Source organism: Urocitellus parryii, chromosome 11 (genome assembly GCF_045843805.1).
Source record: "Urocitellus parryii isolate mUroPar1 chromosome 11, mUroPar1.hap1, whole genome shotgun sequence".
NCBI classification, from domain to species: Eukaryota; Metazoa; Chordata; class Mammalia; order Rodentia; family Sciuridae; genus Urocitellus; species Urocitellus parryii.
In genome coordinates, this window is record NC_135541.1 from 64,635,060 (window position 1) to 64,707,148 (window position 72,089).

General features: G+C 35.0%; 2 protein-coding genes across 2 annotated transcripts; one reads left to right on the forward strand and one right to left on the reverse strand.

The window, feature by feature from the left end:
- The first annotated feature begins 2,324 nt into the window (after positions 1-2,324).
- Positions 2,325-40,015, forward strand: Spata1 (spermatogenesis associated 1). Its single transcript, XM_077791347.1, has 12 exons — positions 2,325-2,360; positions 6,617-6,723; positions 8,260-8,377; positions 11,136-11,189; positions 11,277-11,508; positions 14,024-14,135; positions 15,014-15,071; positions 25,879-25,981; positions 26,563-26,688; positions 31,221-31,399; positions 34,886-34,984; positions 39,962-40,015. Exons 1-12 carry the CDS (start codon positions 2,325-2,327, stop codon positions 40,013-40,015), a joined length of 1,278 nt encoding a protein of 425 aa, XP_077647473.1.
- On the reverse strand, positions 37,949-53,550 carry Ctbs (chitobiase). Its single transcript, XM_026406168.2, has 7 exons — positions 53,035-53,550; positions 49,343-49,481; positions 48,358-48,566; positions 44,243-44,414; positions 42,573-42,670; positions 42,134-42,295; positions 37,949-39,369 (listed from the first exon to the last, which is right to left on the reverse strand). The coding sequence occupies exons 1-7, from the start codon at positions 53,206-53,208 to the stop codon at positions 39,178-39,180; spliced, it is 1,146 nt and encodes a 381-aa protein (XP_026261953.2). The 5' UTR covers positions 53,209-53,550; the 3' UTR covers positions 37,949-39,177.
- Positions 53,551-72,089: the final 18,539 nt, after the last annotated feature.

Sequence of the window (72,089 nt, forward strand, 5' to 3'; positions counted from 1 at the left end):
TGGAAGGGTAACTGATGTGATACAGCAATTTGTATACGGGGTAAAAGCGGGAGTTCATAATCCACTTGAATCAAACCGTGTAATATGATGTATTAAGAACTATGTAATGTTATGAACGACCAATAAAAAAAAAAAAAGAGGAAGTGAGGGGAAAGGGAAAAACAATACAAGGGGGAGGAATGAATTACAGTAGTGGGGGTAGAGAGAGAAGAGGGGAGGGGAGGGGAGGGGAGGGGAGGGGAGGGGAGGGGGGATAGTAGAGGATAGGAAAGGAAGCAGAATACAACAGACATGAGTATATCAATATGTAAAGCAATGAAGTGTAACTGATGTGATTCTGCAAGCTGTATACGGGGTAAAATGGGAGTTCATAACCCGCTTGAATCAAAATGTGAAATATGATATATCAAGAACTATGTAATGTTTTGAACAACCAACAATAAAAGAAAAAAAAACAAAAAAAAAATTTAAAAAAAAAAATAAATCTTGGGGGAAATCCCAAATCAAGAAAAGTGTGTAATTTTGTCTATACTAGGATCTGTATGGAAAATAGACTAATTCCTCAATTGTTCCTACCAAGTCTAAGGAACCTAAATGTATGTAGGCTCTAGAGGGCCCTCGGGCATTTTAATCTATTTACCTAAAATCTATTTATCCTTTAAATGAATTAGAACTTAAATAAAGTTAAATTACCATTAGAAGTTTACAGGTTAACTATGACCTAGACAATGTAAAACTCTAAGAACATAGATATAATATGAATTTATCCTGAGCAGATAGACCTGACCCTTGATGATTTAAAAATCAAAAATTATGTCAATAAGTACTCCCATCATCTGACCTGAGGCTAACTATATTCTGATTTCTCTTTTTGCGCAGTAGAACTATCCCTCTCACTTTTGGCATTCTTTGAGCAATCAACTAGTCAAAAGAACTTTAGAGTTGCACATATGGTGTCCCACTACATCATGTACAATCAGAGAAATGAAAAGTTGTGCTGCAGTTGTGTACAATGAATCAAAATGCATTCTGCTGTCATATATACCTGATTAAAATAAATAAATAAATTTTTAAAATAATAACAAAAGGGGTAGGGATGTCACTCAGTATTAGAACACCTGGGTTCAATTCCCATTACTAGAAGACAAAATTTAAAAAAATGGTATCTAGTAGGATTTCAAAGGGCTGTAATCAGTACCAAATCAAAGGAGTTTTAAGTTTTGTTAGATTTACATAACTATTTTAATATAAGCCAATGAAGCCATACTTTGGAATCTTAAAAAAAGCTTCAGATGTGATGTTGGTATGATTAGTACATTCTTAAGGATGGAACCACTTTGATAATTTCTTTTTAAGATAATTTAGCTACTTTATTTTTCAATTTTTATTATATATTTGTTTTAAATTTTATAATTCATTATTTTAAATTGCAATAAGTACTCTGCGGACAAAACAGAAAATAATACACAAATGATGCTCATTATATAAAAAACAAGTATTTTCATCTGGACTGATTGTTACATACAGCCATTTGTATTTAATCTTTTCACTCCAAAAGTATATTTCTATGTTATGTAAAATACATTTAATATACAAGGTTAGACAGTCAATTTTTTAATAATTTGTTCTAGTTATACATGACAATAGAATGCATTTTCACATTCAACCTTAACTTTTGACTCCAGAGAAAATGAATTGTTTAGAATAGTAAAATATGTTTTTGCCAAAAGTTCATTACAACGTAACTTACCAGTTTCCTTAATTATCCTCAACTTAGGATGGGGTTACATCCTGATAAAAGTTGAAAATAGAATACACTTAATACACTTAACCTACTGAATATTGTGACTTAGCAACACAGTACATTTTCAAGTATCAGCTATTTATCTTTATAATCTTGTGACTGACTGGGAACTATAGCTTATTGATCCTGCCTAGCATTGCAAGAGAATATCAAACCATGTATTTCTAGCTGAGGAAAAGATCAAGATTCTAAATTTGAGGTACAGAATTGCTTTTGCATTGTTGTAAGTTGGAGGACCATCCATAGAATATATGCTCATTTCATTGCAATTACCAGTCTGTTCATTAGTGATTTTTTTTAATTGGAATAATAAGATTGTATATATTCCAAGATTTCTTTTGGAGTCTACTTTAAAGGTTTTATATTTTTCTTTTCACTTTTTGAACAAATCAGAGACCAGAAATACGTGGAATGCTATTTTAAATAAGCCAAAAGTGTATTATAAAATTAATTTAATACTGCTTAAATGAAGAGAGAGAAAAAGACAAGAAAAAATCCAGCTGTTCAGACATTGGTGAGTATGTCTCACAATCCAAGTCAGCCTTCCTCATCAGAGGTAAGAAAATAATGTCTATCATTGTTTTTGAAAAGTTGATAAAGCAAAAATGAATTATATAAAGTATTAGAAATTGATTCCACCAGAGTCCCAACTTCATGTATCCCATTAACTGATACTACTATTTCATCTTTAACTCACTTTCTCTAGTATTCTAAGTTGAAACCTACAATAAAGTGATTCTATCACCTTTTTTCCTCCACTATTCTATGATGCCCTCCATAGGCTTGAATTTCATACACAGTCTTGGTCATTCTTGGCTCACACTTTGACTCCTTGCCCCTCTCTTGTTCTATTCTACTCCTTTGCAAAATAACAACCTAGTTAATTCATTTCTCTACCTATTCTGCACCTATTCCTTAGTAACTAAACATGAATGGATGAAAATATACCAGCATAAGGACTATTTCCACTTTAAATTCATGACCAGTAGAATCTTTTGCTTTTAGACATTCATACCCTCTGTCACTTATTCATTCACTCTTCTCTTCAACACAAGTGTTTCATACCTTCTCAAATCCCCAATACCTTTTCTCCATTCTCTCTTAAACCAACTTCAATCAAGCTTTCACCTTTCACAAAACTTTTCTTGCTAAAGTCACCTCTTCATTACTAAATCTAACCTTTTTAAAACTGGATTATCTCAGGATTCAGCTCTTTGTTCTATCTGCACTCATTACATGGTGGTCTCATCCAATCTAGTAAATTTAAATACCAACTTTATGGTAAGGATTTATATATTTTTATCGTCATCCCAGTCCTCTTTCCCAAACTTCAGATTCATGTCTACGTATATTCAACTGACTACTTGACATCTCTCTTTGGATGATCAATAGACATTTCAAATATAACATATCTGAAAGGGAATCTTTCCCTCTCCTGGAAACTTGCACTACCTGTGGCTATTCCCATCCCAGGTGATTGCAAATCTATTCTTTCATTATTTGAGCCCAAATGCCTTGGAATCACACTTGATTCTTCTTGCATACATGATTCCTACTTGAGTCTTTTCTCCCAAACTCTACATATACACAAAATTTGACTACTCACCTCTACTGCTAGCATATTAGTCTGTGTCACCATCCTCTTACACTTTAGTTACTCTAATAGTTTGATAATAAGTTCCCTTTTTTTGCCCCTTGCAGTCTATTTTGGCTATTATTGCTTTAACCTGCTATCAAATGTAGAAATACTTCACAGTAATTTGTGTCTCATAGTGTAATGCAATATGAAATATAAGTCACCATTTATAAAATACTCTTGCCTCGGATGGATAACTTGTGTCATTAGAAGGCTGTACCATTGACTATTTACAGGAGTTAAAGGGGTTGGAGAAATAAATGCCACCTTAAAGACAATGAGGTAAATTCATTCTATAAGATAATTGGCTCTATCACTTTAAAAAACTTATGTGACAGGGCTGGGGATATGGCTAGGGATCTTATAGTTGCCTAGCATGTGCAAAGCTCTAGATTCCACCATCAGCACCACACACACAAAAAAAAAAAAAAAAGAAAGAAAGAAAGAAAGAAAGAAAGAAAAACAATCTCAATATTTTGAAGAATCAATTGAGATTTTTAAAAACATAACAACTAAATGCAATATGTTATCCTCAATTTAATTCTAGGTTGAAAAAACATTTTGTGGACAATTGGAGAAATTTTAGGTTTGATATTAGTCTACATTAAGGAATAGTTAATTTTCTTTATGTGAAAATGGTACTGTGACTGTATTAAAGAAGTCCTTACTTTTAGAAGATGGATACCAAAGTATGAATATGTCTAATTTACTTTAAATATTTTATTGAGAGAGAAAAAAGAATTAACAAGAAAAATGTTAACTTTTGAATCTAAATCATATTTTGATTATTTGAAAATTCATAATATTTTTACTTATGTATATAAAATATATGCATCAAATTTTTCATAAAAAATTATAAAATATGTCAGGTCTTGCCATGCTTCTATTAAAACCCTTCATTGGCTTCCTATCTTGTAAGGTAAAGACCTTTAAATGGCTCAGAGGCCCTACTTAATTTCTTCCCCTTACCTCCTTTTTTCTCTGACTTTTATCTCCTACTATTCTTTTCCCACTCTTTCTTCTTCATTTATACTGGTACTCATAATGGTCACCTTAAAGCCTTTGGTTTAGCCCTTCCTGGAACTCCATTTCTTCCCTTGACTAGTTCATTCTTTCCCTTAAATCTTTACTCAGTTTCCACCTTTTCCCTGAAATCTACTATAAATATTCTTTGTAAAACTGAAGGCTTCTATAACCCTTATCCTCCCAATTTTCCTTACCTTGCTCTTATTCTTTTTTCCTAGTAATTACCCCTCTCTTATACAGTATATAACTTATTAGTGCTTTGTATTTATTGATTATTGTCTATATCACTCACAGAACCAGGACTAGTCTGAGGCAAATGAAATACTTGCTGTGGGTGAAAAATTTAAGGGAGCATCAAAAATTCAGTAAATCAAGATAAACATTTTAATACAATATTTTTTAAGTTAAATTTATTTCAAAAAATTCGTGGTGAACAAGATATTGATATTTTAAATAGACACAATCCAACAGTACTATGCATAGCAACTTTGAAGTCTAAAATTTAAAAAAAAAATGAACCCTACACATGTATATACCTTCTAATTACTTAAATAGTTAATGATTTTAATAAAAATATTATTGATGAGTTGCTTCTAGAAAGCCAAGAACATAAAATTATAATAAATTATGGTTTGGGTATAAATAAAATATTTAACCTTAAAATATATAAACTTTTAAAACTTGCAGTATTTTTCAACTACTTTGTTGTTATAGAAATATAGCACTCTTATAATATTGCTATAATGTTTATAATACAATGTTATAATTACTATAATATTGCTATAATGTTATTGTTATAGTAAACTCATTGAAGTATTATTTAGAAATATATATATATAAATGTTTAGTTCAAGAAATATTTTTCTCCTGTGACATATTAAAACATTTATATAAAAATAAAATCATATTTACTTCAAACTTGTTAAGGTTTTGCAGATACTTAATAGTATAGATAGGGAATAATCTTTCACATACTCTGCAGTTCAAAATGCAAAATGTGGCAAATTTTATTATCTGATCTATGCAAACATTTGAATTGTTGGTTTATTTTTTATATATCAAAAATATAGAAGTAATTACTTGGTAAAACTTGAGCAAAACCTTTAGTTCAAGGACCATTTTATGTCTAATAAAAATGACTAATATTAATAATAATAGGTCATATTAAAACTTTTAAAGTTTTCTCAGATATTTAATATTGCAGTTAAAGTAAAATGATTTCAAGGCTTTCACGTTTAATATGCAGTGAGTATTCAACCTTCCTTAGACTAAAAAAATTGAGACTGCAGTAATTGTTTCTGTTCTAGCCATCTAACTATTCTAAACAGAAGATTTCTAATTAGAGCCATAACAAAACATTAACAGAGAATTAGTTTTATACAAGCACAGACAAGTTTACAGTCATCCCCTACATCAAGAATAGATTCTTCCTGGAACTCTGGGAAGCAAATATGTTCCTGACAAACCACAGTATGAACCCTTTTGTAGGTGCTAAAAGCAAAGGATTGTACAAGGTCACTCTAGTGGAACTGATAAGAGAGAAGTCAGGGAGAGATAAAGATTGGTGATCAGAAAATTGATCTTTACCATATGGTATTCTTACTACAGGCCACAGACAAAAACACCATTCATCAAGGATATTGAGGTACTCTAGAAGCCAAGCCACATCTATTACAGTGTTTCCAAAGGAAATGTACTCCAGCTGGGGTTGTGGCTCAGTGGTAGAGTGCTTGCCTGGCATGTATGAAGCTCTAGATTTGATCCTCAGCATTACATACAAATAAATAGATAAAATAAAGGTATCGTGTCCATCTACAGCTTAAAAAAACATTAAAAATCCATAATGACCCAATTATACAATATTATCTGTCTGCTTTGAGCTCCTAGCACTGTGACTGGTATCTACTATGGGACTTAAATATAAATTTAATAAAAGGAAAGAAATGTACTCCAAACGAATATTTTGGGGTTCTTCATTTTGTTTGTGGGTTATTTTTGTTTTGTTTTATTTTGTTTTGTCTGTATGTTCAGAGGGATACATTATTCCATGTTTATTTTAGTTGTGTTTATTAAACTTAAAATTCTATAGGAGATCAATTGGGTTTTTTTTCAATTTTACAAACATTTTAACTGATATTCTTCTCATTCAGTTGGTGGAACTTCATGTTTTTTATGTCCCTGAAGGATCGTGGAACTATAAGTTAAATACTATTTCAATAGAAGTTATTAACAAATTTATTTCTGCTGGATTTATAAGGCAAGTATTTTGTGCATGTAACAAAATACCTAAAAAATATTTTTTTCTGCAGAGAAAAATATTTCCTAGAAATTTAAAAATTGTAAATGAAAAACATTTTGCCTATGTCATGGACCCATTCCTAATTTAATGAATATTGACAAACAGTACTATGTAGTAGTTAAATCAAACATAGCTGTAGGAATAGATGTCATTTGACCATAATATGCCACCCAGAGAATAGTGTATAATGTGTAAGAATTAAGGAACAAATTATCTAAAATTAAAAATCTGATGAAGAGCTGTGAATAATGGTTACAGCAATATATCCACTGTTATTTTCTTAGAATTCTTTATAAATATATGCAAAAGACTTGCATATGCAAGACCCTGAGTTCAATCCCTAGCATGGCAAAAAATAAAAATATAAACAAAGAACATAATTAAATGTATATACATATATTTATTTATTTATATATTTATATGTGTATATGTGTATTTTCAAATTCACAGAAACATGACACATGATCTGACCTCTTATTGTTAACGTCGCCTAGTTGAGTGCCTTTCTTCTTTATTTCCTCATCACTTTTCCAATCCTATTAGTTTCCTTTCTGTTCTAGAGCACATCAGAAATGGCCCTACCTCAAGACTCTTGTACTTTCTGTTCCTTTTGTCTAGAATACATTTTCTGCCCTTACCCTCTTATCTCATTCAGGTCTGTACCCAAATATGACTTGTTTGTGTATATATTCTTTGATCATTGTATTTTAAATAACAGCTACAGTCTCTTTTCCTTTTCCCTGCTTTACTTACTTAGCAGTGTCTTATCAATTATGTTTTTTACTGTGTATTTTGCTATTTTTCTTTCCCACCACTAGATTATAAAAGCTATGAGGGCATACATTTTTGTATGTTTTGTTGATTGCTGTTCTCTCATCCATTGGAACAATGTGACACATAATAGGTGCACAATAAATATTTGTTGATCAAACAATTGTTCATTGAATGAATTCTCTAATATTTCCCATAATATATCTTTAAAAAAACAAGTACTTAGAACAATGACATAATATTGTCTTTAAATTTTAGACATTGAGAAAAGATCCCTAATGGGCAAATATAGTAGAATCTGACCACATTTGATCATTAAACACATTTTAAGCACTAGATACTGTTAAACTTCCAAAATAAATATCTATGCCTAAGTCACTCTTTAATATATATGTAAAAACATAGATTACACGGAAATTTTGTTTTAGTCATAAAATTTGGAAGTGGAATAGCAAAATAGACAAACATTTTCCTTTTCAGTATTAAAATGACTTTTATAAATAGTATTCATTTACATAATTTTAGAAGATAGACTTAATTGTTTACTTTGAAAAATATTTGCTAAAGATTATAAAGTGCTAAGCAATGTAGAAATGTAATATAGTAAGCTCTGTCTGATAATTAAATCAACATTTATGTTTGAGATAACTAACATTATTGAACCATTAATATATCCAAACTCTTTCTTTCTACCTCATATAAGGCAATTTTATTACATTTCAGAGTATCTCCTCAACTTACTTTACAAGCCCTGAGGTTGCGCCTTGGTGAGTTCCTTGGTGAAGATGCTGTTGCAGAAAAATTTTTATTCCTGAAATGCATTGGAAATAATTTAGCTGTGGTAAGAGTTCTTATTTTTTCCTTCTGATTAAAGAAAAAGCATTCATTATCAAATTATGTATCTTAAATGCTTGTGAACTCAGCTTCTTAACATACTGTAAGATGTAATCTTAATCATAAAATATCACTAAGCACATAGATCATGAAAAATAGATCTCTTTGGCATGTTACCAGGCACTAAAATGGTGGGATGTGTCAATTTCCTTGAAAAGGAAGACAAAGTTAACTAATAATATCAATAATATATATTGTTTTTAAGCAAAATGTTTTTAAAAAGTACTTGTGTTGTAGCGAAAACAGAGTTCTTTTTTATTTGGGTCACAACTAGCCTTATTGGTTTTAAAATGATAATGTCCCCAATATATTTTTTGGTGTCAGCTATTACCTACTGAACACTTCTATTGGTAGTTTCTGTAATCTGATGGCAGGATATTCTAAGGGAGGACATTTTAGCTAAAATTTCCAATCTGTCAAGCCATCAGACATCAAAGTTTCTGATTTTTCCTGTCTATATATAAGGTTTATTTCTTTAATCAAAATTGTCAACATTTAAACTTCAAAATGTAGTGTATTCGTATGCCACTCAAGTTAACATATTATGTCACTGCCAGGTGTTCATTGATGTGATTATTTAATATTTAACTCTTATCATTAGATTTTAGTCCTTTGTGAGCAGGGACTTTATTTACCATTGTATTTATAACCAGTGCCCAACAAAGGTTTAAATCTTTATCAAACAAATTAAGTAATGAATGATAATGGATAATAAATCTCTCCCACCCGAAGTACTATTATAATTTGCAATGTAGGATTCCTAGATCAGTAGATAAATTTAAAAATGTTTTTGTTCTATTTAGTATGCCATAATATTAATTTACTGATTGTTAAATTAGTTCTCAGAGAAGAAAGGGAACATAATTTTTTGTTCTTTTTTTATTATATGTAAATTTATAAAATATCAACCACAGAATCCCAAGCTGGGAACTTAAACATAACTTAGATCAACTTCTAAAATCCTTCTAATATTTTCTTTTAAACAAATATTTATTGATATTTTATTTTCTAGAAAATGGATATGAATTCTTCCCTTAAAATATGTTCAGTGTAATGGTAAAATAAGTGGTGAAGGTAAAATATTATCTATAGTCACAAAAAAGAAAAAAGATTTTTTTCAGCAGAAGAAAGCAGAGTAGAGAAATTTGAGGAAGAAGCAATATATAAATTTGGATTTTGAAAGAAATATTTGGTCTTGTAAAAATGAAGTGTGTGAATGGCTTTCTGAGCAGAGAAAATAAGATGAGCATGGAAGTAGGAAAGCAGGCAACTAAGAAAGAATTGATTCATTTCATTAAACATTAACTGTGGGAAAGGGAATAGTGCCCGGCACAAAGTGACTCCATGTAAGATAGCCATAATTATTATTATTAAGTGATATAGAATTCTTATCATGTTGAGTGTGCAGAGAAAAGTTATGAAGTACTTTGTTGAATATCTTGAATGCCAGACTAATAGTTTGAATTTTTTTTTCTGAAATCTTGAGTTTTTCAGCAATAGAGTTACATGAGGGCTGGGGTTGTGGCTAAGGGGTAGAGTGCTCACCTAGCACACAGGTGAGGCACTGGGTTCGATCCTCAGCACCACATAAAAATAAATAAATAAAAATAAAGGCATTGTGTCTACCTACAACTAACAAAATGCTTTAAAAAAATAGAGTGACATAATGAGAGCTTTCAGTACAATAATTGGGTCTCACTGAGAAGTAACAAGAGACTAGAGACAGGGATTCCAGCAAGGAGGCTTTTACAGTGGTTCAGGCACGAGATAAAGAAAAACTAAGACTACCTCTCAGATTTCATCTACTACCATCTTCTCCTTGGTTCTACATACTTCAGCTCCAAACATCTTACTTTGGTCCTTACATATAACAGACATCTCTGATTTACCGTCCTTGCATTTACCTTGCAATCACTTTCCCTGAGTTTTGGATAGCTGGCTGCTCTTTGTAATTTGTTCGAGCTCAAATACATAATCTTTTCAAAAGGACTTTTCTTGATCATCCAGTTTTTAGAACTTTTTTTCTCCAACTTACTCTTTATTACATCACTCTGTTTTATTCTCATGAATCACATATCACAATCCTAAATTGTTTTTTTTAATTTAATATCTGCTTTCACAAGTAGAATGTGAGGTCTATGAGAGCAGTAACTTTGTCTTATTTATCATTGTATCCTCACCAAGTAGAACACCTGACATGTGGTATATCTTCAATATCTGCTAAAATAAATAAATTGAAAGCAAACTCTAGGGGTAGACTTTATGGGAAATAAGTCTACAAAATTGGACTCTGGAGTGATTACCAGGTTTTGAATCCTAACTTGGAAACTTCTATTTATAAAATCTTGGGCAAGTTACTTAATTTCTTTTTGCTTCAGTCTCCTCTGTTAACTGTAAGTAATGTTAGTGCCTATCACATGAGCTAACATATGCAATAACATAAAACAGTGCCCGGCACAAAGTGACTCCATGTAAGATAGCCATAATTATTCTTATTAAGTGACATAGAATTCCTATTATGTTGGGTGTACAGTGAGTAGAAAGAGAATTAAATTCTACATTTTTCTAAAATATAGCCATAGCTATTAGTTTTTAAATTTGATTTATATCATACAGATATATGCCTTTTACAAAAAAAGTGGAGGTAAAAATAATTGGAAAATTTCACAAAAGCTCTTATTTTTTTCTCATCTATTTGTTTCTAGGTGAAAGAAAAGCAAGAACCAGAACTGAAACTCAGATCATTTGCTCCTCCATACGTATGTAATGTGACATTTTAAACTGATGCTAATTTTAATTGGTTTTTTAATTATAAACTAATTTTTCAAATTTCCTATATGTTTTAGGCTCTTCAACCAGAATTATATTTGCTTCCTGTAATGGACCATTTAGGAAATGTTTATTCAGCATCATCATCAGTTACTTTAGATGGGCAGCAGACTAATAGTGATATTGCTGAAATTGATGGAACAATCCATAGACCAGTTAGTGAAACTTTATCAAAGGAAGAACTTGGAAAGGATCCCAATTTCTTAGAAAACACTTTGAAAGACCTTATTAACACGAATCAGGAAGAAGGTGATTTCAATTAAAATGGGAACAACAAAGAGGTTATTTTAAGTCCATGTGTTTTCCAAAGTGGTTGTACCTCAGTATCTTAGTACATAATTCAGGACCACAGTGTAAATTAAAATACCACTCAAAGCTTTATGGAGAGTAATTGCCCACTTCAATAGCCACTTGACCATATACTCTGTTCAGGAATACTGGGACTCTACTTTGGATATTTGTTTCCAAGATATCATTTTCTTGAGCCTTTAAATGACGTGTTCAGACAAAGAAGAAGGTAAAGATTCTCACTGAGCATCTCACTGGCATCAATAAACAGTAAATATTAGTGTGCCTAAGATTAAAGAAAGTGCCAAGTTTGAAACATCATCAAGTCCTAAACTTCCTATTGAACCATAATCTTGCCATTATATCAGATATTTTATATCTCCTTGTTTCTGTGCTCCACATTCTGAATAATTTCTTTAGATTTGTTTACTATTTTTTAGGTATTTAAAAATATCTCTATAAATCTTCTGGCTTGCATAATTTCAGATGATAGGTCTACTGTATTTTTATTTTTATTTCTTTTTTTCCCTCTGCTGTCTTTAAGATTTTACTTTGATTTTCAGCAGTATGATTATATATATATATATATATGTGTGTGTGTGTGTGTGTGTGTGTGTGTGTGTATAATTAAAGTACTATATATATATATATATATATATATATATATATATATATAGTACTTTAATTTTATTCAAATCTTGATTGGGGTTCTCTTCATTTTGCTTTTACTGTTACAAAGATCAACAGATACATGTCCTATACTCTTACCAAAATGTACCTTGATATCTATTGAGTTTTGTATCATTGTTTATTTTGATGGGGCATGGAGAGAGAGTAGTAGGTATATCCATTTTTTATTTATTTAGCATTGAATAAATCTTTTATAAAAAATTCTTTTCATTAGACTAAATAATTTTGGCAATGCCTGCTAGGAAATAAATGATAGTGGTCAAACTGAATTAAATGAATGTGGGCTTCAGGTTGCAAAATAGTTTGACAACCTTTGCAAAATGACTTTTCAAATATTAATTTGACATTTTTTTCTAAATTAAAAAATTATTTCTGGGGGGGGTGGAAATCTACATGAATGCTGCTAAGTTCATGGATCTTATGTTAATGTATAGATCATGTGGTACATTAATGTTAATGATTTAAAAACAACTCAAATGGAAAATGCTATTGAAATGAAGGGAGATTCTATAAATGAAAATTTATGTGATATTTTATGCTCTTTATTTATACAAACATTTTCCAGGAAAAGAGTTCCTCAGAAGACTATTTCAAAAGATGCTTTTGGTAAAAGCTGTCTTTTTTTTTTTTTTTAAGAAATACATGACAGTAGAGTGTATTTTGACCTATGATACATACGTGGAGTACAACCTATTCCAGTTAGGGTCCCATTCTTTTGGGTATACATAATGTGGAGTTATACTTGTCATGTATTCACATATGAACAAAGGAAACTTATAACCAGTTCATTCTACTGTCATTTCTATTCCCATCCCCTCTTCCTTCCCTTCATTCCCCTTTGTCTAATACAGTGAACTTATATTCTTCCCCTCCCTACCTTCCCTTGTTGTGGGTTAGCATCCACATACTAGAGAGAACATTTGGCATTTGGTTTTTTGGTATTGGCTTATTTCACTTAGCATGATGGTCTCCTGTTCCATCCAATTACAGGCAAATGCCACAATTTCATTCTTCTTTATGGCTGAATAATATCCCATTGTATATGTATATCATATTTTCTTTATACATTCATCTGTTGAAGGGCAATGAGGCTGGTTCCATAGCTTTGCTATTGTGAATTGAGGTTCTATAAACATTGATGTGGCTGCATCCCTGTAGTATGCTTATTTTAAGTCCTTTCAGTACAGGCTGAAGAGTGGGATAAATGGTGATCCCATTCCAAGTTTCCTGAGGAATCTCCATGTTGCTTTCTACAGTGGTTGTACCAATTTGCAGTCCTACCAGCAATTTATGAGTGAATCTTTTCCCTCACATCCTTACCATCATTTATTGTTACTTGTATTCATGATAATTGCCATTCTGACTGGAGTGAGATGAAATCTCAGTGTAGTTTTAATTTGCCTTTCTATAGAAATACAAATGGTTAAAAGTATCTTGAAGACAAAGTTTGGGTAGAGCCCACTTTACTTCCTCTCTCAGAATCATGTTGCTCATAGAGAACTTCTGCAATACAGTTGCTTTTGTGTGTGTATAAGGGAGTTGTGTGCCTGTTTAGTGTTGTTTAATTCATTGTCTCCCAAACTGAGCTGAACAAAGAATTTTCTTTTCACATAAAGTAATGTTTCATGAAAATCACTTTGTAAATTGTTACCTTTTATCTATATAGTAAAGTTCATGAGGAATATGAAATATAGGACATGATTGTAATATATACATAGAAAATTTTATTTTAGTATTTTCTGAATATTCTGAACTTTTTTTTATCATGCATGCACATCAACATCAGCTGAGGAAATAGCTACTCCTAAAGAAAGCCCAATTGTAAAATATCACATTGGAAATTCTGAGTTACCAGGATCATTGGAAAATTCAAATGATTATTTTACCAACAAAAAAAGGTGATTAGTACAGATGCTGATTTCACATGTTATAATCTAAACTATAAGAAAAAGAATGTGATGTCCAGACTACTGATATAAAAACTTAATTGGAACAAAGATATGATTGATACTATTGATCTTTAATTATAATTACCTTGATTCTCATATTTATTGTTATATATGAATGTTCCTCTCCAATATAATGAGGGATTATTTATTAAGTTTATTGATGTTGTGGTCTTTTTGTCATCAGGGACAATTGATGACAGAAAAATTTCTCTTTGTTTTGCCTTTGTTTAGGACTAATTCTTCTACCTCTCTTAAGTTCTTGGCTACAGATAAACTAATCAGTATATTTGAGTTTTACATTGCCATCATTTCATTAAAAATTAGAGCACTTAGATAACAGTTTTGCTTATAGTCTTTTGAAATTTTGATGAGGGTTTTATTCACAAACTATAAAAATATATTTCTAAAATTTCCAGTTACTTTACTTTGTCAGAGACATTGGACTATGATTTGAATTTAGCTATGGTATAATGAAATATGATTTTATTAACTCATACTAAATGTAGTTTATGTTAATCATTAAGAGTTTGAGAGAAAATATGATAATAACTCCAGGCTTTGTTGTTTTAAAGTGATGGAATTTCAATATGTTTCCCCGGCTGGTACTAAACTCCTGGGCTTAAGTGATCCTCCTACCTCAACCTCCCAAGTAACTAGGACTACAGAAGCACACCTCCCACCCAGTTTTCAGGCTAATTTAAAATTTTTAATGTTATATTTGGGTTTATATACACCAAATAAAATATGTAAAATATTCATATGTGAATATGAAAGTTAATATTCATGGAATTATATTTTAATATGACTTTCAAATCTGTCCTATTAAGTCAGTTTCTTTGGAAAAATGAAGAAGATACAACCAACAGTAGAAGACAGGACAGTCAGGTATGATTTTAAAATTTTGATTTAACTTCAGCATTATATCATAATATTTATACATATAGAAATTGAAATTATACTGAAGATTAAGATAAAATTTAAGTTTTCTGATTGTAATACCAGAAAATGTCTATTTTTCTAATATCAATACTGTCACTGGTAGTCCAGCTTTTGCTTTTGCTTTTATGCCTGAATGAGAGAGAGGATAAATTAGGTTATCCACCAAAGACTTTTTGGATTTTCATCTCAATTGTTTTTACTACTTTTAAGGTACACTGACCTTTACTTAACTGGCAACTTCGGGAGCTAAATTATAATATAATATGTTGATACCTGTCTTTGATTAATTCAGCTCTTTAGAACAGATTTCTCTAGTGTGTTTCTAGGAAGTGTTTCTAGGAAGTAGGTGGTTAGTACCAGTTACTAGCTCTATGGCCTTGGATATGTTATCTAATTTGAATAGTAATATTTAAAGGAGTTAACAAACGCTGTTCCACATCACCAGCTCATTCTCTAGAAATGGAGAAACAGGAAAATTTTGAAAATATTTGTAGGATTAATTTAGTTGCTAAAAATACTAGTTTTAATAATAGTTAACAATGAGTCCCAACTAACTGTCACTAAGTGTTTTACACATTTTGATTCATTTAATCCCCAAAACACCCTATGAGCCAGGTCATGATTATCATCTTCATTTTACAGATGAGGAAACTGAGGCACAGAGAGATTCAGTGGCTTGCTCAAATCATAAGTTCAGCTAGTAAATATTGGAAAGGGGATTGGAGGTGTCAGGGTCTAGGCTGGCTCTAGAATTCATCTTTTTATAATAACTCTAAATAATAATAACAATCTAGAAACAACTAATTATATAACGTTTATTGAGCTAACCACTGTTCTAAATGCTTTTCATATGTTAGTCCATTTAATTGAACAACTTTTAAGAAGGTTCTATTATCTACCTTTCAGATCAACAAACTAAATTTGTTACATTACATTAACTTTTCCATGGTTACAAGTCTTTCCTACTCATTCAGCAAAACCCCAACACTAGTTTACAAAACAACAAACCTCAAATGAGTCTTTAATTCTGCCATACACTATGTATTCCTGATCCATTGCTACTCTTCTAAACAACTCTGCCATATCTTCTCTCTTTTTAAAATTTCTTTAAATTAATTAATTTTACAGTAGAATGTATTTTGACACATAGTACACAAATGGAGCACAACTTCTCATTCCTCTGGCTGTGCATGGTTCAGAGTCAGTGTAACCATATATCGTACTTCTCTTCAAACCATCAATACCTCCTTTCTTTTGCAACCTGTGATAATTTGTCCTTGCAAAAATAGGAGAAATTTGAAGAGAACCACAACATCTCAATGTACAGAGTGAAGTTGGAGTTGAGGTTTAGTTTTTCCTCAGATATCCAGTTCTTCTCCATGATTTGTTGATATTCTATTTTTCCTTTTGTGTTACTCAAAAAGCAACTGACCATAAATAAGGTCTTAGACAATTTCTGGTCTCCTTTTCTGTTCAGTGATCTTTTTTCTGTCTTACACCAGTAATACACCACCTTCATTACAGAGGCTTTATAGTAGTTTTTTGATATCATATAGCATAATACTTCCATATGAATTGGCTTCTTGCCTTCTGCCTAGTTCTAGTGATGGCCTCAAAGATAGTAATTTCAGTAATGGAAAAGTCATTCCAAGGGAGAAAACCTAGAACCTACTCCTTCAGTCTTTCTGTTGCACTTAATTTCCTTTATAAAATTCCTTCCTGCTTAAACTTGTGCTGAACTGATTCAGTATTTGATATAGAAAGTGAAATATGAGAAACAAACTCTTGAAAATGAGAATCCCAAACTTGTTATTAAAAAATAATTACAAAATTTTGCTAATTTGTGCTAGTAGAAATTTAGAATATTACTGGGAATAAATTAAGACCAGAAATGAAGGACTATAACTATTGATTGATGCAATTTTAAAAGAATGGGTATACTCATCAGAGATTCTGAATTTAATGTGCTAGCTTAAGCAGTTATGAGTGGTAAAAAATATTTTGCTAAATTGACAAACAGGTTGACAAGAACCTGGACTATATGATAACTAAGCTAAATAAATTTAGAATGCTAGAAATTTCTTGGAAAAATTAGAGCAAGAAATGCAAAGATGTCAGGAGATAGCAACTGGTTTTCATAGACTCCTTCATCCATTTAATCAAATGGTAAGGAATATATTGGAATAGCAAGCCTAGCGTTCTTAACAAAACCTTATAATGACAGTTTTATGTGGACTGAAATGAAGACAGGAGAATGTATTCCTTGGTTTCCTTAGAGATCACAGGATTTGAGTGGCTAATTTATACCATTTTACTTTACAATAAAAAGCTGATTATAAGGATGTTTGAGAAATCCTTAACAATAAAGATGCAAGGTATCCTTAATACTAATTGATCATGGTGTTCCTCAGAATTCAATGGGCAAGTGCATCAGTAAGTTCTTTATCTGTGTAATCAAAACTTATTTTATTTTAGCAAATGGAAATCTACCTGGAATAACCATATCCCCTTATTGATTTACCATTCTTCAACTAGTTTACATACCTAAAACCCTTTGAGTGAAAGAGAGGCCAGGTATTCTTCAGGAGAGACCCTATTGCCCAGCCACATGTAAAAATGGACTATAAATTTTCTCTTTTATCTGACATAAAGAGATTAGAGGCTGTTACTAGGGTAAATTCATTGGAGAAAATTAAGTACCCATACTTTTTGGATTAGTGAACAATGGTTTTAACTTGACTAAAATCTCTGGGACCTGAATACCTTTGTGTTCCACCAATAGCATGGATGCATAAAGGGGTCAGATAATAAATAAAGTTTTGGCTAAATCTACCTTATAGTGTGCCAAAAAGGTTTGCAAATCCTTGTAGTTGTTTCCTGGATTCCGAATGCATACTTTAAAAGGAGTTAGCAACTGACAGAATCCCCATAATGCCTCTCTGACGTTTGAGCATGGGCAATGAGGAACTTAAGACAGGGCCAAGTAAAATGTGATGGAACTGCCTTTTCCTTACCAAAATAACAAAGCACTATCAGACTTCCAGAGGAACTGTAGAGTCTTGTGCCATAATCAAAACCTGAAAATAACCAAGTGTGGTGGCACACACCTATCATCCCAGTGGTTTGGGTGCTAGGTAGGAAGATTTCAAGTTCAAAGCCAACCTCAGCAAAAGTGAGGTGCTAAGCAACTCAGTGAGACCCTGTCTCTAAATAAAATACAAAATAGGGCTGGGGATGTGGCTCAGTGGTTGACTGCCCTTGAGTTCAATCCCCATTACCTACCACCCCCCAAAAAAAGAAAACTTGAAAATAGTAGAGAGGGTAATTCTTACCATAGCCACGTTCAACTCACCTCATTATTATATGTAGATGATTGATGAGTCTTAGCCAACAGAAGGTGAAGTTGTAGCTACTACTCTTTACTATAACAAATTATCACAGCCTCATGCTCCTGTTATGCCACTCTGGATCTGGAAGATGTCTTCTTCTCCATCCCAGTTAAGAGAGAAAACCAAAAGTAATTTTCTTTCAACAAGTAAAAACAGAAGGAGACCTTCATTTTTTTTGCCTAAGGCTGTCTGTCAATCTAGTTCATAAGGAATTGATCCCCTTTGGACCTGGTAAGCAGGAAATAACGAAAAATACTCTATATATCTTAGGTGAGACAATGTTTATTAGAGGGTGGATATAAGCCTCTAGAAAATTCAGGAGCTTGAAGGACAAAAGATAGCAGATTAGAGGAAGGTTACATTTCCAGTTGCTCTGTGCTCAGGATTCAAGCAATGGGAGAATTCTCAGAGAGGTGAGTGAAAGAGGGATTTCACTAAAATTCATTACCGAACAGTCAAGAGTTTCTTAGAGACTGATAAATTCAGGTGCATTGAACAACAACAACAAAAAAAAAAAAAAAAAAAATAAGAATGACTACACTGGAGCCAAGCCAGTTGCTGCAGTGGCAATGGCAGCAGCAGTGGTGGTGGTGCTAGTTTATCACAGAATGAAAAGATAACACACTGAGAAAAACGTAACAGAAAAAAATTGGCACAGAAACCTATAGATCAGAAAAGCAGCCTAAATTTAGCTGATCCAGACTGCACAACAAACTGGTGTTTGAAAAGTGCTCTATATTTCTCAACTAGCCAGTGGAGATTAGCAGGAACCATTTGAGGAGGTCATGCTGCAGCTTGTTGTTGTCAAGCCTGTAAGATCATAGCCAGCATTGATTGAGAAATCGTCATAGACATCACAGAAATCCAGAGGATCATTATGGACTATTTTGAAAACTTATACTCCAGTAAATTGGAAAACCTAGACGAAATGGATACATTTTTAAACACATATGACCTACCAAAACTGAATCAAGAGGAAATAGAAAAAAATCTAAACATACCAATAACTAGCAATAAAATAGAAGCACTATCTTCCAAAAAAGAAAAACCCAGGACCAGATGGATTCTCAGCTAAAGTCTACCAGAACTTTAAAGAAGACAATGCTTCTCAAATTATTCCATGAAATAGAAAGGGATGAAACACTTTCAAATTCATTCTATGAAGCAAGTATCACACTGATAACAAAATCAGGTAAGGACACATAAAGGAAAGAAAACTATAGATCAGTATCCCTTATGACCTTAAATGAATTAAGCACTTTATTAAGAAGATTGTACATCATAACTAAGTTAATTTTATCCCAGGAATACAAAGATGGTTGAACATACATACACAAATCAGTAAGTGTAATTCATCACATAAATAAAATTAAGGACAAAAATCATTTAGTTATCTCAGATTCAGAGAAAGCTTTTGACAAAATTCAGCACCACTTCATAATAAAAACGCTGAAGAAACTAGGGATAGAAGGAACCTATCTCAATATCATAAAGGCTATATATGAAAAACCCAAAGCCAACATCATAGTGAATAGGAAAAAACTGAAAGTATTTGCTTTAAAACCTGGAACAAGTTCATTCTCACCACTCCTATTTAATATAGTACTAGAAATGCTAACCAGAACAATTATACAAGAGAAGGAAATAAAAGGGATAAAAATAGGAAAGGAAGAACTCATATTATTACTGTTTGGAAATGATATGATCCTATACTTAGAAGATCCCAAAGGTGCCACCAAAAGACGGCTAGAGCTAGTAAACACATTCAGCAAAGTAGCATGTTACAAAATTGACATACAAAAATCAGTAGCTTTCCTATATACCAATAATGAGTCTGCTGACACAGAAATCAGGAAAACAATCCCATTCACAATAGCCTCAACACACATACATACACAAACAACAAAAAAAAAAAAAAAAAAAAAAAAAAAACCTAGAAATTAACCTAACCAAGGAGGTAAAGATCTCTACAATGAAAACTACTGAACATTGAAAATGAAACTGAAGACTACACAAGATGGAAAGACCTCCCATGTTCATGGATAGGCAGAATATATTCATGGCTATATTACCAAAAGTAATATACAGATTCAGTACAATCCCCATCAAGATATCAATGACATCCCTCACAGAACTAGGAAAAAAAACAGTCCTAAAATTCATTTGGAAGAATAAAAGACCCAGAATAACCAAAGCAATTATAACCTAAAAAGGTAATGCTGAAGGCATCACAATACTTGACCTCATATTATACTACAGAGCTATAGTAACAAAAACTAAATGGCACTGGCATAAAACAGATACAGAGAGCAATGGTATAGGATAGAAGACACAAACATACCACACATCTACAGTCCTTGACAAAGATGCCAAAATCATACATTGGAGAAAAGACAGCTTTTTAAACAAATGGTACCGGGAGAACTGGTTATCCATATGTGGAAGAATGAGACCAGACCCTTATCTCTCACTTGGCACAAAAATCAATTGAAAATAGATCAAAGACCTAGGAATTATAAAAGAAACTCTGCAACTTCTAGAAGAAAATATAGGGTCAACATTCCAACATATAGGCATAGGAACAACTTTTTCAATAAGATCCCTAAAACTCAGGAAATATTGGCAAGAGTTAATAAATGGGATAGCATCAAACTAAAAAGCTTCTTCACAGCAAAAGAATGTGAATAGAGAACCTACAGAATGGGAAAAATCTTTGCTAGTTACTCTTTTGACTCTGAGGATTAATATTCAGAATATATGAAGAACTCCAAAAACTTAACATCAACAAAACAAATAATCCAATAAATAAATGGGCAAGTGAGTTAAACAGACATTTATCCAAAAAACAAATACAAATGGCCAACAAATATATGAAAAAATGTTCAATGTCATTATCAACTGGGAAAATGCAAATCAATATTACATTATGATTTTATCTCCCTCCAGTAGGAATGGCAGCCATCAAAAATACAAAAAGTATAAATGCTAGCGAGGAAATGGAGAAAGAGGAACACTTTACATTGTTGGTGGAACTGTAAATTAGTACAACCACTGTGGAAATCAGTATGAAGTTTCCTCAAAAGATTAGGCATGGAACCACCATATGGTATTTATCCTAAAGAATTAAAAGTCATCATACTATAGGGATACATGCATACTCATGTTTATAGTAGCATAATTCACAATAGCCAAACTATGGAACCAGCCTAGGTATCAACCATCAATGTATGAATAGATAAAAGAAAATGTGGTATATATACACACTGGAGTTTTATTCATCCATAAGAAGAATAAAATAATATCATTTGCAGGAAAATGGAGAACATAAGACCATTATGTTAAGTTAAATAAGCCAAAATCAGAAGATCAGGGGTTCTATGTTTTCTTTAAACTGTGGAAGTTAGAGAGGAAAAAGGAAAAGAAAGGTGGTGGGGGAGAATCTCATGAAAATTGAAAGAAGATCAGTAAAGGAGAGAATAGAGGGGCCAGGGAGAGAGAGGAGACCAGGGAAAGGACAAATACTGGAGAATGGTATTGGCCAGATTACATTGTTATATTGTGTACATGTGTGAATGTGTAACAACAAATCTCACCATTAGATACAACTATAATACACCAATAAAAAATGTGGAAAAAAATTCATGATCTTACCAATTTTTCTGGATGTCCATGAGTAGAGACTTGTTGAGCTATCTCCTTTAAAGTGAAAGCAGGCTTTTGTACTTTGTCCCAGGTACCATTGACAATGAGACAAAACACTTGATAATCACTTTCAGAATTTGGAGAGAAATTTGGAGCATTCGGATATGCTGCTCTAAACCCTCCCCCTCCCCCTCCCCTCCCCTTCCCCTCCCCCTCGTCCTCCTCCTCCTTCTCTAATTTTGAAGACTGAATAGGACTGAGTAGTAGCAAACTGAGAGTACTCAAACAAGACAAAAACTTGCATGGTGATCCAAGAGACCCTGCAAGCAATGTTGCCACTTGTGTTTTAATGTTCAATTCAATAATACTAGATAGATACACAGAAGAATGTCTGTACAAATCCCGGTAGGACAATCACAGCTCAGATCCCTTGGATTTTGGAGCAAAGGCATGCCATCAGTTAATAATTCTATTGCTGATGAATGTTTGCATTGTTTCCAACTTGAACCTATTATCAACAGTACAGACAAGAGAGGAATATATATATGTCTAGAATTTTGGGAAAAGCCTATCTATAGCAATTAAATCATGCCAAATTTTGTTCCAAAATTGTACAAATTTACACTCTGACTGGGAATCCAAGAGATTTTCTGTTTCTCTACATCTTCAATAACACATGCTGTCTTCACACTTTAAAATTACAGGAAATCTGGTGGGCACTTAATTCTATTTCACTGTGGTTTACATTTCTCTGGTTATCTATGAATTTGATCATCTTTTTGTATTTTACTGACCCCATTTTGATAACTTTAATTTAATGAGCTATCAAGTATTTCTATTGGGTTCTCTGCTATTTAGGAGACAGGCAGTTTTAAATATATTGTAGGAATTTTAAATATACTCTAAAAGATAGAACTTTGCTACTTACCTGTTTTATAAATATCTCCTTTCCTACTTTGTGGCTTGTCTGTGTTCTACTTTGCTGATATTTGACATTCTTACTTATTTTTCTACATTCTCTCTCTTAGACTGAGAACAATATCTTAGATTCTCCTTTAAGTACCACGACTAAATATCCTTGCATTTCTTGTGATTTCTAAAAATATATTTGTATGTATTATTACTTTTCATTTTGAAATAATATATCAGTAATGTGGTTTTGGCCTGAATTATTATTTATTGAATATTGAGATAATCTGATTTCTTTTTGCATTTATTTGCTATATTCTCATTCCTCACCCTCCTCTTTATTTCAGCCTTTCTGAATCACTTTGTTTTGGGTGTCTCTCTTGTATATAAAGTTGGATTTTATTTTGTGAACCATCTAAAAAATCTTTATTTAGATGAGTTATATCCATTTAAGTTATTAATAGGACTGATATGTTTGGTCTTAGATATGTCATTTTGTTTTATTTTTCTTTTATTTTTTATTGGTTATTCAAAACATTACAAACTCTTGACATGTCATATTTCATACATTCGATTGTCATTTTGTTTTAGATTATAGTTATTGTGTCATGTTTGCTTTTTTATTTTTCCTTCTGGCATTTAGGAAGTTTTGAATTTTTACTGTAGTGTTTACCTTTATACTGGTATTCTTGGTATTTCATTTTTTCTTTTTAAAAATGTATGCTTTTTCTTTTGACTTATTACCTCTAAATTTATGCTCTGACTTCTGCTTACTATATTTGGGGTAATCAAAAGACTTGCTCCACTTTTACCTTTTTTCCTTCCTTTGAATTTATTTTTAGTTGTGTTGTTTCCACTTTAAGAATATGATATTTTGTACTATCCTTACAGTCTAATCTCCTCACCTCTCCTGTTGTTTTCATTCTCTTTTTAAAATTTAAAAACTTTTTTTTTTAGTTGTAGACACACACAAAACCTTTATCTTATTTATTTTTATATGGTGCTGAGGATCAAACCCAGTGCCTCACACACGCCAGGCAAGCACTCTTCCACTGAATTGCACAGCCCCTCTTTAAAAAAAAATTTATGGTGTTTACTGATATCTGCAAATGCTTGATTAATTATATTTAATATACATTGGTAATGTCAATTTTTTCTCTTCTTCCAGGTTGTTTTTGTTTTGATTTCAACCCTCAATTTTTAGGTTTCCTTCATAAGTAACTCTCTGGATCCTAGATTATTTTGTGGATGGCTCATGTTTATTGATTTACTTGATTTTTCTGTTAGAATACTAACAGGTATTCTTAGGAAGTTATGATCTATTTAGTTTCTTAGATCAGGAGCACCCTCTTCTGTTGTTATAGTGAAATGCAATTCTTTCCTTTTTGTAAATATTGCCTTTTGAGGAAGGGGTCTGGTTTTGATTTTTGTATTGTTTTTTATTCTTTCATACTAGCTTATCAATGGAGAGTTTATCTTGGACATTTTCTTATTTTCTCTTATCTACTAACCCCTTAAGAGACACCTCTCCCATCCAAAGCTTTTTCCTTTCTCTCAGAAACTGTCTTCCCATGATTATTACCTCTGGTCTCCTACATTTTTTAGGCCCTTTCTTTTGGGCCCTCATAGAAAGTACTGTGATCTATAGGTCATCTCCTTGTTCTTAGTACTTCTCTGCTCCAGTGGGGTCTTTCCTTCCTGATATTTCCTATGTTATCTATGTGTAGTACTCCCTATAGAAAATCTACATCTGACTCTGCTCATCTGTGAGCTCCTGCCCACACTCTAGTTTAGGGTCCTATTTCCCCAAGTACGTGTAAATTGAAGGATTCTGTATTCCATGCTGTAGGCATAAGTTGTGGTTGGTTTCATTTGCTTTCCTTAGGGTAGTTGGAAATATGTATAGAGAAATTCTAATTTAGGTAGTTTCCTTTATCCTATGGGAACTATATTCTATAACCTAATAAAATAAAATAATCTAGAAAAAGTATAAAACAAAAAGGAGTTAGATCTTGAAGTTAAAAATAGAAAAAAAGATAAAAATTTTTAATTTTAAAAAATTAAAAATCTAGCAAAATTGAAAAAAAATCAAGATCTATAAAGTAGTAGTGGGAGAAACGTCAATATGCAATAGCTTGAGGCAGCTTATTAAAAAGAGTAGAATCACAAAAATTAGGAAAGATGAAATCAATATAAGTACAAACACAAAAGAGATAAGTATATGAGAATAAAATGTAAAATTCTATGCTAACATTTAAAAATGTGACAGAATCACTAATTTTTCTAAGCAAATACCAAAATTGACTCAAGATGAAAAAAATCAATAGCCACCTCACAAAACTTAAGTTATGTCAAGTAACTGAGGCCAGAAATCTTGGAAAGAAGTAATGTTTGGAAAGAAAAATAATGGATTCTTTTTAAATATATATATTTTTTGGTTGAATGTCTGTACATAATGTTTGTATAATAATGGAATGGAGAGACTGGAGCCTGAGTGAAAATCTGGGAGTTCATCATTGTATTAAAAAACAGGTATTGAAAGGCAGCAGAATACAACAGACACTAGTATGGCAGTATGTAAAAACGTGGATGTGTAACTGATGTGATTCTGCAATCTGTATACGGGGTAAAAATGGGAGTTCATAACCCACTTGAATCAAATGTATGAAATACGATATGTCAAGAGCTTTGTAATGTTTTGAACAACTAATAATAAAAAAGTATTGCTGGTATGCATTACATAGTACTTATAGACAAATGGAAAAAGAATGTATACCTTACAAGATTTTATTGACTTTCATGTTTTCTTACAGACAGGTGAAAAGGATTGCATCACCCTACCAGACCTTACTGATTTTCCTTGTCAACCTGTTCTTTCTTCAGGAATACCTGATATACCTCTATTAAAGATCGAGAGTAAGTACTGTGACATCACAAGTATAGATGATTCTGTGAAGTAAAGTTAAATAGTTGTTTCATGGGTACAGAGTTTCAGTTTGTGAAGGTTAAGAGTTCTGGAGATGGACAATGGTGATGGTTGCCCAACAGTGGGAATACATGTACTTAATGTCACTGATATGAACACCTAAAATGGTTCAAATAGTAAATTTTATTAAGTATATTTTACTACAATAAATGTGAAATTATATAAATTTTGTATTTTAGTCACTAATTAACTCTAAAATATATTTTTCCACATAAAATAACTTTGGGCCCAAGATAAATTTAACAAAAGAATTAGACCAAAAAATATAACTATTTGAGCTTTACCTAATTTCTACAAATACATGCATATAAATGCAAAAGAGAGCCACTGTTTTATAAATCCACTCTTATAAATCAAAAAGATTTTTTACACTCTCCAGAATGGTAAATGGCAGCAAGAAAAACAGAAGAGTTTTGGGTAAAATTTATTCTTGCTGTTTTAGACTCCATATTTTATGACATGAACCATTTTAGCTTTTTGGCATTGATGACTATGGATTACATTTCTTTAGGAGAGAAGATTATTGAGCAAATGAAACAAGTAAAGGAAGAAAGAAGATATCTGGAAAGAATTAGAGATGAACTAATAAAAAAAGTTGAAAAGCTGTTTGATCAAAGCAAAGGGAAACGATATCATGGTAAAGTTTATTATTTAGATTTTGTCACTATAAAGAAAATAAGCCTTAAAGAATTAATACTTTCAGGATAAATAATAGAGTTAATATTTACTGTTTTAGGGAAGGGAAGTCCCGGGGACTGAATTAGAGCAACTTATATTACATGCTTGTATAATTATGTCAAAATTAACTGTAATATATAATAATATTAAAATGAACTAATAAATTTTTTAAAAGAAAAAAAATTTACTGTTTTGCTGATATAGTTTAAAGTGGTACATCTGAGATGCTTTCAATATAGAAAACAAAATTATTTAACTCATACAAAATGATTTATAGAGCTTTGTAAATTTTTTATAAATGAAGTTCATTTATTTATTCATTCTTCCACTCATTATTAAATAAGTATTTATTAAGTGCCCACTGAGTCTAGCCACTGTTCTAGGGACTGAGGAGACACTAATAGGCACGTACTATCTTATCCCTACCATTTTGGGTCTCATGATCCAGTGGGGAATGATAAGTTAAACATTGATTATACATTCCTGATAAATGAATTACAGAGTTCTATAGATAGAAATACAAAAAAAGAACACCTAAATCAGATGGAAGAAATCAATGGAGGCTTCCGAGAACTTCTAGGGATGTTAGGATCTGAAGTGTTTCTTAGCTCCAGGCCTTCAGGCATACTTTTTCCCCTGCCATTCACTTCTTTTTTTTTTTTTTCCTACCTTTTTCTCCTACTGTCTTCTTCCCAGTTTTTCTGGGTATTTCTTATTAATTATTCAATATCAACTTAGATGTCACTTACTCTCTGAGCCATATTGAGTCCTTTGAACTTATCTAGGTGCTTAATTTAGGGGTATGTGAGCCACTCTGCCTTGCTAGAGTAAATGAATGAGAGCAGTTGGGGAATATAAGTAGATTTCTTGCAGAAGAATTAGAAACAGTGTCCTTGGGACCAGTAGAAATGGAAAAAAATACGCCCAAGTGAAGAATGTTTAGAATAATGGTTTGAGAGATGTGAAATCATTTGAGAGGCCTGCATTCTTAGTTGTTTTTGAGAATTATTAGAATAAAAGTCATATATGAAACAACTGGTTTTAAGATTCTCAATTTACAGCAAAATTGTTGTTTCAGTACCAGAACTAGCTGAAGATTATTGACAATGTCAGGAGATATTTCCAAACTGCCTCATAATGTTAAGTTGTTATCCTGGAAGTGGTGGCAGTGACTCAGTCTTGTACTGTTGTTAAGAGTGATTTTATCAGACAGTTTTGAACAACGGACTAGAAATCACAGGACCTGAATTCTAATATAAGATCAATCTTTCACTTAGGCAAATTATTTCTCCTCTTTGTGCCTCTCATTCTTTCTATAAAATGGGAAGATCAGTTGGTTTCTTCTTCAAGAGTAATGTTTCAAGATAAAAGGGTGTATAAACCATCAAATATTCAGCGAACCTACTGTGTGCCTGACATTGGCTTAAACATTGAAGATATAACAGTGAACAAAACAGACATGGCCCTGCTCTTAAGGAACTTGATTCCAAATGTTAGGAAAAAGACAATAGACAATAAGCAAATAATTAAGATAATATCAGTTACTGGTCAGACTTGAAAAGTCAATTAAAAAGAGCATAGTAAAGAGTGATGTGGCATGGTAAAGATGTTTTAGTTACATTTTCAGGGAGGGCATCTCTGAGGAGATATCATTAGTATTTGAGTAATAAATAGGCAGGCATATAAAGAAATAGGAGGAAAACAAGGTGAATTGAATGAACACTGAATATCAAGGTCCAGAGATAAGAATAACCTCATGATATCAAGGTTCTGAAATAAGGCCAGTGTGGGTGTAGCATGATAAATAAGGAAGAATGTAGAGGGAAAGAAAAATCAGAAAGTTCAGCAATGAGCAGACAGGCCAATTCAGAGTTTGGAATTTATTCCAAGTAAGGTGGGAAACCACTGGTGAATTTTAAGCTAGGGATTTACATGATTTAAAAATATATATATTTTAGGGGCTGAAGATCTCACTCAATGGTAGAAAGCAAGACCATGGGTTCAAGACTTAGCACTGCAAAAAATAAATAAAATGACTGCTATATAACAAAGCCTTTAGGGGGCAAGAATGAAAGAGAAATACCCATTAGGAAGACAATGCAGCTTTCCTGACAAAAGATAGAGTTTTGAATAGAGATGTAGCATTGAAGAATGTGGAATGTCCCAGATGTTGGAAATATTTTGGCAGTAGTGCCAGTAGAACTTGCTGACAAATTGGATAGCAGGGCATGGAGAAAAATAGCTAAAATCTAGAGGCAAAGTTTCAAAAATCTATATAACTGTCATCAAATTGCCTTATAATGTAGAACTTTTTAATTTGGAATTTTCATTTTGACGCTCATATAAAAGAAACAAGCATATGAATATTCTGGTACACTAGTATACTGGTTGTGATCTTCTTAAGTTTGTATTTAGTCTCACATTGGTGTCAAGGTGATTTTCTAAGCTGGTAGTGTTTAGTTTCTGATTTTCTCTCCTATAGAATTTTAGACAAATATTTGGAATAATTTTAATAAATAAAAAAATCCAAATCAGCTATTTACACAAAACATAAGTCATTGTGGGGGCTGAAAAAAATTTTTTTATTGGTTGTTCAAAACATTACAAAGCTCATGATATATCATCTTTCATACATTTGACTCAATTGGGTTATGAACTCCCATTTTTACCCGAAGTACAAATTGCAGAATAACATCAGTTACACACTCACATTTTTACCTAATGGCATATAAGTGACTGTTGTATTCTGCTACCTTTCCTATCCCCTACTACCCCTCCTCCCCTCCCCACCCATCATCCCTCTCTACCTCATCTGCTGTTGTTCAATTCTCTCCCTTGTTTCCCCCCCCCCCTTTTTCCCTCACATCCTCTTCTATGTAATTTTGTGTAACATTGAGGGTCTCCTACCATTTCCATATGTTTTCCCTTCTCTCTCCCTTTCTCTCCCCCACTCATCTTTGTTTAATGTTAATCTTTTCCTCATGCTCTTCCTCCCTGCTCTGTTCTTAGTTGCTCTCTTTATATCAAAGAAGACATTTGGCATTTGTTTTTTAAGGATTGGCTAGCTTCGCTTAGCATAATCTGCTCTAATGCCATCCATTTCCCTGCAAATTCTATGATTTTGTCATTTTTTATTGCTGTGTAGTACTCCATTTTGTATAGGTGCCACATTTTTTTTATCCATTAATCTATTGAAAGGCATCTAGGTTGGTTCCACAGTCTAGCTATTGTGAATTGTGCCGCTATGATCATTGATGTGGCAGTATCCCTATAGTACACTCTTTTAAGATCCTCAGGAAATAGTCCGAGGAGGGCGATAGCTGGGTCAAATGGTGGATCCATTCCCAGCTTTCCCAGGTATCTCTATACTGCTTTCCAAATTGGCCTTACCAATTTGCAGTCCCACCAGCAGTGTACAAGTGTACCCTTTTCCCCACATCCTCACCAACACTTATTGTTGTTTGACTTCATAATGGCTGCCAATCTTACTGGAGTGAGATGGTATCTTAGGGTGGTTTTGATTTGCATTTCTCTGATTGCTAGAGATGGTGAGCATTTTTTCATGTACTTGTTGATTGATTGTATGTCCTCCTCTGTGAAGTGTCTGTTCAACTCCTTGGCCCATTTGTTGATTGGGTTATTTATTATCTTATTGTTTAATTTTTTGAGTTCTTTGTATATTCTGGATATTAGGGCTCTATCTGAAGTGTGAGGAGTAAAAATTTGTTCCCATGATGTAGGCTCCCTATTTACCTCTCTTATTGTTTCTCTTGCTGAGAAAAAACTTTTCAGTTTAAGAAAGTCCCATTTGTTGATTCTTGTTATTAACTCTTGAGCTATGGGTGTCCTATTAAGGAATTTGGAGCCTGACCCCACAATATGTAGATCAGAGCCAACTTTTTCTTCTATCAGACGCAGTGTCTCTGATTTGATATCTAGCTCCTTGATCCATTTTGAGTTAACTTTTGTGCATGGCGAGAGGAGGGGATTCAGTTTCATTTTGTTGCATATGGATTTCCAGTTTTCCCAGCACCATTTGTTGAAGATGCTATCCTTCCTCCATTGCATGCTTTTAGCCCCATTATCAAATATAAGAAAGTTGTAATTTTTAAAAAATGTTTAAATATGTCCTTTACTTTATTGTTTTAATTATATAAATAACATTTCAAATAAGATTATGGAAACAAATAATTAAAATAAATTTATATATTTTGGTATAGAAATGAATATAGTATTTTTAAGAAACAATGTTTAAAGGAGAACTTGTTTATACTTTCTAGATCTGTCATTATTTTATTGTACTTACAGGTACTTTCTTCTATTATCCAACAAACATTTCTCCCTTAGCTCTAATGTACTAAGCATATAAGAGATGGAGAAGAGGAAGAAAATAATTTAAATTGACATTAAGGCTAGGGTTCTTTCTACATTGAAGAGTTTAACCCTTTAACCATACTCAATCTTTGTGTGTTTTTTGTTTGTTTTTTGTAGCTTTTGATGGTTGGAAGAAAAAATACTTGGAAACAAAAAAAGTCACCACATCACTGGAAGAGGTTTTAACAAAACTTCGAGATGATTTGGAACTCTATTATAAAAAACTACTCATGCAACTTGAAGCCAGGGAGATCAAGATGAGACCAAAGAATTTGGCAAATATCACAGACTCTAAGGTACTAAATGTGTCCCACTTCCACAATTACATTTATAATTGCTCATATTGTTGTATTTAGGATGCTTTGGGCTACAGGTAACAAAACTTTGACTTAAATTTTCTCGATAACAAAATTCATGGGCTGGGGATGTGGCTCAAGCGGTAGCTCACTCGCCTGGCATGTGTGCGCCGGGTTCGATCCTAAGCACCACATACAAACAAAGATGTTGTGTCCGCCAAAAACTAAAAAAAAAAAAAAAAAAAAAAAAAAAAAAATTAAAAAATTATAATTCATGACCTCATGTAATAGGAGGAGGGCTGTTATGGAGATATAGTCAGCATATTAAAAATGTTTTTAAAGGGTCTACATGCTTCTGATATTTCCTCCCTATTACTTTTAGTGTTGGCTTCACCATTAGACTGCTTTTTCTAATAGTAGCAATAGTGTTGCCAATGACAAGTAGGGCTATCTATCTTCAGAACAGGAGAGAAACCTATACCTGAACCACAGAATATATAAACCTTGAAACAAACAAGCCTAACTGTGGTTCAATAATAATTGTCAAGGAGTACTATGCATTGCCTTAGACTAATAGGGCCATGTTTCTTGATTCCATGGCAAAGAGATAATTACCTGATAAAGTAGGGTAAAGAAAAAAATAGTATTTACTATACTGCTTTTTCTTGGACTTTAAAAATACTTTAATGAAATTTTCACCAATTCATTTTTCTTGAGATAGTCTTGAATCTTACTTAGATCAGACATGAAATTTATTATTGAGTAATTCTACCATATAATTAAATAACAGACAAAAAATTCCAGGTCATTTAACAATTTTATTTTTGTTATATTGATCATATTTACCCAAATGATTTTAAAATATGTTAATTATGATTAAGAGTAAAATTTAACTTCAGGGATGATAAAATATTAAAAGTTTACTATTTTTGATAAATTTAATATCACATCCAAAATAGGCTTAAATAATTATTTGGCCATATTAGTAGACTTTTTTTTAAGCACAGCTGATACTTTTTGTTTTATTGGATGTTCAAAACATTACAAAGCTCTTGACATATCATATTTCATACATTAGATTGAAGTGGGTTATGAACTCCCATTTTTACCCCAAATACAAATTGCAGAATCACATCGGTTACACATCCACATTTTTACATAATGCCCTATTAGTAACTGTTGTATTCTGCCACCTTTCCTATCCTCTACTATCCTCCCTCCACTCCCCTCCCATCTTCTCTCTCTACCCCATCTACTGTAATTCATTTCTCTCATTGTTTATTTTCCCATTCCCCTCACAACCTCTTATATGTAATTTTGTATAACAATGAGGGTCTCCCTCCATTTCCATGCAATTTCCCTTTTCTCTCCCTTTCCCTCCCACCTCATATCTCTGTTTAATGTTAATCTTTTCTTCCTGCTCTTCCTCCCTGCTCTGTTCTTAGTTGCTCTCATTATATCAAAGAAGACATTTGGTATTTGTTTTTTAGGGATTGGCTAGCTTCACTAAGAATAATCTGCTCTAGTGCCATCCATTTCCCTGCAAATTCCATGATTTTGTCATTTTTTAGTGCTGCGTAATACTCCATGGTGTATAAATGCCACATTTTTTTTATCCATTCTTCTATTGAAGGGCATCTGGGTTGGTTCCACAGTCTAGCAATTGTGAATTGTGCTGCTATGAACATCGATGTGGCAGTATCCCTGTAGTACGCTCTTTTAAGGTCTTCAGGGAATAGTCCGAGGAGGGCGATAGCTGGGTCAAATGGTGGATCCATTCCCAGCTTTCCCAGGAACCTCCATACTGCTTTCCAAATTGGCCGCACCAGTTTGCAGTCCCACCAGCAATGTACAGGAGTAACCTATTCCCCACATCCTCGCCAGCACTTGTTGTTTGACTTCATAATGGCTGCCAATCTTACTGGAGTGAGATGGTATCTTAGGGTGGTTTTGATTTGCATTTCTCTGACTGCTATAGATGGTGAGCATTTTTTCATGTACTTGTTGATTGATTGTATGTCCTCCTCTGAGAAGTGTCTGTTCAGGTCCTTGGCCCATTTGTTGATTGGGTTATTTGTTATCTTATTGTCTAATTTTTTTAGTTCTTTGTATACTCTGGAGATTAGGGCTCTATCTGAAGTGTGAGGAGTAAAAATTTGTTCCCATGATGTAGGCTCCCTATTTACCTCTCTTATTGTTTCTCTTGCTGAGAAAAAACTTTTCAGTTTAAGAAAGTCCCATTTGTTGATTCTTGTTATTAACTCTTGAGCTATGGGTGTCCTATTAAGGAATTTGGAGCCTGACCCCACAATATGTAGATCAGAGCCAACTTTTTCTTCTATCAGACGCAGAGTCTCTGATTTGATATCAAGCTCCTTGATCCATTTTGAGTTAACTTTTGTGCATGGAGAGAGGAGGGGATTCAGTTTCATTTTGTTGCATATGGATTTCCAGTTTTCCCAGCACCATTTGTTGAAGATGCTATCCTTCCTCCATTGCATGCTTTTAGCTCCTTTATCAAATATAAGATAGTTGTAGCTTTGTGGATTAGTCTCTGTGTCCTCTATTCTGTACCATTGGTCCACCCGCCTGTTTTGGTACCAGTACCATGCTGTTTTTTTTACTATTGCTCTGTAATGTAGTTTGAAATCTGGTATTGCTATACCATCTGATTCACACTTCCTGCTTAGAATTGCTTTTGCTATTCTGGGTCTTTTATTTTTCCATATGAATTTCATGATTGCTTTATCTATTTCTACAAGAAATGCCATTGGGATTTTGATTGGAATTGCATTAAACCTATAGAGAACTTTTGGTAATATCGCCATTTTGATGATGTTAGTTCTGCCTATCCATGAACAGGGTATATTTTTCCATCTTCTAAGATCTTCTTCTATTTCTCTCTTTAGGGTTCACACAGCTGATACTTTATCTTACAATTTTATTAAGTTCAACATGTTTAAATTCTTAAATAATTTCATTAGTGAAGATCACTATACCTCACAAACTTTTTGGACAAACTGACCAAAAAGTCTTATTTTAACTAGTTTTTTTGTATTAAAATATTTTTATATAAAACATGTGTCACATTTATTAAATATTATTAAATAATTCCAATCTGATTCAGCTAACAAAGGCATTATTGTCAATTTCTAAATTCAGCTAGTATCTTCAACCTAGCTTATTCATTTCTTAGTAATAGTTATCAGTTTCTCTGGTGCTAATTTAATGGTAATTTTTGTAAATATCCGTTTTTTAAATAGCAAATGATACAACAATGATAGAAGAGAACGTAGTTCCTAAAGTGCAAGAAATAAATAGAAAGTAACAAGTAATTTATTCTAAAACAATAAGTTTATTTTATGGAAATACTTTATTATGATGATTTTTTTCTTTTGTTACTTATCAGTTCACAGTATAAAATGCCTTGCATTAAAATATGCAGATGCTATGCTAAATAAATGCGTCTTTCTATATCTCACACAGAATAACCTTATAATCCAGATCACTGAAGTACAGCATGCAATTGACCAACTTAAAAGAAAATTGGATACTGATAAAATGAAACTCATCATAGAAGTTAAGGTAATTTATGTGTCTCTTAATCATATTATAACATTCATCTTGAAATAATACTAAAATATTTTGGTGTTTTAACTTTGTGTTGATAGTAAAAGAATAGTCAGAATTGACTTTTTTAAAGTTTTATTATTTAACAATAAATAGCATGAATGAAAATCTATGTTTTTTTAAAAGATGTAGGTTATAGCAAGGCCAAAGGAAAAATATAATAAAATTTTACTATAGTCAGTTTAGTCTCAAAAAATATATTAAAGATACTTTTCCTATATTAGAGTCATTCATAAATAAGTCTTGACAAACTTCTGACCTCTCCTCGAAATCCCATTCAATTTCTTCCCCTCTACTTGGGGATTATCTCATTCTGTCCAGTTATTTTCATATATATTTTTTATTTGTTTTTACTATGAATCTTAGTAAAACTAGATGATAAGTTCTTTCAGGTCTGTGCCTTTTATTCATTTTGTTTCTTCCATAGGACATTGTATATAGTAGATATTTAATAAAGGGTTGTGGGCCTATTTTACTTACTTGATTAAAAACTGTGATTATCACATCGTAGGAATAATTTCAGAATATAGATATCTTTAAAAGCTCTTTTGTTGAACACAAAATAGAGAATTATACACTTTCAAACAAGTTATAATACACAGAACAGGAAAATAAGAATGATAATTATAGGAATGCCCTCCATTCACTCTTTATCAGAAAGCTTTATAACACAGAATAATGACCCCCTTCTAGATTTATGACTGTCCAGCAGAACTTTCTGTGGTGATAGAGATGTTCTGTATCTCACCATCCAATATGGTAGCCACTAGCCACTTAGGATATTGAGCCTTGAAATGCTTGTGTGACAGAGGAACTGAATTTTAAATTTTATTAAACTTTAGTTGATTTAAATAGCTACATATGACACCTGTCTACTACACTGGATAGTGTACTTCTAGATTCTTTTTACTTAGAGGCACTCTTGAGTTTAAGTCCTGGTTCAGCACTAAGAAGCTTAAAAGTTAAAAAAGAAAAAAAAAATATCAAAGGACAATTTTTAACAAACTATGAAGTAAACATTCATATACAACCTAGACTCAAAAACAACTCAAAAACAGTGAAGGAAAACCGTGTGTTTACTCAGTATATGAGAGAGAAAGCCAAGATGGAAATTTGTACACTGAAAGATAGTTGTGTGAGTAGAAAGAATAATTAAAATGCCCCCAGAGCCTTCAGTTATGACTCCCCAATGTTCTTTTCTTCTGGAAAGCATGCTTAGATCCTATCTTCTTTGAACATGTTAACCTTATAAACATCACATATGCTTTGCATGTAAATAGTATAAAATTAATAAAGACAAATGAAGAAGAAAAATAAACAAAATCTTCAAAATACAAAAACCCCTTAATTCCTAGAGAACAAAGTTTTCAGCTTATAGACTATAAAATATTTCCTATATTTAACCATAGAGCCTGATTGGCACGTTAACAGATACTATAATATTTACTGATTTCTGAATGAACTACCCCAAACATCCCTACCTATAACATTCAGAACTAAGGGACAGAAATCTAGCCTAAGTCTGTTGCAACCATATATTCAAGATAGTATAGCATAAGTAGTTTCTTGAAGTTTAATGTGCTATCACCTGGAAAGGTCGTTTTAAAATGAAGCATCTGGCTCTCTAGGACTGGGAGAAGCCTGAGATTCTTCATCCCTAACAAGCTTGCAGATAATGCTAATGGTGTTTGTCCACCAATAGTACCTGGAATAGCAAGGCCTCTGGTCCCAGGTGGCTGTGCCACTTTTTAACTTTATACCTTGAGCAAGATACTTAGTTTCCTTGAGTCTCAAGTTTCTTGAGTTTATTTCATTTTATAATAAATAATAGTATGTGCCTCAAGAAAAATTTGAAAAAAATCAAAGGATTAATACATTTAAAAGAGTGCTTAGCACAGAGTAAAAACTTTTATTAAATTTCTTAAATATCTGTTTAGTTCCTAAGGACTAGGAATTAAGGGTTTTTTGTATTTCTGAGTTTTTGTTTTTCTACTATTTTCTTTACCCATTAATAGCAACAGATTTTTGAAGCTTAAGAAAAAAAAATAAAATTCCTTCTCACCTTATTTAGGACAGTTCAGTTGTATTATCTGTATATACTAATAAATGGAATTATCTCATAGCATACCTAGTTATATAAGCATAGGTATTAAACAGGATTTATGACCTATGAATTTGCTGTAGTGATCCAGAGGGAATAAAGGTATGGAAGGCAAATGAGAGAAGGCAGTTAAAACAGTTACAAAATTGACAATTCTGATCTACTTCTAGAAGGGTACAGTGAAGTTCAGTTTTGAGAGGTAATTATTTTTATAGATGAGAAAACAAGCAGCTTCAGACTTACGAACACTGAAAGCTGAAATGGCACAGAAGAAAACCAATACATCTTTAAAATCTCAATCAGGTATGTTAATTTAACTTATTTGTTGAAAACTTTCAATATTTATTTGAACAGATTAAATCTTGTTCTCCTTGTAGTACATTATATAAATATTAAGATTAATGTATCAGTTTAAAAATAAATTTTTTAAAAATTCTAAGATTTATCTCTCTTTACTTTTCATGTGGGTATTACAAAGTGTTTCAGGAAATACTAGATGTAGCATAAAGCTAAACAGTTGATGTTTACTTTTGAAGATTTCAAGTCTATTACCTATTATTTTGCAGCACTATATTTTATAAATTTAAAATTACTTTTTGTTGTTAATGATAAAATTTAAGAGCTAATATAACTAAAATCTAATTTCAAAGAAAATACATTTTAATAAATACTATGTATTTACATAGAAAGATTAAATTTGCTCATTAAATCTTGACTAAAAGCAATTGTATCAGAACAGTGATAGAAATTAATATCTAAGAATTTTTATTAACTCATTTTAAAATATAAATTTAAAATAATTTAGAAATGTAGAGATTCTTTTAGAAACATGAAGTAATTTAATACATAATAGGTTAATTTTATTCTGTAATAAACAACTTATAGGAAGGAAAAGTAATATTGTAAAAGATGGTTGAGTCATCATTTATTTCAATTTGGAAGGGATGATGTGCTGGAAAGACAGGATTAATATAAATCTAGAGTTCCAGGATACAAAATTCTAATCTCTATTCACAGGAACCAGTGCAGCACAATGAAATTCTTAATTACCTTATGAAAGAAAACGGATTTCTTTATGTTTAGGAAAGTCCTCTGCATAAAATTAATCTTTTAGAAAAAGGAACTAGTTGAGAACTCAACATCTTTAGATAATTAAAAGTAAAATGCAGATGCAGAAAAAGAAATTTTTAACCTTGAAAACTAGCCAAGAAATAAATTCTACACGTTCATAAATGAAGGTATCTGAATAATTGGAAGTTCAAATAATAGTGACTAGAGTCAAGTTCAACACCATTATTCCTACTGTAAAAACATTCCGCACATAAGCCTCATAAAAAATAATTGGTTTGGAAAATATTAAGTAGCTCTAAATTACTAATTCACAATATTACTGTTATCTTCTGTTTTGTATTTTGTGAATACATTTAATTCTTAGTATTTCTTTTTTTTCTTTATTCACTGTCAGGAAGTTGACATTATTTCAGATACCTCAGAGAATATGAGTATGTACTATATCGAATCAGAAAGCAGAAAAATTATTTTCATCATTTTGATGAACCTAAACAGAAGACACTGAATTCCATGTTTAAAATTTATTGGAAAAAAAGTACAAAACAAACTGCTTCTCAAAGGCTATGTTTTTAAAACTCTATTCTAAGCAAACAATTTCTACTTCAAGTTATATATATTTTTAAAACTAGAATTGACTCATATTTTTAATATTGGAGTAAAATTAGCATAATAAAATTTTGAAAGCAATTTTTCCTAATTATAATGCTGAAACACACTAAAGAGGAAGATTTAACATGTAAGTTTGATTTGTTTCATGCCTTTAGGTTTCTGGGTATTTAAGATTTTTATTTCTTTCTTTTTCAAATTCCATCAAACCATTTCTTTATTCTTTATCTGTTTTTTTTTTCAGTATATTAGTAACTAAATATATAGCAACATAACAAAAATGCATGTATTTTTTAATCTCTTCAGGAAACAGATCTATTTATACAGATAATTTTTAAATCTTCAGAGTTTAACAAGATGTTTTTCTCTGTCACAGCTTTGGCTTTAAGACTTTCCACATTTCTTCAGTTTGCTGTTTGGCCACAGCATCTTTTGAGTAGTCAAGACAGTTTGCATTCCACATGCCGATGCCCAGTAAACCATAGTTTTGTATATATGCTGCCTTCAGAGAAATGCTCTGAGGGTTATCATACCACACTTGATGAAAATATCCAGCAGGATCCTACACAAATAAATTAAAATAGAAACTTAAGGTATTTAGTACAGTAAAAGGGAAAAAGGTTTCTTAAATTATTCAAAAAGGAAACATGAAAACTTCACAGCACAATACTTTCCTGCTTTATTATTCCATGGATCTGTATGTGCTATTTCCTAGAGATTATTGTTTATGGCACTTTTAACAACAAGGATTATACAAATGAGTCTCCTAATGTAGACTATTTAAGGTCCTTCTCATGTTCTAAGATTATCTCCTTGATCTGATGCAATGATTGTCAACCAAGATGTATATCTGAATCATTGTAAAGGTTTTAAAAATATAGATCCTGGGGCTGTGGGTATGGGCCAATGATAGAGCACTTGCCTAGCATGTGCAAAGCCCTGCATTCAATCCCCACCTCTACAAAACCCCGGATTTCTGGGCCCCATACCATGTGAAATCTATTGAATCAAAATCCTCCAGCAATGGTGCTGAGATGTATATTTGTTTGTTTTGTGTATGTTCATTAGGTATTATGATATGCAGCTGAAGTTAGGGGGAACTACTGCTCTGGTCCTTTAAAACAAGCTTACATACATTTTTATATTCCCTACAGTTCCTGGAAGTGTGCCTAGCTAGGAGCTTACCAGATGGGTTTTTTAAAAGATGAATCAGCCAAATCAAAAGGTAATGACAATGGAGGAGGAAAGTACCCACTTCTCCTGGTTGTACAGAATGGATTCTAAGAGACTGTTAGGCATGACTTAATAGGTAATTTAACACAGGCCCAATTAAGAATCATTAATTAGATTCTGATCTTATACTCACACTCTCTCCCCCCCCTCTTTGGTACTGGGGATTGAACCTAGGGGCACTCAACCACTAAGCCACATCCCCATCCCTTTTTATATTTTATTTAAGATATAGGGTTTCACTAGTTTCTTAGGGCCTCACTAAGTTGCTGAGGCTGGCTTTGAACTCACAATCTTCCTGCCTCAGACTTCCAAGCTGCTAGGATTATAGGCATGCGCCACTGCGCCCAGCCTGATCTTATACTCTTGAGTTCTACTCTGTGTAGTTCTCTCTCAGGAAGCACATAAGCTACTGGATAAGAGATAGAGGATGCCAGGAGCAGTGGCACACACCTATAATCCCACTGGCTCAAGAGGCTGAGGCAGGAGGGTTGCAAGTCCAAAGCCAGCCTTAGCAAAAAGCGAGGTAGCTAAGCAACTCAGTGAGAGCCTGTCTCTAAATAAAAATACAAAATAGGACTGGGGATAGGGCTCAGTGGTCAAGTGCCCCTGAGTTCAATCCCTGGTACCCACCTCAAAAAAAAAAAAAAAAGAGGAAAAAGGAAAGGAGCAGACCTAGGCAAAAGAGTAAAGAAAGGAGAAAAAAGATACGAGGTAAAAATAGACCTGGGACTAAGAGTAACTTACTAATATTTATATTCCTCTGGGAAACTGCAATTGTGAATAAATGCCAACCAATTTTTATCTATGGTAGTACTTCTGGAGTTAGAATGTTCTCCTAAGATGACTAATTTGAAGATTATTGATAACTTGGTAAATTAATAAGTATAGTAGATTCATTACATACAAGCATATTGCATCCTAAGTCTTGTACCTATCCTTTAATATTTTTAGGTTCTAAACAAAGCCATACATGCTGTAGTAACAGTTGTTATTCACCATCAAAGGACAGCTTGCAAAACCTGCATCTAAATATGAAAAATCTTTGAAGATTCAGGGGTAAACCCAAAGACATAATTCTGAATTTGCCGCCATCCTACTTAGTACTTTGAGCTTTTTTGATAGTTAATGAGAAATTGCGAATGTCTCAAAATAGTGAAGGAAGGAAGGGCAAATTGATTGATTTAGGCCTGGTTAAAGCATAAAGTCCTTCCAGAATATTGAGTCCAAAATGAAGCTGCTAGGGCTGAAACAGCAGAAGAAAGCAGAATGAATTCTTTTCACACAACAGAAACTTGACTTTGATTACAGAATTTTATAATAAAAAAGAGGAACAAAACAATTATAACTGGATTGTTTTCTTAAATACAATTAAATGGCCTTCAAGGGTCATCAAAACGTTTTCTGAATTCTATAACTTCAAAAAATGAGTTCTAGTTGGAAAATGGGTACCAAAACACAGAGTTAAGGAATAAATTCTGGTGCTCTGCAGCATAGAAAGATGACTGTAGATCACAGTAACCTATTATATAATGTGTGGAGATCTAAAAGAGATGAGTTCAAAGGATCCAAACAAAGAGTCTCATCAGAATCTTTAGGTTACATTGAAATGTAGGCTTCCAGAGTTTAGTAACCTATTTTGGCCCAAAGCCCTTTCAAAAGCAAATTTTGTAACATTATTGTCAACTGTTAAGAAGTCGTATTTGTAAGATGCATGTTTTTATAGCATCATCTAAATTGAGTGGCAAAGCAGAGTCCTGCTCTGCCAGAAAACTAAAGTTCCTGATTACACAGATTCAAAGTCAAGTTTACATGTAAACAGTAGTCTGTATGTTGTACTCTAAAACTGATGGAAATTCTTAAACCAAATGTCTAATTATAAAAATATATAGTTATACAGAGGGGCTGGGGTTACAACTCAGTGGTAGAGAGCTTGCCTAGCACATATGAGGCACTGGGTTTGATCCTCAGCACCACATATAAATAAACAAACTAAAGGTATTGTGTCCATCTACAAACTTAAAGAATTTAGAAATATGTATATAGTTATATGAAAATTAACAGAATAAATGTTCATAACTTGTAAAAAGTCTTACTTTGTAGTTATAATAAGGAGCCATCTGTTCTTTATTCCATTGGCTTCCAGAAATAGAACTATTTATTTGCTTCATGATCATTTTATAGGGCACCTGGTGTCCTGCAGCATCACTACAAGGAGCGCCCTGGAAAGGGACTTTTGCAATGGTACAAACATGATCCTAGAAATGAAAAAATATTCATGTTATAGATTATCAAACAAAGCTATTTATTATAAATAAAACATATTCAACAAAAAGAAAACTGACCATACAGAATAAAAGTTAAAGAAATTTTGTTATGAGATGAAAATGTATGACATTCAGAAGCTTCCATGTGATTAAATAATTTAAAATAAATTTTTAAGTTTTCAATATATTTTCAATATATTCTTAATGAAACAAAAGAGGCTCTAAATATATAATTGGAAAAAATGAATAACAAATGACTTGTTCTTACCTCAGAAAGATTCAGGCAGGTATAATCATAACCATACCAAGGAATACCCATCACAAGTTTTTTAGGGTTAATGCCCATCTTGATATAGTCTCTATACCCTAGTTAAGGAGAGAGAGAAAAAAAGTTTTTTCTTTTCAGTATCTATTAATATGTTCATAGAAGCCATGCAACCACCCACAATCTAAATTCATAAAAACTTTTATGCAAAATACTAATAGTTTTTCTCTAATATTATAAAATTAATCCCCTAAGAATCATAAATCCATATCTTGCTTTATACCCATTTCTTTTTGAATCAAAGAAGGCAAACTTCACAAAATCTAACTGCAGAAAGAATGATTCACTACAGGAAAATATGCTGATGTTATCTGTTCACTGCTAAGATATGATAAGTTTGATATTATAGATTCTAAAGTTTCATAAAATTTCTATAAATCTTAAGCTTTCTGGCAGTGATACACTCAGAATTTCTTATAAAAAGCACAAGCATTCCATGTTTACTATATCCTTTAAGTATCCTAGCAATAGCCTGGGTAAAGAAATGTTTCTTATTCTTTCTTATTCTATAGTAAATAATCTGTACTTGTAGGAAGCAAAAACAAAAAAATGAACAAATTCTAGTACATCAATCATTTTCTTGCCCAATGCTATAGAGATACTTCCAGAATGTCTAGAATGTTGAGCTACATAAATTTATTGCTTTTCAGAGCCTTTAATATTTACTCTGCACTTAAATCCCAAAGAAGGGTAGGATATGTTTCATTTCCCAAACACTTGAAAAAGAGCAGTATAGTGATTAAAATTAATCTCTTCCATGAAACATTGTTTGAGAATCCCAGATTAGTTTGTAATTTTAACAGAAGAGTGGTTATTTTTCAAATTTAAATAGTATATGCTTATGATCAGACTACTATTCTATTCAAATTAGATTACATTAAAATCAGGCTGGCTTCTAAGATTTTGACCTCTGTATGAAAAGAAAAAAAATTACTTATAAATTAACAACTAAATCTCAATACCAACTATCCTAGCAATTTCAGTTGAGTACAAAAGATAGCTATCTTTTATTCTACTGATTGATGGAATACAAACCAATCCAACTTTGTAAAGGATAATTCAAAGACAATATCATGTGAACAACAGTTCAGAAGTACTCTTAATTCTTTCAGGAATATAATTTTTATGTATTATAATAATAAGATAAATCAATCCTATTAATTATAAATGGTATGTACCCATATTATAACTGTCTTTGATGTTAAATTACTTAACAATTATTTTAACAAAAGTATCCTGTCATATTCTAGATAATCTTCTTCATGTGGTTTCATGACAAGCTTATTGGACTTTTAAATCACAACTGTAGAATTCTTAATAATTGTGAGACCATTAGAACTAACTCCTTTCATCTCATCTATAATGGAGGGTTAATGGTAATATATCTATCTCACAAGGTTAGGACAATTCTTAGAAGACTTAAGTGAAAACTTCGAAACTTTGAAACTTTTTGTAAAGACTAAATCTCTCTGGATTAAATGATCTTTATATGTTTCAAGCAAGCTTTACAAATAGAAAGGGTACATAAATAAGAATTTCTGAAATATAGGTATATAAAGCACAAAGTTCTGGAATTAATGTTACTAATAAATGACCATGTCATGGATTCTTACCGGTTACTGTCTGATTATAGGGAGCATTGGCTGCTGCAATACATTCTGACCAGATCTGACTTTGTTCATCATAAGACATCACGAACAGAAAGTCACAAGCATCTGCAATTCCAGTGTAATTATAACACCTTCTGTCTATGTTTTTTGGAGACCAAGCTACATCAAAGGTTACCTGTGGAAAAACACATATGTCATTTTATGTACCATGATCAAACATGCACATTACACCAGATGGTTTTTTTAAATTATTCTCCTGTCTCATGCTACCCAAGAAAAAAGAACTGCTTTTATCATATATGAATATAGGATTTGACACTCATAGAAATAGAAGAGTTCTACAAAATATGTCCTTTTTACTACACTGGATTGGTCTAGACATGTATTTGGATATACAATGATCAGAACTGGTGCACTGTATAGATGAAGAGATTTAAATCCAAATGTCTTCAGAAGCTGGGCTAATACAAGTGATTGAAAGAAGCAGGTTTAATGGCAATAGGGTGTGGTAGGACTACTGAACAATTAGAGAGTAAAAGCACACTAAAAAAATTTATATACAAAAGTTGTTAGCATAGCCTAACTGCATTTGAGCCCATGAGCACAATTACCTTATATGGTAGGTTAAACCCATTATTATTACATTTAGAGATTAGTGAATGGTTTGTCACACAGGTATAAATTAATCAACTCAAAATGTTGAACAAAGAATTTAAATGGTCTTATTTTATGGAAATATTCAAAATAAAATGAGTGATATATTATCTTTCATTTTGAATGGTAAGCCAGCATTCAATAAGGATGTCTCTTTAAAATATCTGTTTATTACTTTAACCAAATATTAATTTTATGTTAATGTGTATAAATGTTCAATATTACCACTAAAGTTGTTTTTTCTTAATTAGGCATTCAGTAAACACTTATTGATTAACTTAAAAAATTGAAATATTTTAGGTATTTTTTATGCTTTGGCATAACTCATTTCAAGACTTTCTCAAAGCTCTAAGTCTTCTCAAAGCTTTAATTCACAATAAAGAAGGCTGTGCTTTACAAGTATAAGCTTTTCCCAATAGTTCTACCACAAAATAGCTTAAGAAGTGAAATTTGTACATATTGGACCCTAGTTTTTTACTACCTCCTATTTCAAAACAAAAACTAATAGTAAAACAGATAAGATAAATGACTACCCTCTAAGCAGATAAAAATCTTCTGAATACTAAGTATATTCACCTGAATTTCCTGTTACAATTAACCTTTTATTTTTGAGGAAGTAGTATTAGCATATTAGACAAGAAATCAAAAGACTTGGGTTCTATACAGTCTTGGCCCTGTTATAACTTGGTCTTTGCCACTGCTAAGTCACTTAAGATATCTGAGTTTGTTTTCTCACCTATAAAAATGAGGGTATAAAAACTCTTCAAAGGCATTTCTAGCTCTTCATTCCATGACAACGATATTGTGAACTTAAATCATCAATCTTTCCTCCAAACTTATTTTCCACTCCAGATTCTATTTTGATCTTTTTTTTTTCTTTTCATCATCAGTTTAAGAACCATTTTTTGGCAGTGGAAGATACTGGGGATTGAACTCAGAGGCACTGAGCCACATGCCCAGCCCTGTTTTGTATTTTATTTAGAGACAGGGTCTCAACTGAGTTACTTAGCACCTCACTTTTGCTGAGGCTGACTTTGAACTCATGATCCTCCTGCCTCAGCCTCCTGAGCCACTGGAATTGCAGGCATGCGCAACCACACCCAACTTGGTTTAAGAACTTTTGAGCCATCTTCTGACTCTCTTCCTTCCTTCATACCCCAAATTTAATATCATATTATTTGAGTGGCCTCTCACAGTTGTTCTGCCCTTCCTTGTTCTTAATTAACTCAACAAATATTTATTGAATATTTGCTGAATGTTACTGATTTCTCATCCCAATCCAAAATGTAAACTTCAAGTTCCTAGATAATTGTAATAGTACTTGTCTAGTCTTCCTTCTCCTCTAGTTTTATATATTATTATAGAATAATCTCCCCAAACACACTTCTACCCATATAACCTTTTCCATACAGAATAAAATGTCTAATATTCTAGATCTTCATAATATGGACTACCTTTTCAACTGTACCTCCAACTAATTCACCTAGTATAAACTTGACATAGCAGTCCAAATTGTTTTACTTACCCCTCAAACATGGAAATAGATTTTCCTATGTAAAGTCTTTGCTCAACTTCTTTGATCTTGCCTTTTCACTACAGCTTAATCAGAAATGGCAAATAGGTGGTTACCAATTCTAACCTATTAGTAACAACTATTTAGAGAAATAAGGAAACTTTTCTGAGACCAAAACTTATGAGGAACAAAAGGTATAGTGCCCTATATGCCAGGCATATTGTTGATTGTACTCATTTGAAAAGCTAAATTCCAAACATGCCATACTTTTATAAAATCATAGAGCTGTCAGTCCCCATATCATTTATTATTTTCCAGTGATTCTCAAATTCTTGATGACAAACTACACCAGAATCTCCTAGGGCACTTGGTAAAAATGCAGTTCCCCAAGACAAGAACTATTGAATCAATCTCAGGAAATTTACTACTGAGCTACATCCCCAGCCCTTTTACATTATTTTTTGAGACAGAGTCTCACTAAGTTGTTTAAGGCCTCAGTTAACTGCTAAGGCTGGCCTAATACTTGTGATCATCCTACTCTCAGCCTCAAAAGTTGCTGGAATTACAGGCGTGTACCACCCTGCCCACCTAATCTCAGGAAATTTTAAACAAGCACTTACAGTTGATTTTGAGACCAGTTTAGGAACACAGAATTTACAATGTTCTGTCATGGAATAAACATACATGAATTAGTTCTGCATCTGTGGATTCTGCCAAGCACAGATTGAAAATATTTTTTAAATTATATACCAAGTCTATACATACAAGTCTCTACATACATGTATAGACTTTTTCTTGTCCTCATTCCCTAAGTAATACAGTAATAAAATCTTATGTATGTAGCATTTACATTGTATTAGGTATTATAAATAATGTAGAGGTGATTTAAAGTATGCAGAAGTTTGTACATGGGTTTTATGCAAATATACCATTTTATGTATGGGACATGAGCATCTGCAGATTTTGGTATTCACAGGGTATCCTGGAAACAATCTTCCATTGTCTAACCTAGTAGTTCTTAATTATAATCACCTATGAAACTTTTTTTTAAATTATGGATTCTGGACTTACCCAAAACCTTCTGAATAGTAAGTTTTGGGAGTGAGTCTCCAGTATATATGTGTATGCACATCCAAGTGTTTATTCTTTTTTAAGACCCCTGGTTATGTTGATAAGTGGCCAGGATTGAGAATCGGTGATCAGGAGCCACATTATCTTGTTACTACACATTGCCTGGTAAAATGCCTGTGCTATGATCTGCTCTAATCATGCTCATTATGGAAATGGGGAAGTATACTGCCTATTGTCATAGCTCCTATGAGTTCTATGGAATAAGTCCTTTGAGCTTTATTGTACTTGACTACTTCACAAGTAAATCAGACTATGGAGCAAGGGAGACATTTCCCAGAACTATCTCAACCCTTAGGCACCAGCTGTTTCTATCCTGCACTGGTTAAAGCCAGGTAGAACCTTCCTGATTCTTATTGCCCATTGCCTATCCAATATCCGTACCCCTACTGCAAGGCAAGCAGGTAGAGTAATCCCAGTGTTGTATTTTGGTTTGAATAGAGACCACTTAGTACTGTAAAATTCCTTAAATAATAAATTAATACTTCCATGCTGGGTGTGGTGGTATATATGCCTGGAATCCCAGTGGCTTGGGAGACAGGAGGATTGCAAGTTCAAAGCTAGCCTCAGCAAAAGTGAGGTGCTAAGCAACTCAGTGAGACCCTGTCTCTAAATAAAATACAAAATAGGGCTGGGGATGTAGCTCAGTGGTCGAGTGTCCCTAAGTTCAATCCCTAAGTACCAAAAAAACAAAAATTTTTTTTAGAAAATAGGTGACAAAATTCAAAATTCTTTCCCATTCCATCACTATAAACATTGTATTAGTCATACCTTCATTTTTAGAGGAAAATATGGAGTTTCCAAAAAATAAATGAAAGTTTACCTGTGATCCCTCAATCTCACGATGGAAAGAGTTTGTGGTTTCTTTGACTAATGCTGTTAATGCATCATATTCAGGTGATAAACAAGTAACTTCTTGCTCTATATCTATATTAATTCCATCCATATATTGTGTTTTGGCCAAATCCAGTTTTTGAGCTATCCAGGATGTTCTGAAAGTAGGATCAATGATATCCTTTATGGATACATCTCCTGTGAAAGAAATAGACATCTTTTGTGTGTGTGTGTGTATATATATATATATACATTATATGTGTGTGTGTGTGCTTCACAGTTCAGTGCTATTTACTTCACAAACCCATTTTCAAAATTTCTTTAAAACATCTCATTATTTTGGAATACTAAGCCCTAATCTAAGTTTTCCAAATGGAGAAATCATGTACTAAAATGACATAAAGCTATTGCTCGCTAATATCCAAAATAACTACTACAAATAAAATTCCCAAACTAGAAGCAGAAATTTTGGCCTATTACTAACTAAAAGTCAACATGCTAATTTGGCAGTCATGCTTTACTCAAAACCATGAAGTAGTTTAGTTAATTCTTTAAAAACATCTGTATTTGTGAAATGGAGTTAGTAGTATGTAAGATTAATTTTAAAGTTTGAAAAAGATAGATAAACAGAAAAAAGGAATTTTTTAAAATACTATGAATTAAACCCAGGGGTACCCTATCATGGAGCTATATCTCTACCCCTTTTTTATTTTTTAAGGTAGGGTCTTACTAAATTGCTGAGGCTGGCCTGAACTTGTGATCCTCCTGCCTCAGTCTCCCAAGTAGCTGGGATTACAGGTATGTACCCAACTGAAAAAAAACTCCCCTTTTTTTTCAGTCGGGTATACATATATATGTATATATGTATGTATATATATATTTTTTTCCCTAGTAAGAACTATAACAAATGATAGGTAAATTTACTAACTGGCTGAACACTTATATCTGGTAAAAACAAAACAAAACACACATACCTTTCAGAACTACTCTGGCTCCTTTTGAATGAGCATAGCACATAAGTTCTGAGTCATATTTTCCAAAAACTGCCACAGTTGTAATCTGTGACCAGTCATAAGATTTCCAAGTTTTCCCTCCAATATCAAATACAAATACCTGCCAGAAAAACAGGGATAAGCACCATCATTTAAATCAAGAATCTCATGATAACCACCCCAAATAATATTAAATATCACAATATACCAAGCATTATATCAGGCACTGAGGGTCCAAGAGTGAATAAGATATAAGGGTCCCAATGTAATTGGTGGCAGAGTAATTAGCCAGGTCTGGAAGTTGGAGGACAGGCCAGGAAGAAATAGTGCATATGACAAGGTCTGGAGGCAGAAAGAGCATAATGGTTGGGTAACTATTTAGTGTGGCCATGCCTAGAGTTTAGAAAGAGAACATAGAAAAGAACCAGAGTGTGGTAGGTAGGGGTTCAGTCGTGAAGAGACTTGTAAGCCATTGGAAAAGTTGGTACTTATTGTGAGTAAAAGGAAGAGAATAGTAAGTTTTTAAAATGAGAAAGTACTCACTTTAGAAAAATCCCTTGAGCTGAAGTGTGAAATGGATTAAAGAGGGGCCAAAGCTGGAGGCATAATAGAGAAGCTCTTGCATGAATCTATGCAAGAGATGATGTGGATGGAGCACTGGAGATGAGTGAGGTAATTGAACAGATCTGGGAGAATTAGAGGCGGCTAATTAACAGGACTTTGTGACTAATGGAATGAGCAAGGCAAGGGAAAGGAGTTTGATAATACTCAGGTTTCTGGCTGCTACTGATGAAGCCATAGTTACTGCATTTGTTACTATATGTTTTTGATGAGGGTGACTTCTTGGAATACTATTACAGTTCAATCCTAAGAGCTGATGCTGTGTTTCTCCAGTATTTCCCTCCCAGCTAATTGTAGAAGCTCTGAAGTTTTATTATTCATATTTGTTTTATCCCAAGGTACTAACTGATTCAGCAAATATTTACTGAATTTCAATATAATGGGAGGGTGGTATTTTGCAAAGCACTAGGGATATAGTGGTTAACAAGACATACCGGATCCATTGGGAGTTAATCAGTTACAACAATACTCCTGGCCTTAAACAAATACACGCAGTCATAACACTATATTAAAGGGGACCCACTAGCCAGGTGGGGCAGGAAAATTCCCAGATGGGGAGGACTAAAATCTGTGGAATGACAAGGGAGGAAGATTCTAATGGACAAAAAAAAAAAAAAAAAAAAAAAAGCATTCTCAGATGAGGGAACAAAAAATCCAAATTCCCTACACTTCAGAAGGATTTTGAGACTCTGAAAGTGAGATAATCATGTAGAACACAGAAACCTTCACTTTATGTGGAATCACAACTGGGATATTTGGCAAGATCATGTAGTTTGTAGACCACAGAATTTTGGATTATAACCTAGGATAGATGGGAATCCATTAGTTTGAAGCAGAGGAGGGACGTAAGATTTGCTCTAAAAAGAGATTGACGATGGAAGCTATTGTGAGAATGGATGTGGGAAAGACCCAGGGGAACATCAACTATAAAAGAAATCTCTTAATTTTCTCACCCCCCCACCTTTTTTTAACTTTTCAGAAGTATCTTTGTACAACTCATTTTTCTGCTAAGCAACAGCACAATGAAATAATAAAAATTACAAAATGTGCAACTGAATGGCTCATTGTCTTTGGACTCATATTTCTATCAAAACATCCCACTTTTAATTCTGATAGTTAAGGCTGAATTTGTTTTTTAAAAAAATTATTGAGAAAAAGTAAGTTAACATAAGTTCAATCTATTGGGGGAAAAAACTCTTGAGGGGCTGGGGTTGTGGCTCAGAAGTAAAGTGCTCACCTAGCATGCGTGAGGCACTGGGTTCAATACTCGGCACCACATAAAAAAAGAAAAAAAAATTGTGTCCTCCTATAACTAAAAAAATAAATATTTAAAGAAACTATTGAGAGCCTGTGATATAATAGAAGTTCTTAAAAACATTAATAATTGGATGAACCAATGGAAAATATGGGAAAGCCACAGGAGTGTGATTTAGGCTAGGAGTGAATGCTTAGTATGCACAGGCCTTGCATTCAATTCCCAGCCCTCAACTCCCCCCAGTTACATATAATTTATTATATATAATCAATTGTGGGAGGAAGCCACATAATCTAGACTTCCTACTCGAATACAAAAAAAAAGCCAATAAAGGATCCATTTACTATGAACATACAAATAATACATAATTTTGCTTCTTTATAAAACTGATTTCTTAAAATACCCACAAACACTACATGGCCCAAGTATTGTAAGCTACAAAAAAAATCAGACTGTTAAACAAAAACCGCTTAATTGGCTCGTCATTCAGCTGAAACAGTTCCAGAGCCTTGGATTCCCACTTAAGCAAAGTGCAAACCAATGTAAACAGTAAAAGGAAATAAACTTAACCAATCAGTAACCAACTACCTCTAAGCAGGGACTTTCCACCAGATCATACCCATATAGACAAATACCTACCCAGAGCCAATCAAGTAATTACTTTGTCTCCATGTTCAGCAGATAATAGCCAGCCTTACACTTTGGACCTCTCTGAGCTTTTTATGGTTTAAGTGCTACCAAGAATCATGAATTGTTCTTTGCTATTTAATTGGTCTAAAATTTTTGTTTCAGGAAGATGTTAAGTTTCCACACTAGGTAGGCTCTCCAAAATACTTTCACCAATTCTATTTCTTTATTCCTAAAGTATGTATATGTACTTTTTAAAATTGGCATTTAAATGCCCCTGCCTCAAAATTAATAATTTAAGAGCTAGGAATTGTTTCTATTTCTACAAACAAGGATTCTTTGGACTAAATTTTCTGATCTCCTTGCCTCCAATTCCTGCCAGTCATTAAACTCCAGATGGTTTTCATATTGCTTCGGAAAGGGTGTTTGCCAGAAGCCTTATAAACTGTTAAGATTTGGCCAGGCCGGGTGTCACAGGACTGTAATCCCAGGGGCTAAGGAGGCTGAGGCAGAAGGATCATGAGCTCAAAGCCAGCTGTAACAATTTAGGGAGGCCTGAAGCAACTCAGCTAGGCCCTGTCTCTAAATAAAATATTTAAAAGGCCTGGGGATGTGACACAATAGTTAAACGCCCCTGGGTTCAATCCCCAGTACCAAAAAAATAAACAGGCTGGTGTGCTATAAAATAAATTTCTTGGTGGTGTGGGGGTGCTTTTATAAAGGGCTAATAAGTATAAAAACTAAAGGTAAGGAGAACATCCTGCTTTCCAATGTACTGTTAGAGTGCTAAAATTCTTCATACTAAATCCTATTTCTCTTGGAAGCCAAGAAATGGATCACCCTATCACCCTACTCTCCTTGTGTGTACACCCCGGTGCTGCCCCAGGAAGCAGAGCAGGATGATGAAAGGAGTGGGCCAGCTGAGGATCTGAACACTTGCCCACCCAGGCAGCCGCTTAGCCTGTGAGACTTGGAAGCAGTTCCTCAACCTGTCTGCGCCCAAGTTTCCTCATCCATAAATTGTAGGCAATCCGTAAACAGGACAGCCTTCGGCGAGTGGTCAAAGTAGGTGTCAGCACCACCACCACCTCTAGGTAGGGCTCCGTCCCACTCTTAACTTCTCTCCCGGCTTTGAGGGCCAGACCCGGAAGCGCAGAAAAGCGACGCTGACCTCAAAGTCCGGGCGGTGTTGGATCGGGCTGCAGAGCTCGGGCTCCGAGCACGGGCAGTGGGTCCCCGCCGAGAGCAGCGGCGCCAGCGCCAACAAGAGCAGCAGAGCAAGCCTCGGGTCGCCGCGGGGCGCGCGAGCGAGGAGGCGCGGGCGCCGGAGCTGGGGCCACGACATACCAGCTGGGGAGCGCGGCCTGCCAGGCGCGGAGCTGGGTCGGCGCTCGACTACCGGCGTTGGGACGGTGCCCGGCCGCGGCCCTATGAATGCGCGCTGGCGCGGGGCCGCGAACGTCCCCGCAGCCTGCCGGCGTCCGGCCGGCACGCCTAGCGCGCGGGTGGCTGAGCCGGATAAATACCCGCTCCGCGGCTAGTTCCAGCGAGTGGCTCGTCGATCTGTGTCGCGGTTGCTTGTGGAGCCTAAGGACAGAGAAAGACCCCAAAATGGAGAAGTAGGGTGTCTTTGAAGCTGATTTCGCAGCAATAGAGATGCAGTGGCCAGAAAGATTGCTGTGGTTGGGGTAAGTGCTGAGTTAGGGTGGAGGCTGAAATACAACTTCCTCCCTGTCCAAACTCAGGAAAAACCCAGACCCACCAGGACACAAGATGACAGCAACAAAATGCGGAAGCTAGAAAGCATTAGTATGAGAAAGCAAAGAAATAGATGAAGGCTGCTTGAAAAGCATTTATGTTAGTGAACCCAGATTCAGTGGCTACAAATGGAGAAAAGGGACAGCGGTTTGCAGATGGACTTCTCAGCTCCAGGGGCTTGAGGAGTTTACAGGATAGGAATAATGAGAAGGATAGGCTAGCAAGGGAGAGGAATATATGTTTTCTGGGAATAAGTGGAGATCTTTCAGGTACCCAGGGCCAAATACTCCTTTCATGGCCTGGTGTTTCGGGTCATGGTGTCTGGTAGGTGTCTTTACCCTTGGGAACAGGGAAAACAAGGCAGGTCTAGGTCAAGTTAACCCTATTTCATAGTTTTGGACAAAACATTTCTCAAATGTTAAACAAGTATATGTGCAGAGCTGAGTAGAATCTGACTCAAAAGTTAAGGCAATAAAGGAGACAGACACCGTATGAAAAGAGAGATGCTCTTTTATCATCTATTTCCCTGCAGGAACTAAATGACCCTACCAGAACAATTTTAAAGGAGGAAAAGTTTATTTGCGGGTTCTTGGTTTCAGTGGTCTTAGTTCATCAAAGGCTGACTCCATTCCTCTGCCCTGGAAGTGAGGCAGAACATCATGGCAGAAGAGCATGACTCACATGATGATCAAAAAGCCAAGAGGCTCCACTCTTCAGATACAACATATATACCCTATAGCCACGCCCCCCAATGCTCCATTTCCTCCAGCCACACTCCACCTGCCTCCAGTCACCATTCAGTTAATCCCATCAGGGATTGATTCCTGATTGGATTAAGGCTACAACCCAGTCAGTTTCCCTCCAGACCATTTTGTATTGTCTCACACATGAACTTTTGGGGAACACTTGACATCCAAACCACAACAGATGCCAAGCCTTTTCATCTGATTCTAGTCTCGCACCGTACAACCATAGACACAATTGAAGAGTTATTGTTTTCAGCAAAAGAAGCCTTCAGGTACCAGAAAAGTAACCTAGGCAACTCTTATCATCATCACTCACCTGTCAGAGGTGTTATCTACAACAAGACTAGCAGGAAACAACTAATGTATTGTCGAGCTATGTGACCTTCAAAATTAGTGATTTATAAATCAATTCAGAGCAAATGAAGCTAGAGGGTTTAAGTTTTTTCTCGGTAAGAATTAAATCACCAGATCCTTTCTCCAGTTTCAGGTCCCTGGTCATCTATCCTGCTCCCACCTGTATTGAAGTTGGGAGGTTTAAGTCTCTGGAGAGAGGAGCTTCCCTGATGAGTGTTTGAGTGCTATACCTAAAATGGGAGTAAATAAACAAAACTTTGTGCCACTGAAAAGAAAGACCCCTCATCTGTATCTCTCCCCATGCTGACCAAAATCTGACTAATCCAAGAGGTTGACCAAATATACCAACAATGAGGTTGGTATCATACACCAGATCACCCTATAGTGAAATTCAAAGTCAAAAGCAAGGGCCATTCAAAAATTCCTCTTTTTACTCATGTTTTACTTTATCATAGTCCAAAACCAAGAAAATCTAGTAATATAGAAAAATCCTAAGAATCAGAAAAAGGAATATGGAGGAAATAGAAATGCAGAGAGATTTTTCTTTTTTTTTCTTTTTTTTTTTTTTTGGTACTGGGGATTGTATCCAGGACCTTATGCATGCAAGATAAGCACTTACCAATAGAGTTAAAAACTGTGAACCAACCTAGATGCCCTTCAGTAGATGAATGGATGAAAGAAAATGTGGTGTATATACACAATGGAATATTACTCAGCAATAAAAGAGAATAAAATCATGGCATTTGCAGGTAAATGGATGGCATTGAAGAAAATAATGCTAAGTGAAGTTAGCTAATCCCCCAAAAAACAGATGCTGAATGTTTTCTCTGATATAAGGAGGCTGATTCATAATGAGGTTGGAGGGGGAGTATGGGAGGATTAGACAAATTCTAGATAGGCAAAAGGGTGGGAGGGGAAGGGAGGGGCATGGGGATAAAAAAAAAAAGATGGTGGAACGAGATAGACATCATTACCTCAAGTACATGTATAAAGACATGAATGGTGTGAATATACTTTGCATACAAACAGAGACATGAGAAATCATGCTCTGTATGTGTAATATGACTTGCAATGCATTCTGCTATCATATGTAACAAATTAGAATTTTAAAAAATTTTTAAATAAAAACTCCAGAAATTGCAGCGAGAACACTTTAAAAATTCATAATATCCAAAGAAAGGCAGAAGATGAAGCCACAACAGGATGCAATGGGGGAAATAAGAATGCTTAGGAAATAAGAAAGAAAATAGCAGAAGTGGAAAAAAAATCAACAATTGGTAACATTGAGAAATATACAGGGAAAAAAAGAAAATTGGAAGAGTAGAAAAAACAGGAAGAAATTAGTAATTCTTAAGGCTGCTTGAGAAACAGAGAAATCAAAGTTGTGTGGCAATTGTGTGCAATGAATCAAAATGCATTCTGCTGTCATATATACCTAATTAAAAGAAGTTAATTAATTAATTTTAAAAATAAAGTAGGAAAGTTGAAATCCTTCCCAAAAGATGATGAATTGAATGACAATTTGAGCATCACATGGCTCTAGCCCAGATAAGATTGTTGGAGAAGAAATTATAATGCCTTGGAAGGTTACATATCAGTTGCCACCTTCTCTTCAGGGTAAACAGTCATGATGAAAGTACACAAAATATTTTTTTCCTTTCTTTTCTGATACAGGAGATTGAACCCAGTGACACTCTACCACTGAGCTATATCCTGGCCCCTTTTAAAAAATTTTGTTTTGAGAGGGTCTTTTTAAGTTGCTGAGGCTAGCCTCAAACTTACAATTCTGCCTCAGCCTCCTGAGTATCTGGGATTAAAGATGTGCACCACCACACACCCAGGCACAAAAACATCTTTTTATTGATGAGGTACAGAATAATGTTAGTAAAGTGCTCTTAATACAAATGATTTCTCTGAATCTGATCGTCTTTTAACCCACAAGGACATTTAACCAGCATGTCGTTCTCATGGCATGAGAATATAGTCTGTAATACAGACGGAAACACATGATCTACCTATGTTGGGCGTCCCCAAGATCATCCTCAGATTTAGTGATGCACTAGATGAACTCACAGGACTTAGTTGTATTTATAGCTAAGATTTAATATACCAGAAGGATACAAAGAAAATCAGCAAAGAATAAAGTCACATAAAATGAAGTTTTTGCAAGAGACCCATGGAGTAACACAAATGCGTAACTACTCCAGCATCAAAGTGACAAAAGTTGTGAACTGTTGTCTACCATGGAAGCTCATCAGAGACTCAGAAGACACTAGAAACTATCCCAAATCCAGCAGTCTTGGGCCTCCAATAACTCCCAGCAAGCTACCCAAATGAGGAATTCCTGTAAATCTGTGTATGCATAAATATCTATATATGCTCATATGTGTATAGACTTTCCAAAAGGATGCATGAGAAAGTTAGAACAGTGTTTGCCTCTGGAGAGGGGAAAAAAAATAGGTGTCTGGAGAAAAATGGGATGAAGGAGACATTATTTACTCTTTTGCTCTTTTGAATCTCATGAGAGCAAGATTTAATTAACTGTATGTTAAATATCTTTAACTAATTTACCTTTTGTCCTTTTTCTCCTCTAGATGTAAGTAGAACAAAATATTCTCATTTACTCCTCCAAAGGTATAAACAGAATTATCTGGCCATACCTAGTGGCTCACGCATGAAATCCCAGTGATTCGGGAGGCTGAGGCAGGAGAACTGCAAGTTTCCAGGTCAGCCTCAGCAACTTAGCAAGGACCTCAGCAACTTAGCGAGGACCCTGTCTCAAAAGTCAATATTTTTAAAAAAATTTCTTTTAGTTGTAATTGGACACAATACCTTTATTTTATTTATTTATTTTTATGTGGTGCTAAGGATCGAACCCAGGGCCTTGAACGTGCTAGGTGAGCGCTCTACCAATGAGCCACAACCTCAGCCCCAAAAGTCCATATTTTTAAAAAGGTCTGGGTATGTGGCTCAATGCCTATGGGTTCCATTCCCAGTATCCCTCACCCCAAAATGTATTACCTGTAGTTTATAGCTAAAGTCAGACATAGCCCCAAATTGTGTTTTCTTAGCATCTTTTATTGTATATACTAGTGTAGGTGTCCCTGGGGGGACCTGAATACTTCACTTGAAATAGCCTTGACCCTGTAAGCAACCTAGTTATCAATAGTTATATAAAAATCACATTCAGGTTATGAGTGTGCCAGTAATTAGCTCAGATTATTTCAAATAGCCTCTTGTAGTCATCTTTTTGTTTCCTAGACTTTAGATTTTCCATCCTCTGACCCATCCAACAATTCTAAGGTTTTTAAACTGCAGTTTTGATAAGAAACCTCTGCAAAACTTCTTAAAACTCAATGTGGGTCCAATATGTAGAGATTCTCATTCACTAGTCTTGTTTGGGACCCAAGAATGTGAATTTAAAACAAGAGTCTCAGGTGATTGTGATGCAGGTGGGTCGTGGCATATCATTTGAGGGGCACTATTCTAATTAATGTTTTTATAATTTTCCTAAAGTACATTTCTATTATTTCAGTACCTTTTCGAAAACAGTTCCCTATTTAATATGGCAGTGTTTCACAACCATTTGGGGAGTTTTTTGTCCTTTTAAGGATCTATGAAAATTCATGATATCTCTCTATCTCTCTCTCCCTCTTTCCCTCCCTCCCTTTTCCTCCCCCCCTCCCCCTCCCTCTCTCTCTCCCTCCCTCTCTCTCTCCCTCCCTCTCCCGCCCCCTCAAAGTGCAGATGCACGTTCTAGCCAATTTTATGAATAATTCTGAAGTTTATCACAGGTTCTGGACCCCCAAAGGAGGATTCCAGAAAGTAATAACAATTGATACAAACGCAAAAACTCAGACTGACCGGAGCAAAAAGGGAATTTGTTCATTCAAGGAACTAAAAGTTTATGAATAGCTCTTTAGGACCCAGAGACTCTAATGATATCACTAGTTCTTGGTATCATCTTTCATATCTTGGCTCTGTTTTTCTCTGAATTGGCTTTCATTCTTCGTCAGGCTTTTCCCTTATAGTGAAAACATGTTTGTCAACAGCCACAGGCTCTCAAGCACCGCCACAGCCTCCCCTAGCATTTGCAGACTTCAGACAAGGGCACAAGTGGAAATTCACATAAATAAACTCTAAATATTTTAAAGTTATAGCCAACCCAACAAATTTTCCTTAATCTTGAAAAATATACTTAATAATGACATGTATGTATATGACTATAATGACTATATGTATGTCTATATGACTATAATGACTATAATTTTTATGACTGAAAATCAAGTTATTAATATAATTACACTTAATTATTATTATGTAGGTGTAATGGGTTTTTTCCTGCTTATTACACAAAAGATATTTTTCTATATTTCAGCTAAATGACAAGAAAACCCTGCAAAGCTTCTTAAATCTGAGTGTGGGTCCTATGCCTAGAGATTCTCATTCACTAGTTCTGTTTGGGGTCCAGGAATATGAATTTAAAACAAGAGCTCCAGGTAATATAATAAAATCAAGATCTTCACATAATTTGTGAAAACAAGTTGGCATTATCTCGTAAACTTGAAGAATCGCATACTGTAGACCCAGCAACCTCAGCCTCTCCCACGGTACAAGTATCTTCATAGTCCTGAGAAGACAACTGGATGGGCCCAAAAGGCTTTTCCTCTCCTTTTGTTAACTAGGAAGAGAACTGGCTCCGCAGATCTGAATTAGGTCAGCCGATTCCAGCTGATGAGTTCTGGAAGCTTCCCCTTTTTAACAAAGCTCCTTTGGGATGGGCTCACAAAGCTTCCATTGTTACATCATGGTGTAATTTTCCTAAGTATGCAGCCGGTGGAGTTGGAAATTACCTTTCTTCTTGAACTTTGATCATGGCAAGTACAGACATCTGTGCTCAACCTACATTGTGGTACAATGAAAGCTTAGAGAAATATGCATGGTATACTAAATCTCTAATTGGAAAAATAATTTCCCCTAATGAATCCTATCTCATATTTGTACTGCTAAGCCTCAAGAATGGGAGTCATACCCTTTTGCCTTGCAGCTCTTCTGTTTGTTGTAGCAAAAAAAAACTTGAAAAAAAACCAAATGCCCATCGACAGGGCATAGATATGCTGTGATATATTCATACAATGGAATGATATACAGCAATGAAAAGGAATAAATTAAAGCTGTAGGCATCAATATAAATGAATCTTAGAAATATGATTAGAAAAATCATGCTGTCGAAGAATACCAACAATACAATACCATTTATATAAAATTAAAGTTCCAAACCATACATCAGAGACCCTTACATATGGGGGAAACCATAAAGGGAATGACAGACACAAAATCATGGCAGTGATTTTTTGGTGAGGGTTGGGAGTTAGGGTGATGGAGTTGTATGGAAGGCAGATGCACATGAGGGCAATTAAAGCTATTGGTACTTTATTTATATGAATTAAGCATTCAATTTATAGAGATTTCTCTATTGCTATCCTTCATAATTTACATTTATGATGTTTTTCATATCTTAAACATTTTATAAATTTTAAGTATGAAAAAGAGAGATGTAGCTCAGTTTATTTCCTCAGCTGGAGAAGCAGGAGGAATTCCTAGCTAGCATTCCTTTACGCTTTCTTGGGCAGAAATAATTGTCATAGCTGGAATATGGTTTGTCCACCAGAGGTTCATATGTGAGAAGCTTGGTCCCCAGCACCGTAATGTTAAGGTGGTGGATCTTTAAGCAGTGAGGACTATTCAAGGTAATTGGGTCATGAGGCACCACCCATGGAAAGGATTAATGCTTGTCTCATGGAGCAAACAGATTCTTGGGAGAGCAGGTTGTTATAAAACAAGGCCACCCCATATGATTGGCCCTTTCTGCATGAAGTGGATTCCCTTTCCATTTCTCTACCACATTGTGATGCATCCAGAGGGATCCTTTTCAGAATAACAGCACCATGGTGTTTGGACCCTCCAGCCACCCGAAATGTGAACCAAATAAACCTCTCTACTTCATAAGTTACACAGCCTTAGGTGTTTTGTTATAGAATTATCTGTAAAGATGAGTAAGGTTGAAGGGGTGGAAAGGCCCTCTTCCGTGATCAGAGCTTTCCTCTGGATCCTTTCATGCTAGAAGTTTCCCAAATACTCCAGTATAAATAGGAATCCAAGGGTAGGGGTGCTATTAAAAAGCAGTTCAGGAGCTGGGGTTGTAGCTCAGTGGTAGAGAACTTGCCTAGCATGTCTGAGGCACTGAATTTGATTCTCAGCACCACATAGAAATAAATAAAATAAAGGTCCATTGACAGTTTTTAAAAAAAGCAATTCAAACATGTTATGTTGATGACATAAATATATAAGACTAAAAATTCTTTTGTAATCCAGGTTGGGTAGCTGTGGTCCACATTTGGGAACAAAAATATTAAGAATCTAGGAATCTCAAAGAACTGAGCAATTCTAATCATAGTGGTACAATCGGGGACATACTATTCTGAAATTGTTTACAGTTCCTCAAATGCACTTTGCTCTTTCAGGCCTCATACTTCTGCCCATGCTATTTCCTCTCCCTAGAAGTACCCTTCCCCACCTCTGCTTTGCTGTGGTGCTTGGGCTTTGGAGGTCCTGACAACATTCATTCTCTTAAATCTCAGTTTTCTCATCTGCAATCTAAAATGGTAATTTCTTATACAAGTGTTGTGATGACTGCATAAGAAAAATGAATAAAAAGTGCTTAATATCACTTCTGGGTGCATCAATTCCACTTAAAAATTGGTGATCATGACAATAAATGTTCATCACTTAACTCAAATACCTTTCTCTGAAGTGTGTAGAGCTCTCCCAAACTGAGTTAGGTGGACTTCTCTGTTTTCTCATCACCTCTTTATTATGTGCTTATTATGCCATATTGTAATTGTCTATTTATATGAGTTAAACAAAAAATTTTGAGGACCGTTTAATCTGCTGTAAGTAACAAATATTGTTCTAAGTGCTTGGAGTCAACCAGAAAGCCAAGATGTCCCTGTGCAGTTTATAATCATATTAGTTCAGAAATGCAATGTTTTCAGGTAGTAATTAATACTGTGATAGGATTTGAGGGGGTTGTGGTTGCTCTAGAAAGGATGGGTAGCAAAAAATTAGAAGAAGCTAATCATGCAGTGGCACAGAGGTGTTGAGACTGAGAACAAGCATAGCTTGCCCCAGGGGAAGAAAGAGGCTCATTATGTACCTGAAGCACAATGAAAAAGGGATAGAGAATTGAAGAGGAGACCAGGGGTCTGTCACACAAAGTCTTGTTGCCATGGTTTGGGGTTTTAGTCTACGGTGGATGAGAAGAAAACCTTTGAAATGTTTTAAGCAGAGAAGTAGCCTGATCTGATTTATATTTTAAAAGATCATTCTGGCTGGAGTATGGAAGACGGATTAGAAAGGGGCTTGCAAAGTAAATCAACTATTGACGACCAGGAGCAAGGCTGATGGTCACCTGGCAAGTATTAAGCTGTTGTCTGGGTTCTTTATAACCAGCATCTATTGACTGGATGCAGTTCTAATTGGTTGGTGCCATTATCCATGGTTAAAGATTTTGCTTATTTCCCAGTAATCCCATAGAAGTTCAGGGTGGCTCAAATGTGAACACACAGGCTGAGTAGATCTGGAAAGACTCACTGATGTAAGATAGGGGACTGGAGGGAAAAGAAGCAGTAAGGCTGACTATATGTTGCCTGTCTATGGAATTGATGCTCCTTGAAGTCAGAGGTGATCTGTGGTGCGCTGTTCGATCCTTACTACATTACAATACCTGGCATTAAGAGGATTACACATCCTGCTGAATGGAATTGAATTGTGATGTTGTGGATGAATCTGGAATGTCCTCCAAACACCCATGTGTTAAAGGTTTGGTCTCCAACTCGGCATTATTGGGAGGTGGTAGAAACTTGAGAAGGCAGGGTCTATTGGAAGGTCTTTTTGTCATTGGGAGTGTGTCCTTGAGAGGACAGTGGGCCCCAGCCTCTTCCTCTTTCTCTCTTGCTTCCCACACGAGGAGAGCCATCTGCACCATCACATGTTTCCCACCATGATGTGCTGCCTCATCACAGGCCCAGAAGGAATGGGGCCTACCCACAATAGATTGAAATCTTCAAAAGCATGAGCCAAAATTAATTGTGTTGGTCAACTTTTTATCACTATTAGCAAAATACCTGGCTGGAACAACTTAAAAGTAGGAAAGGTTTATTTTGGCTCACGGTTTCAGAGGTTTCAGTCCATAATTGGCTGGCTCTATGGCTTTGGGTTTGAGTTAAGGCAGAACATCATGACAGAAAAGTGTGGCAGATCAAAGCTGCTTACTTCATATCAGGTAGGAAGAAGATAATGAGCCAGATAATGAGGCCAGGGACAAGAAATGCCATTCTAGGGCACGTCCCCAGTAAACCTATTTCCTCCAACTGGGCTCCACCTCCTAAAGTTTCACCACCCACACTAATGTCATCAAATTATTAATACATCCATGGATTAATTCACTGATGAAGTCAGAGCCCTTACAATCCAATCACTTCTCAAAAGCCCCACCTCTGAACAGTGCTGCATTGGGGACCAAACCTTCAACACATAAATCCTTGGGGGACATTTTGGGTCCAAACAATAAGTTTCTTTTTTTTATAAGTTGACTGTCTCAAGTATTTTGTTACAGTAATGGAAAAACTCACCAACATACATGAAGACATGAGTCCAGGAGGCAGAGACCTCACTGTGTGTGGGAGGCCAACTTACAGGTGACTGAGTTACACTCCCCTGCTGGGTGCTGAAGCTCTCAGTCACAGAAATGTGGCACCCTTCTTGGGTTCCAGGGTCAGTGTCTTGTTCATGGGTGTGTCTTGCTACAGCCCCATGGGTGAAGCTACGCTCACCTGTTCCTTCGCAATCTAACCCCTTGCCCTGTTTAGGATAGAATCTTCCATGGAAGTGCCTTGCGTGTGTCCCCTCCTCTTACTGTGCCCTTGGGTGTGGCCTACCCAGGTGTCAGTCAACCTGCTGATAGTGGACATCATGAAGACAGACTCAGCCCCCTGAAACCTGACCCCTTGCCTCATTTGAATAGCTTCTCCTCAATAAAAGGGGTCAGTGCATGCTCTCGCTCTCTCTCTTTCTGGGGACCCTTAAGGTCAGAGGAGCTGTCACAGTGACCCCAAAGAAAAAGGTATTTGTGTCTCTTGTGTGGTTATTTCGTGCAGCCCAGTTAGCCCAGTTTAACTGGAGTGACCTCTGAGCCTTTTAGTCGCGAGAACAGAAACCCAGCAACTGTGGTATAAGGATGAGCCCTATAAGACAAATAAAAATCAATTCCTTTAAATACGCCCTTATCAACATCTCAGATGACTGTGTTAATAGGAGTAAGACAGAAAGTTAGTGGAATCTTACCAAGGGAAATTTTAAGGATGGAAAGGGCTGTGGCTTCAAACAATAGGTGTAAGATTTGGCTCCTGAGAGAGTTGCCCAAATCCTGAGAAAAAGTCAGAAAAATTAATTTCAGGAATGATGGCTTAGAGAATAGAAAACAGCACTAGAAATGCTAGCAATCAGGTTAGAGTGAAAAAAGTCACAGTGCTGATGTGTTCATGTAGTAGCAAGACTATTGAATTCTGTGCCTAAGTCCTCAGGACATCAAGACCTTCTGAGGCTCCCTGCCCAGAAAAGGACTGAGTAGGGCAGAGCTGAGCCTAAAAAGTGAGAGTTAGGAACCCTAGCTGCTAGGTTAGAGGCCGAGGGGTGAGGAGAAAGAGGTGGCCTTTTCCCCTCTCAGTTATCTGTACATCCTAGGAGCCTCTAAAGACCCTGGAGGTGATTTATAAATACTTGCTTAGTATCCCAGCAAGTTCAGGATAGCACTTGGCACATAGTAAGTTTTTTAATAAGCTTACTGTTTGTAAATTTCAAAGAACTCAGATTTTCTTTTTAAAATTCAAATGTGATTGGGTTTGACACACTTAAGAACATACTTTTTGAAGTCTCAAAACAGGATGTTAGAAACTGTAAAACAGATGTGATGATATTATTTTCATATTATAAACTATTTAGCCAAGAATGTTCTGTGATGTTCAAGTAAAAAACAAATTTAAAGACAAACTAATTTAAATAAGGATAAACTAAATTTAGTTCAATGGTCTTGGCATGTGAGTTACAACTTCAAGTAGAACATTTGTTTCACTGTAGGAACATGGTATGTGAGCATCTACAATTTCTGCCAAATCCTGAGACATGTGGTCTAGATTACTCTGCTCAGAAACACTAGTGCATCCTAGAAGGAAAAAAAAAAGAAAACATTTTGGAAGTTATCTTGTGTCTTTGGGGATTCTCTTGTTTAAACATTCTCTTCATGGCTATAAAAAAAAATGGAAAAACCTCATAAAATAATAACAATTAAAACACTAATTACAGCATATGAGTTTAAATTTATTTTAACCCCCCTAAACACTAATAAAATTTTAGATGATGTAAATTCCCTTTCTAGAGCCAAAGTATTATCAAAACAAAGATCTCACTCCAGTTCTCTGAGGAGAAGATAATACTTTAGCTATATAGAAACAAGAATGAAATAATACACTTCTACTCTTCATAGAATAGAAAAGCTTCATTTGAAATACTGTTTCTGATAGGAAACCAGATTTGCTTTCCCCATCCTGAAGTTCTCTGGGTGGTCCTTGGTGTCACCATTTTTTTTTCCTCCTAAGCGCAATACTTGGAGAGAATTATCTGTTTCATTCTGTTAACATTTCCCTCTCCTTTACTTGCTCCCATGCTCATGCTCTTAGATCATAGTAGTGTCAGCCACGCAACCAGCACGCTAGCTTCATAATAGAGATTCGAAGCGTAGAAATTAACCAGTGAGTTTAAATTAGAGACATGACTCTCAGTTACCTTTTATGCCCAGCTCAGAGACGGCTCCTCCTAGCTCCCGCCTCCAGCCTCCTAATGCGGTAGCGAGGTTAACAAGAGAGGCCAGCCAGAGAGAGGGAAACACGTCAGGGAGTGAGCTTTTATTGGGGAACAAAAAATTTAAAGGAAGATTCCATCCAACGAAGGTCGAGGGGGGCAGCATTCCAAGGTCAGGGGCAGTGATTGGTCTTCCGGTCGGTGGTCAGGCACACCCCCACACGGGCAAGCCCTCGCACCTGAGACAGGGTGGAGAAGGCTCTGACACAGTGTGTCTAAGCGCCTCACACCCAGCCAGGGAGGTAACTCAAATCACATGCGAGAATGGCTTCCCACAGTAGTGGCCGTGTAGGGCAGGGATGGTTCTTATCCCCATTTCACAGATAATGAAGCTGAGGCTCATAGGCCGACTCCTCAGCAAGTCTCCATTCTCGTCCCTTAAACCTTTTATAGGTACCTAGTCTTCCCTTTCTAGGGCCCTGAGTCCACCTGTCATATTCCTGCTCCAGAACCAGCAGGAATCCTGAATCAAGTCCAGATTCTTCTGTCTGATCACCCTTTTCCCTATAATCTGGCCTGATCTGGACTAGTGGATCTTTCCTCCATGTTTTCCCTCCTCTCCAGCCAGGTGGTCTCCTGACTTGTGCTGCTCCTGATGAGGCTCCCTCTCCATTCAGCCTCCTAGTTCAGTCACCTGTGCTTTCTTTTTTTCTCCTGCTGCACTCAGTCACCACCACATAATATAAGTGACTTAACTGATCTCTACTTGTGTCCGGGTGTCAGTTTAGTTCCTCAGTAGAGACTCAGAACCTAGAGAGCAGTGGTTCTCAAAGTCTTATCCCCAACCTGAAATATCACATCACCCAGGCAACCTAGGAATGCACACTTTGGACTGTATCCCAAATCTATTGCATCAAGAACACTCTCAAATTGATCATGCAGGGTCACCTAGAGGACTTGCTAAACCACAGATGACTGGACCCACTTTTAGTGTCTCTGATTTAGGAAGTCCAGGGTAGGGTCAAAATTCTGTATTTCTAAAAAGGTCCCCAGGTGATGCAGATACAGCTTATCTAGGGACCACACTTTGAGAATCACTGCTATGCAACTCCTCACGGGGTTTATCTCAGTAGATACTTTTGATTGGAACTTGAATATTTAGGTGGGGTTCCCTATAAAGATCTATGATTTCTGCTTTAAGAGTTGATTATAACTGGGTGAGGGGACTCTTTGGGTTTGGAGCTAGATAGACTCTCCATGTACTGAGATCATTTTAGAGACTGGTTGGAGTAAACATTCTAAAGCAGGTGTCAGCTGGAGACAGAGAGGTTAAAAGTATTATAAAATGTGTAGCAGTGCACTGTGTTCCAAGTATATAATATCCTTTTATTCATTTAATTATCACAACAACCCATGAGTCAGGTTCTATTATTAAACATTTCTAATTTATAAAGAAGCACCAGAAGTTAAAGATAGTTTCACTGGATAGTGAGGTGTGGAACACATATTTGAACTTGAATAGTGTAGCTCCAAAGTCCATGATCTTAACAAATATGCTGTACAATCTGCATTTTTATAGCACAGCTGGTGGAGTGCCTGTGTTAGTCCCAACTCTTTTCACCTTTTAGCACATAATTGGTCTACTCAGATGGAGGTGAATAGCATCCCAGGGCCATTTTCAATAACCATAGCAACTCTATTTTGGTAGATGGTGATTGAAGTTGTTTAACAAGCCTATAGTCTGTTTTACTGGAATGGAGAAAACAGAGTCATTGTCAGGGTGGCCATTTGATTGCCATAGAGTCCAGTAGCATGAGCTATCCTTACCACACCTTTGAACAGCAGACCCTGAAGTCCTACCTTATGTCTATCTTTCCCTCCCATAAAAAGTGGTTTTCAGCTTTTGCATCAGTCTTCCAGAATAACAAGCCTACCATTGCACTAAGTATCCCAGACTGTTTAAGGAAACTAATAACTATAAATAACTCCTTAACTTTGAGTTGAAAAATGTTTAACATTAAGGGTTCTTTCCCTTTGGGACTCCCAGGACAACCACAGTCTCCTTTATCCAAAGCATTCATCACATATTTGAAGATGAAAAACAATATTTCCTTTCTCCATGCTTCCCAAATCTTTACATTTCTAGGTGTTTTAGCTAGCCTCTTTTGCTGCTTTGACCAAAAGCCTGACAAGAACAACTTTAGAGGAAGAAAAGTTTACCTGGGTCCCACAGTTTCAGAGGTCTGGATCTATAAACAGTTGACTCCATTGCTCTAAGCAGTGAGGCAGAACATCATGGCAGAAGAGTCTGGTGGAGAAAAGTGGCTCAGGACACGGTACCAGGAAGCAGAGAGAGACTGCTCTCCTCACCACAGACAAAATATAAACCCAAGGCATGTCCCCAGTGACCTACCTCCTCCAGCCACCTGCTCCCTGTCTACAATTAGCAACTAGTTAATCCCAATCAGTGAATCAATGCACTGATTAGGTCAAGGTTCTCATAATCCCATCATTTCAGCTCTAAACTTTCTTGCTTTATCTCGCTGTGAGCTTTTAGGAGACACTTCGTACCTAAACCATAAGACAAGACCAAATAAGTACATTTCCATCGACCATTCCTGATATAACCTAGTTTTCACCATTCTACCCACACTCCTTTTGGTTGAGCTCTAAGGAAGTGGTCAGGCTTGATCCGGTCAGTGCAGCCTTAAGCAGAGTTGTTAATCCTGTGAGCTGATGAGCTTGATGCATTCTGGGCTTTACTGATTTCTTAGCTTTCTGGGCAGAGATACCCCCATTGGCTTATAATAGATTCATGATCAATTAAGTCCCCTAGCTATGTCTATTTGACAGGAAATGTTGTTCAACCAGATCTTATTAACATTTTACCCATACAATTACAGTAGACTCGTTTAACTAAAAAAAGACTTTATTTTCATCCCTTAAAGTCATATATTATTTGGGCCAGTCTCTCCTGCATGTGAGGACTAAAAGACAATGTGTCTTCAAGGACTCTGCTTAGAGAGCGTTTAAAAACAAGCTGACAATCTATAAATATAATAACTTTAAATGGCTTTTGTTGGCATGAACAACCACAAAAAAGGGTTCTATTTACCAGCTACCAAACAATAAAAATCAACAGAGAGTGAGACTGTCCTGGTGGTCAAGTCTCCCCGCCAAGATTGGCTGAACTGAGAGGCAGGCAAGGCCTTCTTTTCATAGCCGAGGTGTAGCTGTATGGCTTCACACACTAGCAAGGCGTTCCTATTGCATTTGGTGCCTGTGTTAGTTTGGTAAGGCTGCTGTCACCAGGTGCCACAAGCTCAGTAGCCTAAACAACTGAAACGTGTCATCTCAGAGTTCTGGAGGCAGAAGGTCCAAAACTAAGGGGTTGGAAGTGTTGGTTCCTTCTGAGGGCTGTGAGAGAAGGACCTGTTCCAGATCCTTTCTTTAGCTTGTAAATGATCTTCATTGTCACACGGTTTATTCGTGTTTATATAAATGAGTCTTTCTCCATATTTTTCCTTTTTTTTTAATATGTCCTATTGCAATAGAGACCACTCTCATGACTTCATTTAAACTTGGTAAAGATTCTCTCTCCAAATAAGGTCACAGTCTCAGATATTAGGAATTCAACATATCGACTTGGGAGAATGACACAGTTCAACCCATAGCAATATTCCTGAGCCATCTACCTTGAAATGCCAATTTCTTCCATAGGACTCAAGATGCAGAGCATCTCCTGCATTCTGGTTTAAAATATAAGAAATTTTTCTTAATGGCCATATAGACTATGGAGATTGTAAAGTTGATGGTGATACTGACCATGGTGAGGACAGAAATGGTAGTGGCAATTTTATCAAGAAAAATTGCATTTCAGTTCTGTGCACAAGATAATATAATGGTGGCCTAAAGGAACCATCAGCCTGTTTCCACTGCCAGAAACATGAATCCTTATAAATCAGGGATCAGATCAACTAATCAGACTTAATTTTACAAAAAGCTAACGTTTCCTCCTAACACCTTCAGTTCTTAGTATATTGATCCTACCCATTCCTATGATTTTATTGGTATAATGCTAGTCTTTCAGTATTTTTTATTTTAGACGGAATCAAAACACCTAAATTCTACATTGAGGTTTATATCTTTACCAGTTATATGACCCTAGGGAATTCACTTAACTTCATTTGTAAAAGGAGGAAAGATAGAAAATGCTACTCAAGATTATGGATCCATGGATTATTTGCCTAAGTGAGTACTTCTGAGGCTGATAGCTTGGAGTAACTGAATCAGTCTGTTTTGTGTTACTACAACAAAATATCTGAGCTAAGATTTTTATGAAGAAAAGATGTTTATTTACCTCTCAATTTAGGAGGCTCAATGGTGTTTTATTAGCTTTTTCATCACTGTGACCAAAGACCTGACAAAAACAACTTAAGGAGGAAACGTTTATTTTGGCTCATGGTTTCAGAGGTTCAGTCCATGGTCAGCAGACTCCACAGCTCTGGGCCCAAGGTGAGGCAGAACATCATGGAGAGACCTCTGAAACTGTGAGACCCAAGTAAACTTCTATTCCTCTAAAGTTGTTCGTGTCAGGTCTTTTGGTCACACCGCAGAGGGCATGGTGGAGGGAAACACCTCAGAACATGAATATCAGGAAGCAGATAAAGGGAACTCTGATCACTAGGGACAAAATATGCTCCACCCAAAAGATATGCCCCCAATGACCAACTTCTTCCTGCCACACCCTACATACCCCAGTTACTGCCCAGTTAATCCATGTCAGTGGATTAATGCACAGACTAGGTTAAGGTTCTCATAACCTCATCATTTCACCTCAGAACTTGCTTGCGTTGTCTCATACATGAGGTTTTGGGGACACCCCATCTCTAAACCATAACAGAGGGCCATAGCAATAGCATCAGCTCAACTCTGCTCCTCCTGGCTGCAAAACATCAAGTCAGGCTGAAGGCCAGACAGAAAGCCAGAGAGGCTGGGGTCCCAAGATGCCTTCCGAGGGATATACCCCAGATGACCTAAGGGTCTCTTACTAGGCTCCACCATTTAAAAATCCACCACCTCCCACCACCACACTAAGGACTAAGCCTCTAACATCAGCAAGGTTTCTCTCCTTGACATTGTACCTAGGTCTCCAGTGGGGTTTTTAAAGATAAAGAGCAAAACTTAAGGCAGCTGATGTGCCCATGTCCATGGCAGGGATGTGCTCTGAGTGTCTATGGGTGCTTGTTTCCTGTAAGCTAGATGCCCATATTCTTCACTGAATTATGCTGGAGACATCATTTCAGCACATGGAGCATGTTAAATCATCCACAGTGATAAAGTAGCAAAGGACCCTGTAATATCCGGTAAACTAATGATTCTGTGGAAAGTTAATTTGCTCTTTTAGTTCAAAAGTAAGCATTTGGGATATTGGCAACTCAAGCTTGAATGAGATACATTTCCCTTCATCCCTGAATTGTAGGAACTACCAGCTAATATTCAAGGTTGAACCTTTGTTCACAGCATGCTTAGCTAGGAAGGCTAGTGAGCATTTGGAATTCTGTTTCTGTTTTTGTTTTGTTTTTTAGCATCAGAATTTCCATTCATGCTATGCGTTTTTCAAGTCATCTAAAAAGAAATTTGAATCAAAGGAAAAAAGATTATTAAGGTTGAGATATGAGGTGCGCCTCAAAATTTTGTGTATGAGACAATGCAAGGTGGGTTAGAGGTGAAATGATCGGATTATGAGAGTCTTAACCTAATCAGTGAGTGACTCCCCTGATAGGGATTAACTGAGTGGTAACTGAAGGTGGGTAGGATGTATTGGAGCAGGTGAGTCCCGGGGGGTGTGCCTTTGGGGTTTGTATTTTGTTCTTGTTGAACAGAGCTCTCTTTCTGCTTCATGGTACCATGTCCTGAGCCACTTTTTCTCCACCATACTCTTCTGCCTTGATGTTTTGCCTTACTTCAGGCCCCAAGAAATGGAGCTGGCTGTCTATAGACTTAGATCTCTGAAAAGATGAGCCCTAAAATAAACTTTTCCTCCTCTATCTGTCCTTGCCAGGTCTTTTGGTCATGACAATGAAAAAAGTATAACTAAAACAATGATTAGGTATCTTAATCAGCAGAAACTATCCTGGGTCATATTCACAATGGTGATGGTGATCGAAAAGGAAGAGGTACATTTCATATGTTTTCATCAAGGCCACAATGAGGGGCTGTTACCAGAGACCATTTCTTTCATGCTCTTCAGCACTTTGGACTCTCTAATGAAGAAGAAAAAGTTTAAGTAGAAAATTTGGATTATAATATCCCTATGATGTCTCTATTATTACAAAGAAAAAATAGTAAATGTAACTTTATACAGAAAAGTCATGCTTAAAACAACGCAGGCCCACGGCTGCTGGCTGCTATGGGTGGTGGCTACATCAGTTCCTGCACCGCTAGTACC

Coding starts and splice junctions, on each gene's coding strand:
- Spata1 (XM_077791347.1), top strand. CDS start 2,325: ATGTCTCACAATCCAAGTCAGCCTTCCTCATCAGAG. Junction 2,361..6,616: donor GTCAGCCTTCCTCATCAGAG/GTAAGAAAATAA, acceptor CTTCTCATTCAG/TTGGTGGAACTTCATGTTTT. Junction 26,689..31,220: donor CAAAGGGAAACGATATCATG/GTAAAGTTTATT, acceptor TGTTTTTTGTAG/CTTTTGATGGTTGGAAGAAA.
- Ctbs (XM_026406168.2), bottom strand. CDS start 53,208: ATGTCGTGGCCCCAGCTCCGGCGCCCGCGCCTCCTCGCTCGCGCGCCC. Junction 49,482..53,034: donor AACACCGCCCGGACTTTGAG/GTCAGCGTCGCT, acceptor TTTTTCTGGCAG/GTATTTGTATTTGATATTGG. Junction 48,567..49,342: donor AGCCAGAGTAGTTCTGAAAG/GTATGTGTGTTT, acceptor TTTCTTTCACAG/GAGATGTATCCATAAAGGAT.